The 59,871-nt window shown below is 37.6% G+C and overlaps 8 protein-coding genes, 1 non-coding gene and 1 pseudogene across 14 annotated transcripts in view; 7 read left to right on the top strand and 3 right to left on the bottom strand.

Moving 5' to 3' along the window:
• On the top strand, nt 1,433–7,433 carry LOC109724510 (enoyl-[acyl-carrier-protein] reductase [NADH] 1, chloroplastic-like). Of its 4 annotated transcripts, none has more exons than XM_020253385.1 (14): nt 1,433–1,571; nt 1,675–1,750; nt 2,969–3,269; nt 4,263–4,372; nt 4,462–4,517; nt 4,632–4,716; nt 4,812–4,859; nt 5,055–5,129; nt 5,548–5,659; nt 5,851–5,902; nt 6,001–6,052; nt 6,159–6,216; nt 6,714–6,812; nt 6,908–7,433. In XM_020253385.1, exons 3-14 carry the CDS (start codon nt 3,002–3,004, stop codon nt 7,036–7,038), a joined length of 1,146 nt encoding a protein of 381 aa, XP_020108974.1. In that variant the 5' UTR covers nt 1,433–1,571; nt 1,675–1,750; nt 2,969–3,001; the 3' UTR covers nt 7,039–7,433. The 4 variants fall into 4 exon arrangements, with proteins under 4 accessions (XP_020108974.1, XP_020108967.1, XP_020108959.1 ...); XM_020253378.1 differs by having other exon boundaries at nt 1,435–1,568; XM_020253370.1 differs by having other exon boundaries at nt 1,444–1,750; nt 6,908–7,063; nt 7,150–7,433.
• LOC109706653 lies at nt 9,645–11,376 on the top strand. Its single transcript, XM_020227597.1, has one exon. It carries the CDS (start codon nt 9,923–9,925, stop codon nt 11,042–11,044), a length of 1,122 nt encoding a protein of 373 aa, XP_020083186.1. The 5' UTR covers nt 9,645–9,922; the 3' UTR covers nt 11,045–11,376.
• LOC109728816 lies at nt 14,045–18,755 on the top strand (annotated as a pseudogene).
• TRNAF-GAA lies at nt 20,424–20,496 on the bottom strand. The gene has a single exon. It is a non-coding gene; the product is annotated as a tRNA-Phe (tRNA).
• LOC109704750 (AP2-associated protein kinase 1-like) lies at nt 21,143–26,583 on the bottom strand. Of its 3 annotated transcripts, XM_020225540.1 has the most exons (9): nt 26,391–26,583; nt 25,484–25,979; nt 24,815–24,980; nt 24,645–24,695; nt 24,048–24,099; nt 23,917–23,972; nt 23,670–23,778; nt 22,402–23,054; nt 21,143–21,842 (listed from the first exon to the last, which is right to left on the bottom strand). In XM_020225540.1, the coding sequence occupies exons 2-9, from the start codon at nt 25,945–25,947 to the stop codon at nt 21,474–21,476; spliced, it is 1,920 nt and encodes a 639-aa protein (XP_020081129.1). In that variant the 5' UTR covers nt 25,948–25,979; nt 26,391–26,583; the 3' UTR covers nt 21,143–21,473. The 3 variants fall into 3 exon arrangements, with proteins under 3 accessions (XP_020081129.1, XP_020081117.1, XP_020081124.1); XM_020225528.1 differs by having other exon boundaries at nt 23,917–24,099; XM_020225535.1 differs by having other exon boundaries at nt 22,402–23,051; nt 23,917–24,099.
• Nucleotides 30,811–33,572, top strand: LOC109725508 (uncharacterized oxidoreductase MT0793-like). Its single transcript, XM_020254721.1, has 3 exons — nt 30,811–31,431; nt 32,404–32,633; nt 32,996–33,572. Exons 1-3 carry the CDS (start codon nt 31,071–31,073, stop codon nt 33,272–33,274), a joined length of 870 nt encoding a protein of 289 aa, XP_020110310.1. The 5' UTR covers nt 30,811–31,070; the 3' UTR covers nt 33,275–33,572.
• On the bottom strand, nt 34,075–37,100 carry LOC109726427 (transcription termination factor MTEF18, mitochondrial-like). Its single transcript, XM_020256007.1, has one exon. It carries the CDS (start codon nt 36,801–36,803, stop codon nt 34,839–34,841), a length of 1,965 nt encoding a protein of 654 aa, XP_020111596.1. The 5' UTR covers nt 36,804–37,100; the 3' UTR covers nt 34,075–34,838.
• LOC109726435 (transcription termination factor MTEF18, mitochondrial-like) lies at nt 37,212–39,451 on the top strand. Its single transcript, XM_020256019.1, has one exon. It carries the CDS (start codon nt 37,407–37,409, stop codon nt 39,300–39,302), a length of 1,896 nt encoding a protein of 631 aa, XP_020111608.1. The 5' UTR covers nt 37,212–37,406; the 3' UTR covers nt 39,303–39,451.
• The window catches only part of LOC109726462 (beta-glucosidase 12-like), a 39,442-nt gene continuing 34,557 nt past the window's right edge, over nt 54,987–59,871 (top strand). Inside the window, exon 1 of the mRNA XM_020256062.1 lies at nt 54,987–55,256. The gene's annotated coding sequence lies outside the window, so the exon portion shown is untranslated. The remainder of the gene's footprint in view (nt 55,257–59,871) is intronic.
• Nucleotides 55,595–59,511, top strand: LOC109728291 (beta-glucosidase 12-like). The gene is made up of 10 exons (XM_020258667.1): nt 55,595–55,655; nt 55,763–55,834; nt 55,914–56,001; nt 56,123–56,375; nt 56,591–56,704; nt 56,932–57,040; nt 58,423–58,454; nt 58,717–58,819; nt 58,957–59,065; nt 59,159–59,511. The coding sequence occupies exons 1-10, from the start codon at nt 55,595–55,597 to the stop codon at nt 59,328–59,330; spliced, it is 1,113 nt and encodes a 370-aa protein (XP_020114256.1). The 3' UTR covers nt 59,331–59,511.

Raw genomic sequence — 59,871 nt, 5'->3', positions numbered from 1 at the left:
TAATATCTAGCAATCAATTAGATTACCGTGCTATTAATACATCTGCTTAAAATTTCGAAGATGATAGGTACCCGAACCAGACAAGGGACCTAATAAGCTCAACGGAGGACACGTTGTCGCGTGTATTAACATAACTCTAGCTGCCTCACAGGGTGCGAGTGACATGACTTTCTATTCCCATGTCCAAGTCAAGCAACCTGTGCTGGTTGGTTGGTCCAGCATGTGCTCCAATTACTTCGTACGACTGCTTCTCAACCGTTCAGATTGCGAAAGTTTATTGGACCAGAACCAGTTCACTGGCCCAGTACTAGTTCTCGGAATATAGGCCGGGCGTCGGTTTAGGTTTCTTCGGCTTTCTGGTCCTGGCCCGGAAATTTAGTGCTAAATCCAGTCCGATCCGATCTTCTGCGACTAGACTTGGGTTCAAACGTTACATATACTTTCTAGGCCGGACAATTACAAAGATAACGCGGTTCCTAACCTGACCCAGCCTAAGTCCAATCCGAGTTTTGCTTACGCCTAATCTAGGTTGAAAGTTTGTTTTCTCAGTACTAGTTTCAAAAGAATTAGTGCCGCTGCTACGAGAAATATCGTGTGGACATGGTCCATCTTGTCCCGCATGGCAATTCAGAATTTTCAAATGGACTATCGTGTCCCGCATGGCAGTTCAGGATTTTCAAATGGATAGATTTTTTTTTCTTGAATTAGTGCCGCCAGTACGAGAAATATCGTGCGGACATGGTCAATTGTATCCCGTACGGCAGTTCAGAATTTTCAAATATGGCAGTTCAAAATTTTCAAATGGTTAGAAATTTTTTTTTTTTTTTTTTTTGAGAGATACATAGCATGCTATCCGTTTCGTTTATTTTATTTAGAAATAAACTTAGCTGGAAATATGAATCAATTAGGACTTGAATTTGGGACCTCGGATACCGACTACTAAGCCCTTTGCCATTTGTTTTAGGGACGGTCGGTAATGAATAGAATTTTTAAAATAATTTTGTTTGATATTTTGAAAGTTTAGATATTAACTTAGTAGAACCTTGATAGTTTAAAAGGATGGTGTACTTATCCTTCTGAGTGTCAACTCTTCTCTCTTGAGGAAAAGACCTCAACGCGAATTTCATTAAAGAGTTTTATGGACAGTAATGCATTATTTATTTAAGTAAACCCTTATGATGGTAATTAAGGACTAAAGAGCTCGCGCAACAAATCAACTATCAAACATAATAAAAGACTTTTAAGGAAAAAAGCTTAGGCCCAACGAAATGCCCACATTGCAGATATTGCATTGGGCCAAGTTTGTCGAGTACTCGCACGGTAGCTCATCAACTGCTCCAACCATCCTCCAACGGTCAAAAATAAATCGCCCTTTCAACAAAACCCTCCGTATAATTATAAAGTATTAAATAAATACCAACCACCTTTCTCTCTCTCTCTCTCTCTCTCTCTCTTCAGAGTCCCTTACTCCCTTTCTACACAACACCACGTATATTTTAAAAAACGCCGAAACCCGAACCCCAGAAAATCCGCAGGGGCTCGAGAGCTCCCTCGATCTCTCCGAAGAGGTGGTAAATTTCAAAAACCACCTCGATGCGATCGAAACGTCTTCTCTTCTTGTTTTAATCCATCGTCGTCTCTCCCCTCGTATTCTCATTTTGCTTGTGATCCTAGGATCTCCAAAACAACGGCGTCGTTAATAGCGAGGAGGAGACGATTGGACATTGTGAGATTCCATATTCCTCTACAGGTGAGTTTGATCATCTCTCTGAAGAGATTCTTTGTTCTTGAGCGATTTTATTGGGTTTTTTTTTTTTTTTTTTTTTTTTTCTTGAGCAATGCGCGGTTTAGAATCGGCTTAATCGGGCCTTCATTTGGTTTTCTTAAGGGACTGTTATGCTGTGAGTGCTTCTTGATCTGTATTCTATGCTATTTCAGATTCTGTACGATGTGCTTCCCCTATACATGAATAGTTGGATAAGAAATCCGGTATAGAAGTAAATGGATGGCCTAAAGGAAAGAATTAGAGGACTTATTCATTTGCAGACATTTTAATTTTGCGTGCTTTTAAATAAAGATTTAAGGGGATATATTTCTTGTTTAATGGGATATTTAGCCTACATGTTCTCACTACTTAGTTCTTATTGCGGGTAATCTTCGATCTCGAATAAATTGTTGGCTTTTCTTGTTTGTTTTTTAACTAAAGTTTCAATAGTCGATTAATTTGTCTCAATATCTGCACAGGCACCCCTTAGAAGTTTCCACAGTTTGCCTATTTCAGCTCTCTCTCTCTCTCTCTCTCTCTCTCTATATATATATATATATAGAGTAGGGCTACTATACTCTTATGAGTAGTGGACCCTTACTACTCATAAGTTGTTTTCGATGATGGAGCTTCCGAATCGACGATCCACTCCGTTAAATATGATCTAGAGCATTTAAAATTTCTAGAAATTAAATTTCATAATTTTTCGACATCATTTACCTTATGATCAAAAGCTCACAAAATTGACAATTTTTAACGGCCGGTATGGGATACTTGCTAGTTTAACGGTGGAAAAGAATCGGAATAGGTTGAATTTTTGATAGAAAATTCTATACACTACCTAGATAAAGATCAATAACTCCGATCTTAAATTGAGGGATCCGATCATCCATTTTTAGGACGTCGTTCGATTTTGACCGTTCATTTTATGCCCGCTTGATGGACTTTATTATGATTTCGAAAAATTACGAAATTTATTTTCTAGAAGTTTCAAATACTCTAGATCATATTTAACGGAGTGGATCGTCGATTCGGAAGCTCTATCATCGAAAACAACTTATGAGTAGTAAGGGTCCACTACTCATAAGAGTATAGTAGCCCTACTCTATATATATATATATTCTTCCGACTGCTCCAGAACCTTCATGTGGAAATTAGGGGAAAATAATATGATATGTAATTCTTCCGTCCGGATTTTTGTAGACAAGGACTATTGAAAGCAGCAGCTGATTGGACATGGCAATCTTCACTGCTGGGAGCTTGCAAATGGCAGCTACAAAGCCATGCCTTCCTCATTCTTCTACCAAGTCCATACTGGGCGCTGCAATTGATGGAAAAGGCACGAACCAAGTGAAACTTGGAAGCCCCTGTTATATTTCATCTATAAAAACTCTTTGCAAGAGTTCAACATCAGTCCCTCGGAGGTTCAGCAGTATCACACCAAGAGCTGTTTCTAGTGAAGGGGGAAAAGAACTTCCTTCCGGATTGCCCATTGATCTGCGAGGTATCTCTTTAGCTGCATTATACGTTAGGCTTGACTAGATACATTGACAGTTCAGTTTATTGTGTCTACTATTTTGTTTAATTGCAATGTGCTCCAAGAACAATTTGTATTGCCGCTTTTTTGCAAAACTGGTGGTGGGCATATTCTAATCTCGATATAACTAGAATTTGGCACAGGACCCTGGATATTAATGATGTTTGACTTAATAGATATTCCATGTACCGGCATCAAACTGTAGTTTAATTTATTTAATCCTTATTCATTTTATATACTTATAGCGCACATTACTTGAAAATTCAATCCAATTGTAGTTTCTGATAATCTCTAGATACTACCCTGTGTTCCTTTCATATTACTGTTTTATGTGTGCTTTGAAGCTCTTTTGTCAAATAACCTAGCAAACTATATTGTCATCTTATCAATCAACTCAGTGTTGGAAAATGTCTCAGCCTGACGAATGAACATAGGTGCCTTTTCTTTTTTTCGGAATTTCATCTTATTGGCATATTACGATTGTTAGGTTTTTTCTTTTCATAGACAAGCTGGCTATTTTAATGCCCTTGCAACATTTACTCTCATTGCTGAAACACTTCCTTTTCTCCTTGCCCACTAAATATATATTCACAAAATTCCATCAATACATGTTAACACGTGTCATTCCAAAATAGCTCCTTGAATAGTGCATGTTGTGAGAAGATTGAGTACTACGAAGTTAAGCTTGAACGAAGAGATTATAGTTTCTTGTACGGTCCGGTAGCTTCTTTTACTTATTCAATTTGTGCATATAATCTATCCCTTTATCCTACTATTATCTCTTATTCTCGTTTTTTTCTGTCTTATTAGCATTCTTATGATGCTTGTGACCTACTTCTGCCTGTATAGCATATTTTTGAAAAGTAAATCATCACTAAAGAATCGAGACATTTTCTTTTTACTGTGTTCTATGGGATAGAGAAAGATAAAGCCTTCAGGATGGTTCTTTTCTCCTTTCAGGTAAAAGGGCTTTTATTGCTGGTGTAGCTGATGATAATGGCTATGGCTGGGCAATAGCTAAAGCTCTTGCTGCTGCTGGCGCCGAGATTCTTGTTGGTACATGGGTTCCTGTACGTAAGCTCCATTAGATCTTACCTACAGTTATATAGAAGATTGGTTTAATTACACTATCACCTTTCAAAAACTGTGCTTTCTGCAGGCTCTTACTATTTTTGAGACAAGCCTAAGACGGGGTAAATTTGATGAGTCACGCCGGTGCGAATTCCATACTCTTTTAAGTTTTTTTTTGGTTCTCTTCTTTGTTGGTTTTTTAATTGGTAGTAACTTTTGGCCTGTTGTCAATAGTTAAGTGGTAATTTTCACGTGCAGGTTGGCTAACGGTTCTCTGATGGAAATTATAAAAGTATACCCGCTAGATGCAGTTTATGATAGCTTTGAGGACGTACCTGAAGATGTATGTATGAAATGTCAATTTATTTGTCTGCCTAGACTATATTTATCTGAATAACACAGAAACTACTGATCATTGGCTTGGCCTGTTTCATACAGGTTAGAACAAACAAACGGTATTCGGGTGCTTCAAATTGGACTGTCAAGGTAGGTTCTAGGTGGCTGTACCTATGTCCACGCTATACTTTCGAGACATCTGATTATACTACCATTCTAGATTTGCCAAATTACTAAGGCATTCTACTTCATATTATTCTTCCTTATTGAAGTCTAAACTGATTAAAATGTGAGGTTTAACTTGGCAACCCCATAAACTGTGAAGAGTTTTCTTTGTCTTTATAGGAAGTAGTCGAGTCAATCAAGAATGATTTTGGAAGTGTTGATATCCTTGTGCATTCTTTAGCAAATGGACCGGAGGTAAAGTTTCTACACCTTCTTGGGGTGGGGGTATTTAGGTGATGATATGTTCTATGATAAGATGTATGGATAGTCCATACTTACCGATATTGCAACTTCATCCTTAATGATATGTTCTACAATAAGATGTATGGACAGTCCATACTTACCCATATTGCAACTTCATCCTTAAACTTTTTATTTGAACATTTTAGTCCTTGAACTTTTCTATGCTTCCCAATTACATGATTTCCCTCCGTCTGCAGCATCTGTCGAGCTGTGAAAGGACCATTTTACCCCTTCTATTCTATAATCACTTTGCCCTTCACTTTATCTAGAGCAGGTTATAATGGTTGTTTTACAAAACAGCTTTCATGTGCAAACCAGTGATTTAATGAAGACTGGATGTCAGTTTTAACCATATAGATTTGACCTGCAGGTCACTAAGCCACTCCTAGAGACATCAAGGAGAGGATACCTTGCAGCTATATCTGCATCTAGTTACTCCTTTGTTTCATTGCTCCAACACTTCCTTCCAATAATGAATCCAGGTACCGTGTATTTACAATTTTCAGCTATCTTTTAGTTTTCTTTTTCGAGTTAGAATGAAGACTACACTGTAACTAGTGCAGATATCCAATAAGCTATATCTCTGATTAGATTATAGCATAGTAGTCATATCTTATTTCCCCTTGCTTGCTACCAAGTGGTAGCATTAATTCACAACCACATACATTGCCAGGTGGTGCTTCAATCTCCTTGACGTACATTGCTTCTGAAAAGACAATACCTGGGTATGTTTTCTTTGCTGGCATAATAACTATAAGCAGTCTAGCACCAATTTAACATTCTTATCTTATCACGTAGTAAAGTTATAATCTGTAAATCGCAGGTATGGGGGAGGCATGAGTTCGGCAAAAGCTGCCTTAGAAAGTGATACCAGAGTATTTTCTCTAAATTCTTGCATCTTCTGAATCTTCAATGCTTTTCTCTTTACACCATTGTCTCATTTATGATGATAATTGCTTGATAAACTTTTCTTTTGGTCAGGTGCTAGCTTTTGAAGCAGGAAGAAAAGGGAAAATTAGAGTAAATACCATATCTGCAGGTATACTCAATAATAGCTCCACTAAAGAAAATTTTCATGTAAATCTTTTCCCTATTTAGCTCGTACATCTTGATCGAACATCAGTTATCATATCCAAATGACACATGCAATTATTATTGACTGAGCAGAATTGGTATCTAATATTGTAACTTCAGTTCTAGAATACCATTTAGATTAGATTTGATACTAGCGAGTGTAAGTATGGCATAAAATGATTAGCCTAAACTTGGACATCAATTCTCTGTAGTAGTTGTTATTACTTTCATTCGAAATGTTGGGATGATTTTGCTATTAGTCTTGCAGTATAGAATTAACTGTTCAAAAGTTTACCGTCCATTTCTTTTTATTACCGATTCATTCATACACACCATTTTGTTTTACTACATGGACTACATATGCACCTACACATACACTCTTCCACCTTTTAGGCTCTACCAATGCCACAAAAGTGTGTATCCCATTTCTTTTTTGCATTTATTATTTATAAACTATTTTAGGTCCATTGGGAAGCCGTGCTGCGAAAGCCATTGGATTCATTGAGAAGATGATAGATTATTCATATGCTAATGCACCACTGCAGAAAGAATTATCGGCAGGTGGATAACAAGAGATTTGAACTTCTTCTTCATCATTTCTCTTTCCCTCCTTCGGTCACTAAAACATATACTTATCCTTTTACAAACTTGCACAGATGAAGTCGGAAATGTGGCAGCATTTTTGGTTTCCCCTCTGGCTTCGGCGATAACTGGCTCTGTTGTTTATGTCGACAACGGGTTGAATATTATGGGACTTGCTACGGACAGCCCGGCATTGTCGGTGTAGAATCGGGGCAACACATGAGAGAATTGTCTGATTATCATCGAGCTCCTCATGCAATGTTTTTTTTTTTTCCTCTCTATTAATAAAAGAGTTAGAACTTCTCATTTTTCCCAGGTGATTAAGGTGGAGTCAGCAGGTTAAACGATGATGAGTTTTCCTTGCATGTAGATGGTAAGCAAAATCCACCTCTAGCCACCCTAAGCGCCAACTTTTGGTATTCGGACAAATTTTTCAGCTTTCGTATATTTCCGCAGCTAGTGGCGTAATTTCTTAAATGAGGGTAAATTGCGTCGATATGATATGGTTATTGTCGAGAATTGGCTTCAAAATATATTCATATTTGAAAGTGCGAACACTTTTTAAGGTGGTTATAGATGCTGGTGATTCTTTTTGATTTACTATTATTATTTTAATTATGTTTAAAGGAATGCCCAAGGCTGTAAGATTGATCGTTTGATACACGTTACATGCTTCGCAAATCGCAATATTTGTTAGATCACTATCATCTTTGCTATAGAAATGGCTAATTATAATCTCTGTTGAATAATTTATTGAGACGAGTGTGCTAGGACCAGGACCACCTACAATAACCAATTGCTTAGGCCGAGCCTTCTTTTTCGCCTACTTGGTGCTTTATCAAGAAGCCTGCGTAATGGCTCAGCTCTCTCAGTGGCGTGGAAGCGGGACCAGGTTGAGAATTATCGTCGTTGTTATGAGTTTGATCCAAGTTGTGAGGTCCTCTGAGGCATCAATTCCTCTCCCAGTGGAACGATGTCCTTCATAAGCTGTGAAATCAGGAAAAGGTGTCTTAAGAAAAATAAATCGTTTCTACGAATAGTAAATGGAGTACTATTCATTGGCGCCGAGACATTTCTAAGTTTTTTTTTTTTTGTAAAAAAAGACGCACACGGATAGCCGACCAGAGTTTATTGAACTAGTACTAGTATGGTAGAAATTACTCAATTAGGCCCAAAGAAGAATTTTTAAGCTTGGTATGTAGTGTTTGCTTAGAACAGGTTTCATTATCCTGAAATATTTATTATGTGATCAGTTTTTAACAATGCACGAGTCATGAAGTCATGATTGACAATAAGATAATTAATTTAAGATCCGAGATAACATGAAGCATAAGCTGATCGGAGATACATTTTAGCCAAACTGAAACTTTATTTTCCATACGTTCCAGTCCCCGGTATCAGATCGGAATACGAAATGGGCATTGGATGCAATTCCAGAGGCTACTGCAGCGGCCGTAGGAGCATGCATTCCTTGGAGCTGAGGAACAAATAAGAAAGTGCAGTTATTTTCGTTACTACGATTTAAGCAAAGTGCTGAGTACCGTTTTTATGGTGCAAAAGGCACTGTATGAAAGAGAAGTCACCGAGATGAAGCCCATCCCCGTGGAGTGTAATTTGTTATTAAAATTTTACATAATTAATTTAAATTATTCTACACTTTTTGAATTTATAAATATGCTACATTGATCATTAAAAATTAGTTATTTTTTAGATCTTTTAATTAATTAGTAAACGATATTAAAAAATTATGAAATTTAAAATAGTTCTAATAACGTCTATTGTGATTAACAAAATCGATCATTAAATTGGATACCCTATTATAAAAACAAACTTTCAAGTATGGAGATTTTCGTACTTTTGAAAGCATAGAACTATTCTCCTCTTAAGATGATATAAGTTTTTGTCTTATTAAATCATTTTGGATGATCGAAATTCTGAATAGATGATTGATATCGTTGAAATTATACTATTATAAATACTTAGAAATCGAATATTGTAATTTTAAAAATTATTATCAAGTCTATCAAAGAGTAAAAAAAAAAAAAATTGAATGGTAAAAAACGAATAACTTTGTGAAAATAAATGTTAGATGTTTTTAATTTAGGAAAAACTTCAAAAACCCCCCCTGTGGTTTCATCGTTTCTCACTTTGCTTCCTTGTGGTTTAAAATGTATCAAATTGCCCCCCTTGGTTTTGTTTTTATCTTTTCAGTAGCTTTTTCGTTAATATTTTATTAAATTATATACAAAAAACTTCAGATATCCATTTAGATTTATCAAATATTCACTTTAGTACCCTTTAATTTTAACTTTATCACTAATTTAAGGAAAAAAAATAATAAAATTGATAAGAAAAAGAGACAAAGAAACCATAGGGGGGCAAATTGATATATTTTAAACCACAGGGGGCAGAGTGAGAAACTACGAAACCATGAAGGGTTTTTGAAGTTTTCCCTTTAATTTATGATTGGAGTTATCACACTTTATCTAAATAGTATAACAAATTCTCTATTAAAAATTATAACGAGTTGTATTGCTCTACACTGTTAAATAAGAAAACGGCTCATATAAGCTATTAAACACCGTCGATTTCGTTATTCTTTGATTAGTAAATAAATAAATTTTAAAATTTATAAAATTTAATTTCTATACAATGTAAATATTCTAAATTAATCTTAACTCGATCTCAACCAACGATTTGAAAATCCATATCATCTAATGTAACTTGATCAGATGAAAGCCTTTATCTTTATATAACACACACACACACGCGCGCGCACGCGCACTTGGTGCTACTGCTGCCCTCTTATGGAGAAACGCTTCTCTGGTCCTCTGCCTGCCTGGCCCTAACTCTATCCTCTTCCTCCCAAATTTCCAGTCCATCCAAAGCGATCCAATCGCCCATGGCGTGATCCAATCCCCGCTGCATTTGCTGCTCCCCTTCCCCGCGATCCCCAAGTTTAACATACACTAACCCTAATTCATTCGCCTCCTCCCCTCCCGTGGTTGCGACCTAGGGTTTTCCATCGAAACCCGAACCCTAACCCTAGGAGAGAAGAGGAGAGGAAAGGAGAGGAGAGAAGCGCGGCGATGAAGGCCTCGATCAAGTTCCGCGAGGAGCAGAAGCCTCTGGTGCGCGCGAAGGTCCCCATCAGCGTCCTCGGCCTCCCCTTCGTCTCCGGCCTCGCCGTGGGCGACGCCAAGGAGCTCCGCCTCGACCTGGCCACCGCCTTCGACTTCGGCCCCTCGCTCCGCGTCTCCTACCGCCCCAACGATCCCTGGAACCCCTTCTCCCTCGTCCTCAAGACCGGCGCCGGCGTGCTCGGATCCCCCGCCGCCGCCCCCTTCGCCATGTCCGCCGAGTTCAACCTCCTCGGCCGCGGCGCCGGCGCCGGGCCGAGCTTCTCCGTCCTCTTCAAGCCCCGATTCGGCGACTTCGCCATCAAAAAATCCACCCGATCCGACGCCTCCGCCTTCTCTCCCGCCGTCACGAAGGGCGCCGTCCTAGGCGACGCGAACGGCGAGGGATCGATCGACGGCTCAGATGCGCCGGTCATCGGGTTCCGGCCGTTCGACAACGGGATCCACAAGGCGGCTAACGGGTTCCCGGCGAGCGTCACCGCATCGAGGGGCGGGATCAGCGGCTTGCTCTCGGGCATGGAGGTCGCCGCGAGGAGCGTCCTCCCGCTGCGGGGCGGCGCCGCCGTGAGGTTCCGGTGGGGGCTGCATATCCCGCCGGAGCTCCGCGCCGCGCTCTCCGGCGACTCTGCTAAGGTTCCGATGGCGGGGGTCTCCCTCAGCAAGATCCCGCTGCTCGCTATGAGCAAGGTCTCGATCGAGCACGTGGCGCACGCGGAGAAGGCGAGGGAGGAAGCGGAGAAGAGGAAGGCGGCCACGGCGGCGGCGGAGGAGGAGGCGGTGAGGGGCCAATTGGAGGCACTGCAGGCCGAGAGCCGGCTACTGAGGAGGGCGGTGGAGGAGCTCAGGACGGAGATCCGCAGCGGAAGGGCGGGTCCTGCCACCGGAGGCCAATTCTCCGGCAGTGCTGACCTTGGGAAGGGTGGACACGCGGCATCTGCAACTTCGGCTGCAGCGAAGAGTGATCGGCGCCCTAATGGGAAGGCTGGGGATAATCCCGGGAAGACAGTGGCGGCGGAGGACGTGAACGAGGAGCTGAGGAAGGCTCTGGATGCGCGGCGGAGTCTAAAATGAGCCGGAGGTGAAATTATGTAGAGTGGCGCAGGCCAGATATTATTGAGGCTCGAGTCTCTAGCATAATTGTGTTCTATAGTGCCGATGAAGATGCTTCTGTTTCTTGTAAAACTGGTGCTTTATGTTTGCATTTTAGCAGCTTAGCATGCCATAGATGATGCCATATATATATATAAAATTATGCCATAGATTATGCTTCATTTTGCTTTGTCCTTGTAGTCTTGTAGATAGATGGTGCTTTTTCTTTGCAGAATGCAGATTTGTGCTTTAAATGTCACCTCCTCTGATGTAATGCCAGAGAAGCAAGGCGAATGCTCAGAACTCATTACTTTTGTGTAGGACAGTAGGAGAGGAGAATAACAGATTGTTTCAGCTCAGTCTGAGTCCTCTTATCCTGAACTGGAAAAATTGCAAGCAGGAAATCGGGAAGATGTTTCAACTTTTAAGACAGTGCTGCTCTTTGAATTCGGAGGATTGAATTAATAGTGCTGTTATGGATTTAGGACAGATATGGCTACGATTTAACCTAAAGACTAAGAGGCAGGGAGCTAGAGAAATAGAGCTCCAGTTTTGTTCGGACTGTTGCGGCTGACATGAATATTGCAAATACTTCCTTCTATCTATCTTCATGATTATATTTATTAAATTAAAATTAAAATTCAATTTTAAATACTTAGTAGTAAATAGTAAATGTGTTTTGTACGATGACGGGGAAAATTAGCTCCAGCCAATATTTTATTTTATGGGAAGGGATAGTGATCGGAATTCGGCGTGAATTGTATTGCCTCACAAAACTTGAACAACTCTATGGACCCGGAAAATTAATTAGTCGCGTAATTTCTTATTATCCCTGCATAGAATCCGTTCGCTTATCAGTGTCCTAATGCACGTGATATTGTCACGTGCTCGTTGAACGCCCGCGTTAGTCCTTACCAGCTAAGAGAGGAGAAAATTAGTCGCGTGATAACAAAGCACCATCATCTCTATTAACCTCGCAGATGGTATTAATCGATATCTGTAGCCAAAAAAACAAAATAAGATGGTCTGCGTGTCACTTGCTGTATTGCTGTTTTAGATATTTTCTGTATTTTCTTTCATTAAAAAGCTTTACTATAGCTTTTCCGCGAAGCGTCTCCAATCAAATTTTATAAGTGGTTAATACAATTCGTGGGTAGGTGTGGATGATGTTAGTTACCTATTTTGCACAAATTTTTCTCAACTGAACTTCGAATGATCTTTCGTGGTGTGTGTGTGTGTGTGTTTTTTTTTTTTTTTTTTTTTTTTTTATATGAGAGATAGATAGCAGCATGCTATTCGTTTCGTTTATCTTATTTAGAAATAAACTTAGCTAGAAATGTGAATCAATTAGGATTCGAACTTGGATCTCGGATACCAATCACCAAGTCCTTTGCCACTTGCTCTAGGGACGGTCGGTATTTTTCGTTGTGTTTTTTAAAAATCTATTTTTACCGATATACGGTCGGTAAATATAGCACTTTCTCATGAGTAAGTTGGGTTTTTACTGATATACGGTCACTAAATATAGCACTTTCTCATGAGTAAGTTGGGTGTTTCGATTTTGGAGCATTGCTCGATAGCCATTTTGCAATTCAGAGCACCACTGGAGGTAGGGCCTCGCCCATTTGCAAAGGGGGCGAGGGTTCTGATCACTTAATGCAACGAATTTGAATATCCCGGCACGACTAGTGTGTACCTTTCTATGTTCTGTTTAAAATTTTGGTAAAGATTTATAATTCAAACGGCATATAAATATATGGCGTAAAATATATGTCAAATTGATATAAATTTAGAAAAATTTGAAACATTTTAAGATATATGTTTTGAATTTACTGTCTTGTGATTCAAAAGAGACCATAAACATAACTACTGGAATGCATAAAATCTAATTTTTTAAAACAGTATAATGCATACAGAGAATTCAAAAATATTCTTCCATTTTATACGCTGTACAATTTAAACGGAAAATAATTGGTGGTACAATTAAGTGTACATAAAGATGTTACAGCTAGAAGTTCACGAGCTAGTATAAAAGGCTGTTTAGCCTGAATTCTAAAATTTTTTTTTATAAAATTAATTTTAATTTTGAAAATTAATCTTGATTAAAAATTATAGAGAATTCCACTGAGTTTAGCAGGAAAATAATTTTTTTAGAATGATTTTAAAAAATTATTATTTTTAACTGTTTACAAATAATAATTTATTTTTTAAATTTATTTTAAAATTTTAATTTGACTTTAAAATTTTAAAATTCAAAATTAAAATCTGAACTAAAATTTAAAATTTGATATTTAAATTTACAATCTAAATTTAAAATTTTTAAAATTATAATTTTAAAATTTAAAATTGACATTTAAAATTAAAAAATTAAAAGTGTTAAAAAATAAATTTCAAATATGATATTTAAAATGTCATGATTAGAATATATGAGGTCTATACGCTAATAATAATAATAATAACTGGGCATAAACATACATTTTGAGTCTGTAGTTTGGACCCAACGCAATGTGATACAATAGTCCTACATCAGATGTCCCACATCAGATCAATTGGTGATTTGGGCCTTATGGGTTATTCTTGTTAGCAGGTCAAGTAGTTGCATTTTATATTTCAAAATTTATAAATTTTAATTTTAAATATAAAATTCAAGATTTAAAATTTAAAATTTAAGATTTGAAATAAAAAATGTATATCTTAAAATTTAAAATTTAAAATTAAAAATTTTAGATTTAACTTTGTTGGTTTGAGGTAACGAAAAAAAATCGATAAAAAATAAATAAATCATAAATATATTAAATTGATATAATTTAAACATAAGGTACTAGAATAAAAAAAAGGAAATAATAGGAATAATATTTGAAGCTTATCAAAAAATAAAAAAAAGAAAAGAAAAGAAAAGAAAAGAGAAAGAGAGTAGGAAATGCCTCTTATTAGATGATATTTTGGACATGGACACCCGAGACGGCATGTAATATCCGGTTGCTTTTAGGGGTGGTTTCGTCAAATCAGTAATTAAAAAAAGAATAAAAAAATAATAAAAATAAATAAAATCACTGAAATAACTTGGGTGCTGGTTATCGAACCCTTTCCTGTGTTCGATCGTGCTGTGAGACCTGAAGCCGGGCCGCGGGGAAGAGAACCGACGGGGGAGAAGAGAAATATATATACATATACACCATCTTTAATAATTTTAAAAAGGGAAAGAAAAAAAAAAAAAGAAATTACGAACGACACCAAAAACCTAGAACAGAAAAGGGAAGAGCGAGAGAGAGAGAGAGAGAGAGAGAGAAACCCTAAGCGCGAGGCGATGGAGGCGGCGCGATGAGAGATCGGCATCGGCATGGTGAGATCGGAGGATCCGGAGGGGGAGAAGGAGGAGATCTGGGGGACGTGGGAGGAACTCCTCCTCGCCTGCGCCGTTAGCCGCCACGGCACGCGGAGCTGGGACTCCGTGGCCATGGAGGTCCAGGCGCGGAGCCCCTTCGCCCACCTCCTCACCCCACACAGCTGCCGCCTCCGCTTCCGCCACCTCCGCCGCCGCTTCTCCGACGCTGATCCAGACCCCGTCGACGCCGTCCCCTGGCTCGAGGAGCTCCGTGTCGCCGAGTTCCGCCGTGAGGTCGAGCGATACGATCTCTCGATTGTGTACGCCTCATCTGAATCGCTCCTCGCGTCCTATTTCTTTTTCTTCTTTTTTTTTTTTTTCTCCATTTATTTGCACGCGTCGTTAATTTTTTTTTATTTATTTGTATGCGTCGTTCGATCAAGATCTAACGGCTATTAACGCTCTTGATTTTTTTCCTTTTTCATATATATATTTATATATATGTATGTATATATATATATATATATATATATAATATATATTCTAGATCGCTGCAATTAAAGGTTAACAGGCTTAAGGAAGAGCGCGAGCGGAGCCCGCCGGAGACGGAGTCCGGCGAGGGGAAGCCGGATCCGAACGGGGAGAGGGAGGCGAAGGACGCGGGATCCTCGGGGTCGGCCCCGGAGCTCGCCGGAGATCGAATCTCCGGCGGTTCGTGCAAGGAATCCAACTCGACCGATCTAAAGGAGGCAGCGCGGGAGGAGGAGGAAGGCAGGCCCGGGGAGGAGGAAAAGCCGCCGGAGGAGTCCGCTCCGGCCGCCGCCGGCGGTGGGGGAGGCGGGGGCCCGAAGGCAGCCGTGGAGGAGTCCTGCGATGGGAGCTCCGGCGGGGCGGCGGCAGCGGCGGCGCCTCCGACGCGGGGTGGCGAGTCCGGCGAGTCGGCGACGGAGACGAAGGAGGGGGAGGCGGAGAAGGAGAGCAGCGACGTGCAGAGCTCGGCGAGGCGGAGGCGGAGGCGGAGGCGGAGGCGGAGGCGGACGGGGCCTCTCCCTCCCTCAGCGCCGCTGAATCACAGCCGTTGATCTCCTTCCTCGAGATTATCCGATCGAACAAGTATGGGACCGTTTTCGAGCGCCGGCTCGAGAGCCAGGTACTTTTAACTTCTCGCGTCGTTTGCCCGATATATCGGAGCCGCAACTTACTGAAACTAAAAACACGCACCGAACGAACGAGCTAATAATGCACGACCCGTTCCTTTTTTTATAAATTAAACGAGCAATAATAAATAATTGATTGAAGCGCGAGTATTTCAACGTTATCGTCTCGCGAGTTCGGTGAGCATATTTGGTCCACTTGCAGAAGCCAAATGGGCGGTTTTCTGAACAAGAAATTCAAAGAAAACGAGTCATCAGAAACCTATTGCATGCACCCGGTGTATCATCACATTTCATGCACCATGCATCAAAAATTTAATCTTTGAGAGATTTTAACATTTTTTTTCTAATGACATTGAGAAGATTTAAATATTTAAAATTATTATTTTTGAACATCTGCTACCTAGGGCTTAAATACTGTATTTTGCATAGACTCTTGATTTTGGGAGAAATTACTGCTTAAAAATTATATTTATAACGATTTATAATTTACGGGACTTTTTTTTGCAAATAGCCTCCTTATAATATTTTTTTTTTTAAATTGGTCCTGTCAAAAATTTATTTACAAAAATAGTCCTGATCCCGCCACGCAAGCGCCACGTCAACGCCACGCGGGCGGGGCTGGGCCAGATGGTTAAGTTGAATACGGTGAATATTGTATTGGACACGGTGAATGATTCATCGTGTTCAATACAAAATAGCTAAGATTGAAATATTTGTATTGGACACGGTGAACCATTCACCGTGTCCAATAATTTGTATTGATTCACCGTGTCTAATACAAATACCTCCAACTTAGTCATTGTTGGGGTATCAATACAAAAATCTTATATTGAACACGGTGAATGGTTCACCGTGTTCAACTTAAATACCTGGGCCCGTCCTGTCCGAATGGCGCTGACGTGACGCTGGCGTGGCAGTGACGGTCATTTTTACAAATAATTTTTGAACGAAACTAGTTTTGTAAATAAAATTTGTCAGAAGACTATTTGCAAAAAAAAGTCCTAATTTATGCCTTTTATTTGATGTACGAATACACCGCGATGCAACCAATATTTCGTATGCGTTCGCCACAACCGAATTCAAAAATATTAGTGTGTGAATTTCGTCTGGCGGATCGGGACACGTATGAGTTTTTTTTTTTCCTTTTTTTTTTAATAATAAAATCAATCTCCACCGTCGTGCTTACCACGACGTTGGAGATAAGATAGGCCAAAATATGTGGTAACTGGGGGACGGTGCCTCGCCGTCGTGGCTGTAATTTGGGCCCCGTTAGGCCACCGTTTGATATTATATCCAATTATCCATTGCCACGTGGAGTTAACGAGAAAGCATGTTCCCGCAGCTTTTGTGACCATGTTAAGCCTTACAATATTTCTGCAGTATAACACAAATTCCACTCCTCCGTGAAATAGTATTGGTTCAATAACTCTTTAATTAGGCTTTTGCCCTAATCTAAATTACTTTTACTGCTTAAATCGTCTTATTAATAAATATTGCATATTTAAAAAAAAGAAAGGTGTGTAGTAGACAAACAGTCCATGCCAGACAGCTATTTTATACAGTAATTTATATTAAATATTCTTTGACATATTAATTAAATAGTGTCGTAGGACAATATATTATATATATATATAGATATTTTTTAAAATTCTGTATTCAACCTCGGTATTATCTTAAATTTTTTTAGGCTTAATTAGGACAAATAATGAATTGCTAAATACAAATAATGTACAACATTTTTAAATTATATTGGAGATCGTTGAGACGGAAAAACAACAACAACAGCAAAAAAAAAAAAAAAAATTTTTTTCTTTTTTCAGGAAAGCGCGAGATATCGAAGTCTGATACGGCGACACGTGGATCTGGAGATGGTGCGGGCGAAGCTGGAGAGGCGGGGGAGCGGGAGCGGGAGCGGGAGCGGGAGCGGGCGGCGTCCGTATGGGAGCGCGGCGGAGTTCTTCCGCGACGTGCTGCTGCTGTGCCACAACGCCCGCGTCTTCTTCCCCAGAAACTCCCCAGAGTCCGTCGCCGCGTCCCACCTCCGCGACCTCGTCTCCAAGGAGATCGCCTCCGCCCTCCCAAAGCCCCTCCGCGCACCGCGCCAGGACCCTTCGCCGCCGCCCTCGTCGCGGTCGCCGTCGCCGTCGCCGTCGCGGTCGCCGTCGCCTCCGCCGCAGTCGGGGGGGGCGGCGGCGCCGAAGCTCAGGGCGGATCGGGATCCCGCCGGATCCGGATCTCACCTCGAGAAGCCGATCTCCGCCGCGGCCCCGATGATCGTGTGCCGAAAGCGCAGCTCCATCGCCAAGGCGGCGCCTACGCCACCGGCGAAGGAGGAGAAGGCCGAGCAGGATCGGAAGGAGCGGGAGAGCGACGAGGCGGACCCCGACCCCACCCCCACCCCCACCCCCACCCCTCCGAAGAAGACGACTAAAGAGAGATCCGGAACGCGGGGGCTGAGGACGAACAAGAGCAGGGGGAGCAGTGGGGCCAGTAGCAGCTTAAGCGCTTCCCTGAGGAGCTCCACCGCCACTCCCTCGCCGAGCTTTAAGCCTCCTAAGCCCGTGGAGAGTACGAGCGCCGAAGCGGCGAAGAAGCCCGAGAAGAAGAGCGGCGGCAGCACCGCCGCCGCGAAGAAGCGGACCGCGGCCGATTTCCTGAACCGGATGAACCGGAGCTCGCCATCGTCGTCGAAGAGCGCGGCCGCGGAGACGGCGGCCCCTCCAGAGCGGCGGAGCAGAGGAAATCGGGGAGGGAAGAGGCGCGCAGGGATCAGGGCTCCGCCGGCGGATCCTCGAAGCGGCAGGGGCCGGAGCAGAGGGCCGCGACGAGGAGGAGCGTGGGGCGCCCGCCGAAGAGGGCGGCGGCGCCGCCCACGCCGCCGCCGGCGAAGAAGGCGAGGGGGGAGGCGGCGAAGCCTCCGCCGCCGCCGCCGCCCCCGGCGTCCTCGTCGGCGCGGAAGCGCGGGCGCAGGTAAAAAGGCGGTTGCGTTGGTGGCATTGTGTGTAAATTAGGTGACGTCGCGGGGCGGTGGGACATTACTAGTCATAGGATTCTAAACGCTTTTGTGTGTGTTTTTCCCTACTCTTTAATTAACCTGTTTCTCTGTCTTTCTTTTTTTTTTTCTTTTTCTCGGACAGAAATTAAGTAACTCGGGTTAACACTGAAGAAGTGTTGTTAAGTATTTTACTAATTACCTTCTTTTTCTTGATTAGAGTGGCCTTTTCCAAAAATTTTAAAAGAAAACATGTACTGTACTATTATTTTATTTACTCTATTATATTTTTTGTATTGCACTATTATTATATTATTATTTTTTATAAATTTATATTTTATTTTTTTTATTTATTATTGTATTATTATTTTTTACCAATTTCTGTACTGTATTTTTTCTATATTATACTATTTTTTAATAGATATTACTTTTTTTCTTTTGCTAATTTCTATATTATTGTTAACTAAATCGATTGCTTTAGATAAAATTTAATAATTTTATTAAAAAATACTGATTAGTAGTAGAAAAATTATAAAATGAATCTCCTAATAGATTTATTAAAAACTCCTATTAATTTTTAATTATTTTTTATATCAAAAAGTTAAATATATATTTATTTAATTAATATTTTTAAATAATTTTATATAAAATTATATGTTTATTGTCTATATTGTAGGAATTGAAAAAATTGAAAAAAAGATCGCTGAATGGTGAGTTAAAAAAAAAAGTACAATATCGAACGTCAAAAAAAAAAATTATAATTTACAGCATAATATAATATAATTAAGTCAAAAGAAGAAAAAGAAAAAAAGAGCGAGAAAAAAAGCTTTTACGTGGAGAATTCTGGTTGGTGGTTTGACCGCACAACCGTGTTTTATACTGGTGGAGACTGGAGAATCCAATTATGTATTCTATATTATTTTCGGTCTGAATTTGGATTCAAAAAGAAATTAAACTTTTGAATTTATTAATCAGATTTGAGTTTGAATTTTTAAAAATTTACCCGAACCTGGCCTATTAAAATCCTGTCAGGATCTGTCAAATAGTGAAAAAAAAAAAACCTTTGATTGGTACGATTTGTCATACTTGGCACTCATATAATATAAAAATTCTTCATTTTTCTATTGATGTTAATTGATTCTCTCTCTACCTAACTAGTGGAGGCTTAGCTTGACAGTTATGCCATGTGTACATCATTCACTGGCAAAATGCAGAGCCTATTTGATACAATCATTATTATATTTTTTTAGCAAATATATATATATTTTTAAGAGATAGATAGCACGCTATCCGTTTCGTTTATTTCATTTAGAAATAAACTTAGCTGAAAATATGAATCAACTAGAATTCGAACTTAAGTCTCGAGTACCAACTACCAAATCCTTTACCACTTGCTCTAGGGACGATCGGTTATTTTTTAAGCAAATATTAGATTGCTTTTATTGTCGAAAGCACAAATATAGTTTGATGTCTAAAAATTAAAATAATAATGTAACTTCGTAGTTCTGTTTTTCTCTTATTATTATTATTGTTTTTAACTCTAGAATTAGTCCAGTTCTAGTAGACTTCCTAGGATTCCTGCTGAAGCCCGAATAAGAAATTTAGACATCACCTATCTACAGGTGAGAAAGGTTAGTCTCACCCAAGCTTCTCAGGAGTCAATTTGTGGGGAATAGGCAAATCTACTAAAAAATTAGCCACAAAAGATTGGCTGTGGCAAATAGAGAGAACTTAAAATTTAACTTTTTATATTTAAAAGAGTTAATTGTCCTTATCCAGCGAGTAATTGGTAGGTTTATATACCAAGCTGTTTTTAGAATATACTCCAACATTGATAGTCCTTTTTTTTTAATTAACATTAACAAATAAATTTAAAAAATAATTATTTGCGGTGAGCGTGGATCGAACACGCGACCTTCAGATCTTCAGTCTGACGCTCTCCCAACTGAGCTATCCCCGCCTTTGTATTCAATTGGTTATTATTTCTTCCTTAAATATATTTCTCCTTTGCTGCACGTTTCTGCTAATTATCTGCAATAAAAATTGGTTTTAAGGTGGTGCTCTCATGTAACTAAAAGATGAAAAAAAAATTGTCAAGCAGAAATAGCAACACAAGTTCTAGAAAAGGTGCAGAATAAACGAATTCAATCCCGACAGTCGATCAAGAATATGAACTTTAAGTATATGAAGATTATAACATTATTACTAAATAATAATTAGGAATCGAACTTAAAGCAGTTGAACCATCGGCTTAGAGGTCCATTCATTTGAACTTTAAACACTAGTAGAGGATTAATTGTTCCTTTGACTGAACCTGCGTTATATTTTTATGCAGTTTGTAGTATCTCGCTCCAACCATGCCGGCTAGGAGTGCCACTATTTCATTTCCAGCAAAAAGACTGAATAAATGCTGGGTCACCGATGAAGGAGTGTTAACTCAACCAGTTGGCTACAGCAGGAAACCAAGGGCTCAAAGAAGCTCCTAATTCTCATCTCCTTATATCTCTCAAAAAAAAAAAATATTCTCATCTCCTTATTCAGGTTTCAACTGATTTGTACTATCCAGGTCCATGGATTTCATACGACAATACAATTAACAGGTTTGAGACCATGCAACAAACACACTTTCATTTGATCATCCTATAATAGAGCACGCAACCTGTGAGCACACTATAAACTCTCATTGAACAGCCAATATACAAGAATTCGGTAGTTCAGAAATTATTACGAACACAAAATAATTCACCTAAAAAGAATACCTAACCAAAGCCCTAGAATCCAAAATCAATCTGTAAAAAGAATCATCAATATCCAAAAAACAAAAAAGGAGAGAGAGAAAGAGGTTGACCACGGTCCATTCAATCTGTTTCGCATGACCGTACATAAAAAAATAATATCAATACTCAATATATGTGCAGTATTTGGCGTGGTTGCACTTTAAAAGTTAGCCCACCCTGGTGGTTGCTGGTTCTCTGGATTCATTGTTACTCCACTGAATCTCTGTGAAGAACACTCTCGAGCATCAGTCCCGGATAGATGTGCATTATTTGGCGGTGGCACTATGAGAGTTTCTAGACCAAAGCCTAATAGATCATTAGATGAGCTTGTGGCCTTTCGTTCAGTTGAATTTTGCAACCCATTGATTGGTCCAGCTGGCAGTTTACTATGATAACCGTTTGGTGTTGGCTGGGGTTTCGGCTCAGTAAAAGCCAGCCACTGTTTGGCATCCGAGTTGGGCAATGAAGAGCTGCTTGCGAACATTCCTTGGTGGCGTTCCCGCACAGTTCCTTCAGTTTTCTCCCTTTGCTACAATAGTTGTGAGGACCATACATATAGTTAGTGCAGTTATTTCCTCTAGTTGAAAAGCAAAAGCTAGATATTTGCAAATATAAAGGTCTAGGTAGGGCTAGAAGCAGAACTAAGATTCCAGGCCCTAATGGCAGAAGCTCAAAATTTCTGTTTGGCCATGCTGTAGCATATTTCTCTTTGATGAACAGTATTTGGGTAAAGTTACTAGGAGCTTTTGCTTTTAGTGCTAGGAATCTCATTTTAGCTTCCCACCGTAGTAGGTTTAGAAGTAACTATCTGCTAAATGCTCCACTGCAGGTGTTGCAACTAAAAGCAGAAGTAGAAGCAAAGGCCAAACTGGGACTTGCAATATTTTAGTTATCGCTGTAGCAAAAGCTCTTAGGAGACTTTAACAACATTGCTAGGGCTTCTTTGAATAGCACTTCGTGGAAGCTCTAACTCGACCAAACAATCCCTTAGCAGAAGGAGAAGAAAAAGAGCAAAATTTCGGTGCAGTTTTAAAGAAGGTTAATTGAAGAGAGCATCAAACTAATTAAGGAATCAGAGTAAAATTTACCAGAGTTTGTAACTGTGGATTGCTCTTCAAGCTACAATTTGTCAGAGATGATGCTGGTGCTGCTGCAAGGGCTTGCTTCAGATGTTGGATCTCCTGCCTCTGGGAGTGACAGATGGTGGAGAGTTCCTCATACTTAGAATTTATCTCCTTTTTTTCCATGTTAGTTTTCTTGAGTTGTTCCTTGAGATTCTGTACTTCTTCTTCCAACTCTTTTCTCCTGGATAAATTATCTTTGCTATCGCCACCGGTGCTCCCAGAATTAACCTTACTGGTATCAAAATCAGCCACGAATGTGTTAAATGCTGCAGTCTGAAATGATGGCTTTCCCCCAGGATTTGGCATAATCGTTTTCTGGGAATCATGAATTGAAAAATCAGCACTATTTCTGATGTCCATTCTATTCTGATTCTGCTTGGTCAATGAAGTTTTGATCTGTTCTTTCTCGAATAAGGGCCGATTATTTTCTACTACTGGTGGATTCTGCGCATGCTGTGTGGACCAAAATGCACCAATTGGAGCTTGGCCTGTTCTTGATAATTTAGACTCCAGCATCTCCTGCTCAGCAGCTTGTGAGGTACTTCTCACCTGTTCCTTTGATGAGGGTGGAGGAGGAGGGCTTCTCCTCGGCATCATAGGAGTCCTTTTGTGGGCTTCTGGGTAATTAATACTTCATCTATCAAAATCATCAAACTAAAGGCTAGGAGGGAAAAGATCTATAGAACAAAGGATAGAGACTAGGAACATCGATTTTCAAGTATATAGTTACTACCTGATTGAAAGTCTCAATCCACTGCTAGGTTTTTCACTTTTTCTCTGTTTTGGGGGCAGCAGGGCTGGGGGTTCTTGAAGCATAGATAATTCATTTGAGTACTACTATATATTGGGCATATAGATTTGTATATATCCATGTATATCTTTGTTTGTTCGCAATTTCTTTTGGGATACAAATTTAAGGTGTGAAAATGAAACAGAGAATGCAATCAAAATTCTATGCAAGAATCTTCAATGACACCAAGCAAATTCACAAACCCTTTTTTTTTTTTTGAGAGAGAAAGGTAGCATTCTACTTGCTCCGTTTTTTTTTTTTTGGAAACAAACCAGCTAGAAATGTGAGGCAATTAGGCTTCAAACTTAGGATCTCAGGTATCAACCGTCAAATCCTTTGCCACTTGCGCCAGGGATGGTTGCTAAATTCACAAACCATTTATATACCAAATTTTACATGTTCATGCAGAAAAGCTAAATTATGTTTTTCAATATTTTCTCACCTTCATCAAGCAAAACTGAGGCAGGAGTTATGCCAATAGCAGATGGGATTCCATCAGGTAGGTTTTTCTGCAACTCCATAGGTAGTTGCTCGTTAACACGAAACCACACCTGCAATTTACAAGGGACATACTATCAGCAAAAAGGAATTTAGCTAATTTTCAGCTATGAGGCTACTGCATATGCAACAATCTTCTATGACTAACCTAGTGTGATGGAGATGAATTGCCAATCAGGCAGAGCCCTTGCCTGTGTAATGTCTGGTCTGGCACTTGGAGAGGATTCCAACATGTCTTTAATGAGGCCTGTAATGAAAGAGCTGCATTTAGGTATATCAGGGATTTGGTAGTTTCCATTCAGTATCTGAAGCTTTGACTCGCCATCAAATGCCAATTTCAGGTAGCAGATTCTGTGAAGAAGACATCCGAGAGCCTGCCAGATGTAGGAAGATTAACAGATGGCTTGGTCTTACTTTACAAAGGTTGCATATGAAAAGAGAGGATAAATCCACTAGACGCACAAAAGCCAACTGACTCAGTGCCCCTAAACTTGTCTAGCCTTTCATAAAAAGAAGGGCAACAGCTGAAGTTGACAACCATGTGCTATTGGCTATGACAAAATATTGCTAGAATTAGCGGGTAGGTGGTTGATTGAAACAGATTGGTTGTTTCAGATAGTTAGTATCAAATTTCTTCAAAGTTCAAAGGTGTTTGATGCATATTTCCAAATAAACAATAGCATTTTTTTTTCTTTTTTGAGAAGTACAGAAGAACACTATAATCATGTACCGAAATATAAAAACAGCCTGATTACATTATCAATGACGATAGTTCAGTAGCGAATGCAAATCATATTTTGCATATAACAACATAAAGTGCATACGTACAACTTATTTTCAAGTACACTTTTGAGCAATGAAGATGCTAAGTGCATATCATAGTGGGAAAAACACAAGATCTCAAATTCAAGTTGCTCACCCAAATGTCCACCTTTTCACTGATGACCTCCTTTCTATAAAGATCCCACATCTGTCAGAAGCAAAACAGAAGTGCATTTAATGTACGTGTGCTCTAAAACAACCACTTTTAAGTTCTTTTTTTAAACAAAAATCATCAAAATTGAAAAACAATGTGGTTCTATGTTATACCTCAGGGGCTCTATATGCTGGAGTTGTATGCTTTCTAATGTTGTCTTCTTCAATGCCCATTTCCTCTGGCCTGTCGAAGCGCTTGTGGTTGGTTGAAGTGCTTCCAAAATCACATAGTTTCCAAGCTCCGTTAGAACCAAGCAGAACATTTTCAACTTTCAAGTCTCTGTAGGTCATGGCACAAAAGGTTTTACATCAGAATTTTGGACAAGAGAGTCCTTTGAGAAAAATAGGTGAACACTTTGCATCAGGAGTTACTGTTGCACTAACATAAAAATGTGAGGACTCCATAGTGCAGCCATAATAAGGGTGAAAAATGAATTTGCACTTACATATCGACAAAATCAATGTCTCATGTTGGAGATAAATCCTGATATGGAGATCTAGACAAATACCACATTTGCAAGCATTTCCATTACACAGGAATATACTATCAGTTGTAGAGATCTTTGATACAGAAGTTGATATATAGCATACTTGGGTAACATATACAAAAAAAATAATATCAAGAAAAATGCAGGAGGCATCGAGAAACTAACTCCTAATTCTGACATATGTGACTTCAGCAAAGCAAGTAACCTAAGACACCAAGAAGTCGATTCTTTTCTAGTACATAAACAGTAAGAATCACAAATTCCAAAAGCAGATGCATAAATAAAGTCCACATACCTATGAGCAACGGGTGGCGACTGGCTATGCATGGCAAATACAGCATTGCAAACATCTCTGAGAATCAAAAGCACCTGCCTCTCCTCAAAGTATGCGCCCCCTCTGTCCTCTAGAGCATTAACCAATGACTTCTCACAGAACTCCATCAGGAGCAATGCTTCCTTCATCCTGCCTGTATCCGTTATGGTATGAGCAACAAGATTGACAACATTTGGATGCCCTTTGAGCAGCAGCATTACTTTGATCTCCTTCGTGATAAGATCCAACGAATCTTGATCATTGCAGATCATATGCTTTAGAGCATACTGCTTCGACGCGTCTGCAGAATCACGGGCGATATAGACACAGGAAAACCCTCCTTCTGCTATGACATTTCGAACGTTGACCTTCACATTGCCGACGGCAACTGTGCGGCCTTCTAAGTTGGTAGGTTCTTTACCCGCGAAGGGCTTGAACATCCACATGATCAAAACGATCAAAAATAATTCTCTGATTTCTGTACAAAGATATAAAAGTTCAGAAATCAGAAACAGATAGATCAGTAGCCATCGGTTCCTAGTTTTAGTTATTTCACCAACATCTGATCAATATCGTCTAATAAAGTCTATTACCAGATCTGCGACATTAGAGAATAGGATGTCTAGGGAATATGTCTCCTCGTATCTATAACAAGCAGTAATTTTTCTTTGCATTTGAGATGTTAAATCGTATCCCATCGTATATTAGATGTGGAGTCGCTTAACGATAATCAATGGCTCGCGTCTACACTAAGAAATAAGGATCGGATCCACAGATCGAGTTACAAAACCATTCAGATCGGAAACAAAGCCATAGTTTGTAAATATTATGTGAAATGCTAAGATCCAATGGAGACGATGAGAGTAAACGGAAGAAGAAACCTACGCACCGAAGAGAAGATCTGGGAACTCCAATGCCAATGGCGATCGCGATACTTAGATCGTACGCGCAATGTGGATGCGGAGAAGAGAGAGATCGGAGGAGATTAGTTTCGGATTTGATGGATTTGGATTCTTGTCCTCTAGGATAATGGAATGAGACGAAAGAGGAGGAGAGAAGGATAAGAGAGGAAGCGGTGAGGAGAGAGGCGTGTCTCCGAGGGCCGTGTATTTATAGGCGCAGTAGCTTTGTCCCGAAGAGGGAGTCTCGCACGTGGCACAAGCCGTAGGGTTCTGTAGACCATTCGTCAAACCTGTCCATCGCGACTTAACTCCAGTTGATTTGGATTTTGCACCAGTTTGTCGAGCGCGATTTATTAACCTTTCGAGGTAGCAAACGTGTAACAAAAATATTTCATGATACGCATGTAACTGATCTTATGAATTAATAAATCGTTGCTTTGGTTTCAATTTGCAAGTATCAATGTTGCATTTAACCTGATCTTATTTGACTGGTGTGATTCAATTTGGGACCCTGCAGCACCTTTTTCTCTAATCTAATTTGGTTCTAATTTACGTTCTTCTCTCCCTTGTTTGCTCTTGGTACAATGGTACGTGAGGTAGAGATAAAGGAGATAAAAGATGAGGAGCCCCTGTCGTCGGTTACTCTTTACTTTTCAGGTTGACAAATAGCAAGCTAGACCATTTGGGTAAAGGGACTTGATGGCCTCGCACTAACCGCCAAATTGAACTGGATCCCCAGCGGATACAACTCCAATGCTAAGATTCTCAAATTGAACTGGGCTGACCCGGCCCAATTCTTACGCGCGCAGTTGTTGAATGCACTTCTAAAGGATGGGCTCGCTTTGTATTGTTTTAGATCCAGATTTGGTCTGTGCAAAATTGTCTTCAAAACAGCAGTAAAAACTCTCTATTGAAGTCCTCTGATCAACTATTTCTTGTGATACACACAAGGATGTCAACTTTTACGTTGGAGCCACTGCTTTTGGAATAGGTGTGATTTTGAAGATGCTAGATTGTTTCGCACTTCATCAATCTACAATGTTAATTTATTCGACAACCAAAAAAAAAAAGAAAAAAAAATCAGTGATAACTTTTTCTGATCTCTTTATATTTTTTGGAGAAGACATCATATTGCATCCGTTCAAGGTGGCAATGCAAGATAACTAATAATGAGTAGACTAGATTAGAAAAGTTCATTCATCAGCATATTTAATCACATAGAATTTATGATTATATATATATATATAATATTCTTAAAAAATAATAATTATATATTGAGGGCTAATATTTTTGTTTGACAAATATTTGCCAGCTACCACACGGCTCACTAACAAGATGTTCAATGAGCCAAACCAAGTAAGTGCTTAAGACCTGCGATTTTGTGGGAGAGAATGTTTGCGTAGTGAACAACAAAAGTTGATTGGGTCAGAAATACTTTTGGTCTCGACCGTTGGCCAGCTCAAAACTGGACCCCAAAAACTGCAAGGAGGAAACGTAGAATGCACAAACCAAAGTTTGAGTAGTGCCGCCTGTGTCGGCATGCTTTGGACTTTTTTTTAGCAGCGTAGGCTTTGCAATGAAGTTGTTTAGTAATACATTGTCTCTTTCCTTTCTCATAATAGTAGAACTACAGCACCTGGAGGATCCTCACTGTTTAGATATTAGATCGAAGGTGCGAATATGACAGTTTAGATATTACATCGAAGGTAGATGTGGGAAGATATATATTGGCCTAACAATTAATGTGTAAGATCTGCATGTTTTACGGAGCCAACTAGTAACAGATGCTCATATCGGAAAATAAAAGCACGTTACCATCTTCTACTAATGCTTTTGGTTTGCAGCAGATACTTCTTCCCATTAAAAAATCCCTCTCGACGTTCTTAGTTTCTCATTTGCCCTTGTCATTTTATGAACGTGGACATGTAATGCTTATACTAGTGTAGTAATCCGTACGATACGACAAATAAATAATTAAAAATAAAAGAAATAAAAAAGAGAAAATGGTGATAAAAAAAACGATGATGAGAGATGAAATTCATCTTATCAAGAAATATAACAGTAGAAGAAAGGGGAAGAGGAACACTTATGTTTACTGCAGAGATGTGGCTCGATTCTGTTCAAACAAAAAGAAGAAAAACTTGAATCGATTCTGAGTTGGAGTCCACACTTGACAGTGATCGTTTGGTTCAAGTAAAGAAAGAAAAAAATTCGATTGAAAGATGAAAACATGTGGAGTAATTGAGCCAGTTTGGCCCAATGCAACAGGTTGACCCAATTTGATTCAAGTAAAAAAAGAGAAAAACCAAACCCGGTTCAAGCAAAAAAAAAAAAAACAGTGAAAAACTTGAGCTGGTTTGAATGAGCCCATACTTAACAATGATCGGTTTAGTTTAACCCAAAAAAGAAATTTGGTTCGGTCCAAGCAAAAAATATATAAAAGAATTTGAGCCTATTCGAGATAAGCCCACACTCAATCAATAAATAAAAAGAATGTTGCCATGTGACAATTTAGAAAGTATAATGTATGGTATAAATAAATATAGATACTTCATATTTTCATAGATAAAGACATTTTAACCAAAGAATATTTATATGATGGAGAGGGAGAGTCCACCATACATACAGGTCATTGAGCAGTAGAGAACATTGTAAGTATTTGAATATTCTTAACACAATGCATGCCGTGAAAAAAGAAATTTGTTTCTGGGGTCAATTATCCGGTCTCTTCCTTTCCAGGTTAGCGAAACCTGGTTTGACCATTTTGGACCCGTGCGTGCAAATCTCTCGAGTGCAACGGTGACATATAAGCTCTTCATTTAAGGATTCTGACACAAGCGGTTGGAAGCCACCGACCAACCGCGTGACGTCGCAATACATGCTATTTGCATTAGATGATAAGCAAAGCTGTACAAAATATTTTGCATCCCATATTCCATACGGATTCTATACGAACTCGTACCGAATTCCATAAAAAATTAGTATATGAATTAAAATTTTGAATATCAATTCAAATATTTTATGTTCATAGTTGACTTGGATTCGGTTTGAATCCGACTTTTAAATGGTAAAGGTTCGAAATAATTTTCAAATCTGGATTCGTATCCTAATTCAATGAAATATTCAATAGTTGAACTTTTGAAGTGGAGGGATTAATTTTCATAGTACTTATAAATGAGGGAACTCTATATATTTTTATCCTAATGAAATTCTAGCCACTCTTTTATTCTTCTTTTTTTTTCTAATTTTTTTACTCTTTATTTTTTACTCATTTTTTTATTTTATTTCCGTCTTAAAGTTTTTTATAAAACATATGTATACGGTTATTCGTATCCGATCTGTATCCGATTTTAAACGGATAGCCACTATTTAGACCCGTTCAAATAAATTCGGATCGGGTCCGAAATTAAATTGGTATATATATATATATATATATATATAGAATTGAGCTAGAATACTTTTACAAGTATTACCCCCATGATGCTATTATGTTTTTAGCCATTGGATCTACTCCTTGATTACTAATTGTCCTTGGATCAAACACTATTCCACCTACCACCACCTACCACCATCATCTCAACCTCACATCTCTTCATCCAATGGCTAAAAACTCAAAAGCACCACTCACATAATACTTTTATAAGTATTCTAGCTCAACTCTATATATATATATATAGAATTGAGCTATATTTTTAAAAGTACCAAGTCATTGGTGCTTGTAAGTTTTTAGCCCTTAGATTAAGGAATGTGCGGTTAAGATGATGTGGGCTCCCTAGGGTTAAGTGGATGGTTGGTTGAATAGTATAATCTAGCGGGTTAAAACGATCAAAGACGTAGATCTAGCGGTAAAAAATTTACAAGTACCAAATACTTGTTACTTTTACAAACACCATAGCCGGACTATATATATATATATATATATATATATATATATATATATATATATATATATATATATATATATAGAATTATGCTACTATACTATCGATAGTACCAAGTCTTTGGTACTATTGAGTTTTCGGCCGTTGGATGAAAGGATGTGCGGTTAGGATGATAGTGGTTCCCTAGCGTTGAGTGGGTGGTTGGTTTAATAGTATAATCTAACGGGTGGAAATGATCAAAGTATAGATCTAACGGTAGACAAACTCAACAGTACTAAGGATTTGGTTCTATCGATAGTATTAGAATATATTGATATATATATATATATATATATTATAATATTATTATATAATATATATATATATATAAAAGATTTTTTTTTATTTATAGAGTACGGATACCACCAGGCACCTATGAGTGATTAGGAGGCGAAGCAAATGACCAGACACCCCCCTTGTGCGTGCGCCGTGAAGATAAAGATAAAGCCCGCACTAACGTCTATATCTTTGGATTTGTAGCAAGCATTGATAACGCGATCCGCCTACGGTTTTTTTCTCTTTTAATTATTATAATAATAATAATAATTATATTGTTATTATCATTGGCTAAGAGACGTCCATCTCATCTTCGTCGAGCCCGAGTCCGAGCTGTCTCTATAAATCCCGCCCTTTTTCCTCTCCTCCTTCGTAGCCCCCATTTGGAACCATCTCTCTCGCCTCGATCTTGGTCGAAGGCTCTGGAAGGTTCCCGAACCGTCCGTCCGATCGCCGTGAAGCCCGATCTCGATGGCGGCGGCGGTGGCGTCGTCTCCGCCGTGGAGTAGGTTGGAGGATAAGGTGGTGATGGTCACCGGCGCCTCCTCCGGGATCGGCCGCGATTTTTGCATCGACCTCGCGCGCGCCGGGTGCCGCGTCGTGGCGGCGGCGCGGAGGATCGATCGGTTGAGAGCCCTCTGCGAGGAGATCAACGGCTCGGGATCGTCTTCGTCGTCACCCTCGGCGGCGGGCCGGGATCGCTCCGCCGTCCGATCGGTCGCCGTGGAGCTTGACGTGAGCGCCGAGGAATCGGCTATAGAAGCCGCGGTGGGGAGGGCGTGGGGCGCCTTCGGAAGGATCGATGCGTTGGTGAACAACGCCGGGATCCGCGGTGAGAGATTATTTTATCGCCGAGCGATCTCACACTCCTTTTCTATTTGTTTTTTTAATTAACTATAAATTGAACGGAATGTGGTCTTTGTTAACAGAATACGAGGAAACCTCTAAATCGGCTGGTCAAGATTTATTTATTTTTTTTAAATTTAAACTGTTCATGCTTTTTAATCTTTTAATTGGTCTAATTTCATGAGGTTAGAGACGGGACGCTTTTGACATTAAGCAATTCGTCCGTACTTTTTTTTTGAAATAAAGGAGAGAGAGAGAGAGAGAGGTATTGTGCTATGTATTTTATTTTTTAAAAAAATAAATTAAAAAAAATAAAATACGGAATTTAAAATTTTGAATGTCAATCATTAAATTCTTACTATATGTGCTAAAGCCGGTCGGCCGTACGGTTCTTATTGATTCACTGAATAAGTATGAGACAATAAAGTCCTCATTTACTATCATTTATTATTGTCTTTCACATCACTAATTCCCTTTCATCAATTAAAATAAAATATTTGGTATTATACCTTTGTTGCTGCACTTTTGCTTTTTTTAATTACTTTTCCTTGGAAGGGTGAAAGAGACGGATAGACACTTGCCCAACCTTTTGCGACCGGTATGATATTAATTTTTCCCGAACATTGGTTGATGGTCCTGCGACTGGTAGAGCATGTGTGGCCTAATAATGAAAAAACTGAGGCCTTTGTTTGGTAATCTTACTTCCCAATAAGATTTATAAGATAATTATTGAAAATGCAATGAATAGTTGTAGATAGATATGCTTGTTGTATTTTGGTACGGTGAGTTCAATTTGTTTACCATATGCCATATGGGCTATTTTTCTTATTCCATGTCTTGTGATTACTTGAGTGCTTATATTGTTGTACTAGTAACTATTCTTTGAAGCCTTGCTCCTTGGGTGTTTTCAGATGCAAATCTAACATGATGTTGCTTGGTTGATGGCTTTGTGCTCCAGGTGGGGTCCGTTCCCCTTTAGATTGGTCTGAGGGTGATTGGAATGCCAACATTAGGACAAACCTAACTGGACAATGGCTGGTAACAAAGCATGTGTGCAGGCACATGCGAGATGCGAAGCTAAAGGGATCGGTAATCAACATTTCATCCATTGGCGCTATTAACCGTGGACATCTACCGGGGGGGATTGCTTATGCTGCATCGAAAGCGGGTGTTAATACCATCACTAAGGTGATGTTTTACGTACAAATTCTTTCTTCGTCTTGATGATCAAACGTGCAATTATCTGTAATTATTACAATATTCCCGTCAGAACTACTTTCTTCCCAATTAGCGGGCTCTCCTCATAAATTGTTAAAATAAATTGTTAAAATTATGAATGCCACATTGGTTAGCAACAAGAATCTTGGAAAATATGTAATACGTAAGGATTTCCGCACCTATACAATAATGTGTAAAAGATTGTTCTGCTTGTAGTTTTAAAGTTGCAATAATCAGAAGGTACAATTGAATACAATAAGCTGACATCTATCTGTCATTTAATTTTGTATTTCATTTTGTAGATTAAACAAATTTATGTATTTTTTGTGCAGGTTATGGCTTTGGAATTGGGGGAATATAGCATAAGAGTGAACTGCATCGCACCTGGGCTATTCATGTCTGAGATAACTGCTGCTCTCATGCAGAAGGAATGGCTCAAAACTGTATGCGAGAGGACAGTTCCCTTACGAACTTATGGAACATCCGATCCCGCGTTGACGTCCCTTGTCCGATATCTGATCCATGATTCCTCAGACTATGTGACGGGCAACATCTTCATCGTCGACTCTGGTGTCACCCTGCCAGGTGTCCCCATCTTCTCTTCTCTATGATCTCAGACTATGCGCAACTGGTCGTGAATAAGTTTGAAACCCCCGGAATTGGAATGCCATTGTACTCAAAAAGTGATACTAGATGCAGTTTGCATGCGAACTTGAACTGTAATTAGACGAAGAATTGAGAGTATGCCATGGTTTCAGGTCACTATTACATTTTATCATATTGTTATGGTTCTCTGCATGGCAATTGCAAATATTGTTGCTCCGAAATATCAAGCTGTGCTCTGTTAAGTTAGAAGTGATCATTATGGATTGGATCAGGGTTGTAACATAGCTTAATCGCTTTTTCTCCTTTTTCAGAGTATTATACCAACTCATTGATCAGAGCTGCATTAATACCTACCAGAGAGGGAAAGAACATGTAAATCATTATCAGCCTTAGCGCATGCGTTCATTGTTTAGGGAGCAACTTCGTTGTTCTGGAAAGGATTAAGAAAAGGGATTTGTTGCAGGCAAAACTTAAAAATGAGTTTCTAGGCCCAAGCGTAGAAAGGCAAGAGGAAACTCTTATTTCTGAGGCAGTAAAAAGCTAGTTGATAGATTTCAATCAAAATATATTCATACTTAGATTTCATTAAAAGAAAAGGGACAAATAATTCAATTTGAATAGCACTTAGTAGACGCCTAGTCTCCTGAAAGAAACTTCTTGAGGTAAAAGAGAATTTTTACGATCTTTTAAGATGCACATCTTTCCTACAATTGAATCGCACTCTATAGTATCTTTAGATTCGTACAAAATGAAATATAAGAAGGCATTTCCATTGTATGCTAACACATGAATTTTGTCTATTGTATACAAAAAGAAAAATACATTAAAACACTGACGACTGTTTCGTTACACAAATGCATTCATTTGGCATAACATATTGCAGTTTAATTACAATTCCCCTGGCAACCAACTGCTAGTAGTAGTTGACAATCTCATATGCAAACAAATGAAACTTCCTGAATCCCCTTCTTTTTTTTCTGTGTTACTTTTTCTTTGACGCACTTAGTGTAGAAACAGAGAACTTTACAAGTACTCTCGAATGTTAAAACAAGTCACCTCTTTAAGAAAGACTTACGAACGGTAAATCATAGCAATCTTCAAAAAAAAAAAAAAAAACAAAGGAAAAAGAAAAAAGAAAAAAAAAGAGGGCACAAGAACTGACCTTTTGCAACTTCTTACGACATATTAATTAGATATACTGGAACTGCTTTGACGCATCACTAGTAGACAAATAGATGATAAGAAGATTTTTGAAAAGAACCTTCTACCATATAAGGCTGCTTAAATCTACACAAAAATTTTGGGCACTTGCTTACCTTGCCGTCATTAAAAATTTCCTACATTATAAATCATGAGAAGAACCGTAGTTGTCTTCAAAATATGCGTACCGAACAAAAGTTAGAAGCACATCTGATGCCCCTCATTGCTTTGGGGTAAGATCCACGAAGCAAAAGCTCTCTTCCTTGTAGAAATTCGCAGGAAGTTCATGCGGCCACAGCTAGTGTTTTTTTATTGCAGCACTGACTTTTTGAATATTGGTGCATTTCTCTTGGGAAGAGGAATTTTCTTTTACTGCGAAGATATTGACCTCTTTAACCTTTTCCATTTTTTGGGTCCTTCAGGATGAAGATTAACAACATATTTCTCGAATCGTGCATCTGAGCATGCAAGAATAGTACTCAAGGCTGCTCGGTTCTGCACCATCTTTCTATTCTTGGTTGGTATCACTATCCCTTGCTCAGTAAGCCATTTATACATTGAAAACCTACGGCTTATTTTCTCCATATTATAGCACAAAAATGTCGGGAAAGCAGCGAGCGATTCTAGAGAATAACCCAACTCGTTCAATAGATAGTCAATCTTCTTCTCGATCACGTCGGTAGATTGGTTAAGTATTGGAGGTACTGCTTTGATCATTTCAGAAACCGTGTGGTAGTCTAATCCGGCATTCACCACACAGTCAAATCTTTCCTGCAGTTGGTCCCCTCTGCCTCGGAACTTGGATAGTGCTTTTGCCATCTCATCAGAATTCTCGACAAACCCTAGCTGTAACAAGAAGTCGGTCTTCTCTTGAAGAAATATGCCATCGACCTTTGGTAAGTTCACTACATTGCTCTTTTTTCTTGAGACTAAAGTATTAAACTGGCTTGGATCCTTCTTGATGATGCCACACAACTTTTTAGCAGGCATATTTAAGGTTTTTAATACAACATCTGGTCTTTTACAGGAACAAGAACCCAAAACTTGAGGATGAGAACAAAGCATATTTGCAATATCTTCTGCTTCCATTCCTATCTCAGCTAGGAAGTGCACAGACTGCCACAAATTCTTTGTGAAATTTCCCAGTAAAATGCGAGGATACTGCAAGAACAAAGTTAATATGCCGTTCATCTTGAGCCCTAGTTTTAACAACATGGCGACAAGAATATATATCTTTTTCCCTGAATCATCGAAAATAAATTTTGGGTATTTCTTAATTAGACTGGCCAAATCCCTCTTGTCACAGCCCATTCCATCGAGGAAATTCAGCATCTCAAGTATTCTATTCCAGCTGTACATGCTTTTGTCAGAGAAACATCCTCTGATCCAATCCAGCTCAACCCCTATACTCTTCAACTTGTTGAGAACCTGAAGAAATTCCACATCTATATCCCCAACTAAAAGTGAAGGGCAACAAGTGATCAATTTGATAATGGTGGGCTTGGTTAGGCCAAGATTCTCAAAAGCTTGAAGCTTCGAAGACAAGACGCCGTAGCCATATCTAAACATTTTGGTTCCCTCCTTATACATCTTCCCAATTTTACTGCGAGGAACCCCGTAATTACAAAGCACGTGGTAATTCTCAAGCAGAATATCATCATCACTAAGATACATCAGATTTCTCGGAAGGAGAGAATAAAATTCCGAGGGTTTCAAGCCCAAGCTCTCGAAGAATGGCTCGAACTCATTAATGGGGTTGTAGCGAAGAAACTTAGTGAGAGACCGGCCTTTATCGTGCTCGTTTTCAAACCGAGAAAGAAGATTCTGAAGAAAGACAGGGCAGTTCTTGCTCATGTGCTCTGCATCAGTGAAATGTAAGCTTCGAGTACCATGAAGGTACTCAAAAAGAGCATTCTGCGCGTCTGATCTACCGGCCCGAGAAATCCGTAAGGCCAAGGGGCCATCCTGAGATGGTCTTGAATCCATTACCGCATAGTAATCAGAATACACCGATCGAGTGCCGGAGAAGAATCGGTACTGCTGATGCTGATGATCGAGCAATTTACGAGCAAAAGTGAGGTTTGCAACATCGGTATACAAATTACTATGAGAAAACCATCCTGTTCTAAAGCCTAATGATGAGTAGTTCCTCAATCTTCCGGAAAATATGGCTGGGGGAACCAAATCGATACAAAGAAACCTTTTTTGTGGCAAATGGCAATACGAGTCCCTCCGAAAACCAAAAATTCTCGTAGAAATGAGCGAGCTACTCAATTCGGTGAGCATTTGGGAGGAACTCGCACTTCGAACTAATCGGTTAGTGAAAGAGAGCATGACTATTCCCAGGTTTCAAGCAGAGCGGAAGGCTCGGAAACCTCAACAAAAATCACCGTCCATGTGTAGCTTTTCTTCAGATCAAATCATAAATAGAGCAGGGTTTATGCCCTTACCTCGATTTGGGATCTCTCTACCTCCTCCCCCGATCGAAGAACGATCCACTGATGCGTTTGGGCGTGGGCAAAACCCTAGTCGTTCCGAACGGAGGTTTTGAAGGTGGAACTCCGAGGGAGAGGGTTCTTAAAACGGGGCCCCTTGAGGAAGAAGGTATGTTTCATCCGTCTGATTTAGATCGGACGGTTCAAGACCATCGGCCTAAATAACACACTGGTTCTGTAGTCTCTACTAAACCCCTATTTTAACCCCTCCACTCTCCATTCTTTCTGTGTGTCGAATCGAACAAACCCCTCGCCCTGAAGAAGAAGAAGAAGAAGAAGAAGAAGAAGTTCTCTTCACATTATGGCGAATCGTCGGGGCTTTATTGAGCGATTTGGGAGATTACCCAAAAGCTGGGGCTGAAGAGGTAACTCTGTTCTCTTCGAAATTTGGGATTTTCGCTCTTATTTTCCCTGCATCTTCTCAAATATCTTCGAAGTTACTATGACCCACTGGAGGAAAACCCTAGCTTTGGTTTCTCGATTTGGTTCAGTGGAAACTCGCGGTTTGTCAAAAGCCCTAGCTTTTTATGCTGCCGATGCTCTCTGCTGTAGGAAGATTTCAACTTTCCGATTTTTTCGAGATCTATGTGTGATAGAGTCATCAGCTTCCAAATGGGCGTCTCCCTTTTCTTCTAAAAGAGCATGTTCCTCCCATGCAAGCACACGTTCTTCGGCGAAAACCTCGTCTTTTGCGAGGAGTAGAGGTTTTAGTAATGAAGCTACAGCTCAAAGCCCTAGAGCTGTTGAGGAAGATCAAGAAGCAATTTTGGAACTGTTGCAAGGAGCGAGACGGAGCAGCCGTTCGGTGGTGGAGGCTCAGGAAGCACTTCTGGACTACCTTCACTGCACTCGAGGATTAAACTTCCCCGATGCCGAGCACATGAGTAAACACTCCCCTGTTTTTCTCCAGAAGCTACTGGAGAAGGTCGAAAAGGAGGAAGAAATAGGCAAGGCATTGACCCGGTTCTTTCGCTACCACCCTATTAATGAATTTGAGCCGTTCTTCGAGAGCATAGGTCTTAAGCCCGGCGAGTTCAATTCATTTCTGCCTCGTGATTTAATGTTCCTTTCTGATGATGAGCAGTTGCTAGAGAATTTCCGTGTTCTTTGCAATTATGGGATTGCTCGTAGCAAGATAGGGAAAATATATAGGGATGCTACCGAAATTTTTAAGTATAAATCGGGCGTATTGTTATTGAAGCTTCAGGCTTATGAGGGATTGGGACTCAGTAAGAGTAGCGTTATCAAGGTTGCGGCAGCAACTCCAGTTGTTTTGATCGGTGAAGTTAATGGGGAACTTGTAAAAGTTCTGGAGGGCCTAGACGATTTTGGAATCCAGCGAGATTGGATCGGGAGTGTTTTGTCCGATAAAAAGTTCTATGATTGGCGTAGGATGAATGCTCTTTTACAGTTTTTCATCGAATTAGGATTTAGTAAAGAAGAAATGGGAGATTTGATTAAATGGCATCCGGACTTTTTGCTCGATGGTTCTGGAAAGATGGTTTTCTCAGTGGTTGCACTTTTATCTAAGTTGGGAGGAGGAAAAAAGGATTTATTCGATCTATTTTCAAACTTCCCAAACATTACGATCGGCAATTTCACGAAGAACTTTCGAAAGGGTCTGCTATTCTTAATTGAGATTGAAATGAGTCCTGAGGATATTGAAAAGCTTTTGGTTTCTCATCCAGAAATATTTGGTTCTTGTTCGCTAAAGAAACCGAATAGCATCTTCACATATCTTAATGTCGGGAAAAAGCGTTTGTGTAGAATTATACAGGAGGATCCGCATCAGCTAAAGAAATATACATTGGGGACGAAACTATATCGTCTCCCGAACTCTGGTGCAGATGAAAGATCACTTAGAGAGAAGAAGAAATTTTTGATAAAAATAGGGTTTGCTGAGGAATCAGAAGATATGAAGAAGGCACTCAAGGTTTTTCGCGGTAAAGGTGATGAACTTCAACACCGCTATAATTTTCTGGTCGAAGCTGGTTTGGATCCGAATGATGTGGTTAATATGATCAAATTAGCTCCACAGGTTCTGAACCAGAAGATAGATGTCCTTGAGAGAAAAATTAGCTTCCTTGTAAATAACTTAGAATACCCGTTAAGCTCACTGGTGGCCTTCCCCTCGTATATGTCGTACACTGTTGAGAGGGTCAAACTTAGGTTCTTGATGTACAATTGGCTCAAAGATAGGGGAAAAGCTAGTCCGTGTTTAGCACTGAGCAGTGTCCTTGCTTGTTCTGATAAGGTGTTTATGAAGAAGTTTGTAAATCACCATCCAGAGGGTCCTGAAGTTTGGGAAAACTTCAAGAAAGCATTATCATTGGGCTAATTATGTACCCTTATTTTATTATATTCTGTTTTTAACATAGATCTTCTCCTTTGAATCTATTAACCAATTAGCAATTTATTATACCACAAGTTAAATAATTATGGACAAATATGATTAACTTGTTGAAAGCTCACTCTTTTTTTTTTTTTATGTTGAATGTCACAACATTGATATTACATTGGCATATTTTTATCTGTATATTTGCAATACATTTCCGGTACGCATGCTTCTATCTTTTGTCTAGGAAGCAGGTGTGAGGAAAAAAAAGAAGAAGATCACAATACCTTTCAACATGATTAACGTGTTGAAAGCTCGCGCTATTTTTTTTATGTCGAAAGTTGCAGCATTGATATTTTATTGATGTGTGTTTCTATCTTTAGTTTCACTATAGCTTTCCAGTGCGCCTGCTTCTTTCTTTTGACTGGGGAGCTTCAATAATTTCTCTTTCTACTGATAATGGCAGCTGTGAGAAAACACTGATCCCTCTTGTCTAAAACGAAGTTTGTTTTGCCGGCGAGGCTCATAAGCTGTCTTTCTGGTTATTATTGATCAACTATCTAATATTCACTTTTATCTTGAAAATCTATGTTTCTGTTAAGATGGTCGGTAAATTGCTGTGCTAGTGTTCATGCTTTTACGGCAGATATATCTGGAAACATACTGATCATAGTATCTCTTTATTTACATGTTGATTGCTTTTAGCTCTCTGACTCATGCTTCTTAATTGTCACTAATCTAACTGCATATCCTATATATATTTCTTACTTAGCTGGCATAAATTACTTAAGTATCAGCCGGGAAATCTCAATTATTTGTTTAACCAGAAAATTCGCTGTCTTATTGGCATGTCAAAACATTCCATGTCATGATACGACGATATGCTGTATGAGTTGTTTATGTTATTCTTTTGACAGGCTTATACTGCAAGTCTTTCACTTATCTTTGCAATATTGTTCTCTATTTTAACTTGGTAGACAACATCAAGCTTTTGATTATGTTCGCTGCCCAGAGGTTGTACATATCCTCTACAAGTAGCTTATCTCTTTAATTTCAGAAAGTAGGTGTTTATTTTGTTAATATTATGGAGTAATTTCGCCTGAAGAAACTGCCAAATTATTGGATGCTCTTATAGCTTAGCTACATTTGTTCATGTATTTCTTCTAACAAAAAAATTATGCAATCATTCTTTTTGGAAATTGAGGTTGCCATTAATGGATGTGTTTTATGTCGTTTATCTGTTAACAGGTTCAACTGTTTGAGCTGAGCTCTATAAGTAAATCCTTGTAAGCAAGAGCATATTGGCTGCTGTGTTTGCTCATGGACTTCAATTTGGACGTTGAGAGTTGCGATTTAACTGGGATTTCAATGCGGAGACGTAGAGGTAGGGATGTCAACGGGTCGGATTCGAAACGGATTTTTAAAAATTCGAACCCGAACCCGAACACGACGGATTTTAAAAATCCATATCCAAACCCGAATCCGACCAAAAATCCGAAACCCGAACCCCAACCCCAAAATTTGAATCCAAAACAATTTTTTTTTTCAATATTTCAAAATATATTATATTAAATTAAAATTTTGAAAATACAAATTCAAATATAGCATTAAATATATATATTTAGTTATATAATATATATATATATATAGTAAGTCTCCTGTACTTTCGAAAGTACGGAGACCTCCGTGTTTGTAAGTTGTTTTCGATGATAGAAAATCCGATTTGACGATCGGTTCCGTTAAGTATAATCTATTCTATTGGAACTATTTAGAAACTAAATTTTATAATTTTTTGACATTATTTACCAAGCGATCAAAATGTCTCAAAAATAACTATTTTAACGGCCGATGTGACACGTTTTTAAGTTCAATGGTGTAGAAGTATTCAAATTAGATGAAAATTTAATAGAAAATTCTACTTAACATCAATAGCAAAGCCAATACTTTCAATTTGAAATTTGAGTCCTTTATCACTGTTTTTTATGAGATTTTCATTTTCAGCCGTTCATTTTGAGGCTACTCGTTTACTACACAAACGAAGTCAAAAAATTATGAAATTTGGTTTCTAAGTAGTTTTAATAGAGTAGATCATGTCTAACGGAACCGATCGCCGAATCGGATGTTCCATTATTGAAAACAACTTACAAGTACGGAGGCTTCCGTACTTTCGAAAGTATAGGAACCTAGCGCTCTCTCTCTCTCTATATATATATATAATACAAAATAAATTCAGGTTCGGGTCGGATTCGGGTCAGGTTTGGGTTCGGGTCGGGTACAATCAAAATCCATATCCGAATCTATATCCGTCGAGTTTCTATATTTGATATCCATATCCGAATTCATATCCATATCGGATATATCCGTTTCATTCGGGTTCGGATAAAATTTCGGATATTCATACCCATTGACATCCCTATGTACAGGCATGTCGCCGGAGAAACTAAAGAGGCCTTCTTTGTATTTAGTCCTCTCAATTTTTTTTTTATAAATAATTTTAATAAGTTTATATTTATATATATGGCATTAACATTTTTAAGTTGAACACAATGATTAAATCATTATATTTAAATTGAATCACGGTATTTATATTCATATTTTATTCTCTCTTTTTTAAATTAGGGGTGATAAAAAAATACAAAAAAAAAACACGGTAATTGATTTAAAAATGTTATTTAGGTGTTCGCGTGATAAGAAGAGAATTGTTATTACAAATATAAATTTGTTATGACTATTTATTTGAAAAAAATTTTCAGGAGGCTAAATGTATAAAAAAAAAAAGAAGATAAATGGGACGTTGAATAGCCACCCAAAAAGCTCTGCTCGCTGGTACCGTGATTTTCTTTAGAAAATAAGTAAGATGCATGCATGATCGAGTGTAACTAATGCGAATTTATCTTAATTAATTGCACCACAAATTCCTAATCTTTATCTATTTTTCATTTTGGTTCCTAATCTCTTCGTCCATTGCGTCAAGTCCAATCTTACCACTCTCAATATCATCTTTCGCGCCTATAACCACTTTTATCAAACACATGAAGGATGACCATGATCAATATCAGCACACAAAACTTTACGAAGTCGACATGACCCGCTCCATTAGGAGAATTTAAATAGTTGGAACCTGATTAAAACAAAATACAAACGCCAGGGACCAATTGTGCTATTTACCCTTTTTTATTAAGACTACTTCAATTGTTAAATTAAGTAATTTTAGCTCAATAAATTGAAGATTTATCAAATTTATTGCCGATTTTATTAAATTTAATAGCTTTAATCCAATTTTAGTAAATAAAATTATATCAATTAATGGTTGATAAATAATATGGCCACTAAATTTGATAAAACTTTCGACTTTTAATCAAATATACAAACTCAAATAACAAAAAAAAGAAAGCAAGAAAAAGTTTAGAGAGTCTCGATCAAAAAAAAAAAAAAAAGTTGAGGGCATCATTAATCAATTTCAAAATGACGTAGTCGCAGGTGATAAAAAAATGGTGCAAATTGTTATCGGTTTATTTGCAGAAAAAGAATGACCAAACATCATCAATTCAATAAACAGTCATCAGTTTATTTGCAGATCTATATCTGATATCTGTCGAAATGCAAATCCAAGCAACTTTGCGTACCTTTTTGTAACAACCCTGAAGAATAAATGGTAGAAGTAGTAGTAGTATTAGTAGTTAGATGTAGAAGAGAAGTAAAGGTAGCAGCTTTACTAGCTAGAAGAAGAATAAGTGGCAGCAGCAGGTGGAGAGGAGGAGGTGCGGCAGGCGGGCCGACGAGAAGCGTCTTCGAAGGGCTCAGGCGAGCTTGACGGAACAGTCAGGCGAGAGGTGGCTCTGGGCGGAGCTCTGGTTGGGGACGACGGAGCTAGGGCATCCTCAAAAGCTCGGAGAGGGCGCTGGGATGTCCGAGGGAGTCCATGGAGTTGGGGCGAAGAAGGACTGGCGGATCGAAGCTTCAGGATCTCGGACGGAGGCAAAACCGAACCAGTACCGCAGGTCGGGATGACCGGAGAAGAAGGAGTCCGACGCCCAATTGCCCGTTTATAGGCGGATCGGGCGGGCCGACCTCGGATCGGCTTGCAATTAGCGAACCCAAGGCCCGCCGGTACGGATGATGCGGATAGGTCGAGCCCGACGCCCGATTGCCCGTTACAAGCAGCTATGAACCGGAAAGCCCAGAAGGGGCCAAGTACCCGAATGGCAGCCAACCCGACAGCATCTTATTTTGTCACTTTGTTGTTAACCTCAGAAATATGTAATTTTCATTTCAGTATAGAACCAAAAAGTAGTATAGGTAGAGAATGTTAAGCATTACAGGACATGAATGAAATGAATTAGCTTGTCTCTTCCCAATTATCCTCTTCTTCTCCACCTCCTTCTCTTCTCCTCCCAAAACCCTCCTCTAATTCTTTTAAACCTACTCTCTTCCTCCAATCTCACTCCCTATCTCTCTCTGATTCTCTACCTCTCCTTTTCCTTCACAAACTCACCTCCCATCACCCAAAATCATTCCGTACATAACACTTTTCAATAGCAGGAGCTCTGTGAATAACTGTTTTTTTTTTTTTTTTTTTTTTTTTTTTTTGCCCATACAAGAGAAAAAAATTGTTGCATTCTTCGCTGATTAAGGCAAGTATATTCTCGTTGTTTAGAGCGATGTCACTTGAATGCAACTAACTAAGAAGGCAAAGACTAACTCCATAGACTAGGTTATAATAAAATGCTGCAAATTAAGCTCCTCAAGATCCGAGGTAAAATACTACGTACAAATTAATCTACGGACTAAGAATCTACATTGAATTTAAATTCTGATGCGTAACTAATGAGGTTGGTCACTGAAATTACGGCGGACATTTACTTTGTTTACAAATTGAATGTCAGGTCGATTTCTCCACTGTTTCCGTGCAAATTAAACGTTAGCATTGCTCCAAAGGATGGATAAGAAAATGGAGCGACCTTAGCTAATTTACTTACCTATTTACTTCGCATGAAAAGCGCGCGAGTACTGTAAAAGGGACTAGCTCGTTTGCTCGATTCACATAAAAGTGGACATGGTGCACAAGCGGAGGACCGCAAGTCTAGCTCGCCGTTCGTGAGCCAACTCATATTCAGTTCGAAATAAGCTAATTTGAAATTAATTTCAAACATGAAATCGAGCTAATTTTTTCACTCGAAATAGTTTCATTCCGAGCACGAGCAAGTCTATGCTCCTTCGTGTTCCGTTTGAAATAGTCGAATGTGCATATAATACATGTGTATATGTAGTTAATTAGAAAATATAAAGAGGAAAAGTAATTTCAAATCATAAATGAGCCGGGTCGTAATCGAACAATTCACAGCAGAATTCGAGCAAGGACCAGCTCACTCGTGTTTGCACCTGTCCACACATGCATATGATAGGTACTGCTTGGGAAATTGCGAGACCGATAGAAGGAGGTGGAGAGATATCACTCCAATCATCTCCCATTACTGTGCTATGCACATATAGTTGTCAACGTTCGGTTAGAAGTGGCGATCCAACACGCGGTTGCAATCACATAATTGAGAAGGTAGAGAGACTACTGATCGAATACGTAGCGCTCTTGGTATTATGAGTACGATCAGCACTACACTTATCAATAAGTGGGTGTGTTCTTCTTTCTTTTTTTTTATATATTTATTTTTCCTCTTTTCTAGTAATCTTTTTGTTTTTTTTGAGAAAAGATAGCATGTTACCACTTCATTCATTTATATGATGAATTTGGCTATAAATTGAGGCAACTTGGGCCTCACAATGGAAAAAAAAAAAAGAAGATTAAATACAGCAACGGTCCCAGCAATCCCTCATGATACGTGTATCCGTCAAGGCTGCACACAGCGCACGTTTAGTTTTTTAAAAGATCCTTCTATTGCGCTCCAACCAAATAGCCCACCACACAGCAGCGATGGTCGTCAGCTCTTTCCCCAGTGTTCACCCCTTTTAAGTTTACTCGCTTCCCAAATCTCTAGAAGGGATGAATAAATATTAAAAAGTAGTTTGTTTGGTAGCATCCCTTTAAGCACAGCAGAAGTAAAAGGGTAGCCGGAGAAAAGATGGTCCACGGTCTCCGTCTCATCCAGGCATAAAACACAGTATTCCTCTCCACTCTAACCCTTTTTAAGTAGGTTGTCAGCAGTGAGTACCTTTTTTCACAACACTAACCATACGAAAATCTTGACTTTAAGAGTGTATTTGATCTTCCACAAGTATGCATAGTTCTCAACTCTTGCTCTACCGTCTAGAAGAAATTTGTATCCGATTTGACCGAGAACTTTTCAGAACATACCTATCTCCATCTAACTTCATCCTGTGTATTACTCAAAGAGATCTCGGATATTGACTCCTTTAGAGTCAAAAGTTGATCAATTTCAGGCTGAGACGTAGGAGTGTATCCAGACAGAATCTTGTGCCACTTCCAACCGTTCCTTCCCCAACATTCCTTCACTTTGTAGTTTTTGGATGTGATTTTATTGAAGATATATAGATGGATATAAAGTGCGCAGAGGGGCTTGTTCGCGCTCGATATCAGTCCAGAAATTTACAATTTGTCTATCCCCAATTGAGTAAGAAACGCTATATTTAAAGATTTCTCTAGTCGTAAGAACACTCCTCCTCCACCAGAAAGAAAGAGGCTTAAAACGACACCCCTTCCGCAAGCGATTTTCTCCATAGATAGTATATTCCGTTCAATACTGCACCCCACATGTGATTCCTTTCAGACAGGAACCTCCACCATTTGATCAAAAGGGATAAGTTCATGAGAAACTGTTGCTTCGGCCGTTTTATCTAAATCATGAGGAGGACCGAGATGAATGGAACGGAGAGCGAGTTATTTTGGCCGTGCATGGACTGGAGCGGTGTATGAGAGAACATTGAATTTTGGACCACCATTGTTCCATTAATTGCTTCTCCCCGTCCTCTACTTTTTAATGAACATGAAAAGGAAAGGAAAAAAAGAAAAAAATTATTGAACGCTCTATTCAATGGTTTCCTAACCTACCAACGAATTTTCACCTTTCATTTTGGGGGAGACGACGCAGGACGGAGAGTGAGATATTTGGCGGTGCATGGACTGGCACGGCGCACGAGAGATCGAACATTCAATTTCGTACCACCATTCTTCCATTTACTCCCGGCCCCGCCGTCTATTTGTTGATGAAAATACAAAAAAAAAAAAGATAAAATATGAACGCTCTTTCAATGGTTTCTCTACGTTCTCTTTTCATTTTCAAAGAGATAATTAGTGTAGGGCGGAATCACACGATCGTAGGATGGAAATTATTGCTCTATGATTTTTGCACAAAGGGCACGCGGGGAAGAAAACAAGTGGGAGTGCTGTACAACCATCAGTGCCATAGGAGTGATAAAAGACGCCGGACAAAGATTTGGTGGGCATCCGCCCCCATAGCGACCCTTGGAAACAGATAAAAAAATATATGGGCTCCGATTTTTTAGAGAGAGATAGAGATAGAAAGAAGCCTGTGGTGGAAAGAGCGTCGTCGCCCATCGGCTCCGTCCCTAAACAAGTTGTTTGGGAACAGATGCCCACCAAATTTTTGTCCGAAAATACTGGCAAATAAAGTAGGGTTTTAATTAGGCGTGCAAAGGATGGAATGCCATTTGGTATTTGGTGAAATTATATTCGCATTTATATTTTTTATTTGATGCAAATTAGAATACGAATATGCGTCAGATTTTAAATTTTAAATATATAGTAATCATACGTTTCACAAGCCGAATAATTCTTCGGATTGGTTGATCGAGTCAAATGTTGATCAGATCAAAATTTCGGTAGATTACAGCTTGATCAGCTCAAGAAGTGACCCTCAATTTATGGACGTCTTCAAGGTCAAGCGACAGGTTAAGAAAGTTCCAGTACTCAATCAGATTAGTTTTCAGAAAATAGAACTTTTAGAAATCAAATTTCAAATACTCCAAATCATATTTAATGGTGTTAATCGTCGATTCAAAAACTTGGTCATCGAAAATAACTTATGCGAATTATCTTTATCTCCTATTCGTCATGTCAATCATCTCTATCTACTTTGTAAAACTATTTTATCTATATCAAAATATGCTTTAAATTATTTTTATTTATTATTTATTATTTATATTATAAACAATCTATGAGAATTTTAAAAGATTGGCCATCTCACTCTCCTTACGTAGAAGGTGTTTATATACCAAAATTTTTAACTAACCAAACAAATAAAATAGATCAAATATAAAAGTATTTTTTATTTTTTTTTCTTCCCATCCAGACATGTATATATGAAAAACTAATTTTCTTTTCTGTCGAACCAAACAATAGAAACTAAAAAAATAATTTCCACAAAATTTTTTTTTTGAAAAATAATTTTTTGCTATTTTTCAAGAAAGCAAACAGATCCTTATTACTTGGTGCTGTGGGTCTATCTTCTTATGTTCATCAGTTTGTTTCCATGTAGTTATTGAACAATTATTACTTTGTACGTATAGGAATTAAGCGCCATAACACAGTTATCTCATTTACGGGATCACCTTCCATGCTTTCAACCATTCCTGCGGGAACAGAACCCTCCCCATCTAAGTCCTATTTGGGACGGATCCCATGGAAATTCAGGTCGATCTGTGAGAAAAATAATGATGGTGATGAATTATGCGAGAAAAAAAAAAAAAAGGATTTTAATTGTTATTCTATATGAAAATAATAATAATTGATTACAACTTTTTTAGTACGTAAAAGTATGAAAAATAAACTTTTTTCATTAATATATATTTTTTAACTTCTTAATTTTTATTTAAATTATTTTAGCTAATCGCATTAAGAATTTTGTTTTTAAAACTTCTATTAAACTTTAGTTATAAATTACTTGCTTGAAAATAACTAAATTATTATAATGAAAATTAATCGATAAACTTACCATTTGGTTCGGGGTTAAGAAAAACTAGTTATTCCAGGAATAGGGCTAAGTTCAGGGTTAAGATGGGGTTAGAGTATTTTTGTGTTTGGTTGGGGGTTGGAGTTAGTCTAGAAAAGTGAAAAATAATGTTTGATTGGAGTAGATGGGATAAGAAGGCCATGGTGGGTTATTATCAATAAAAAATAGTGTTTGGTTAGGGTTTGGTAGGATTAGCTAACCCGACCCAAAATAGGCTATCCAGGATTAGGTGGGGTTAGCTAACCCCACCCATTTTTAAAAATGTTTGGAGATAATATGGGGGTTAAGGAATTATTCCACTCTTAACCCCCAACCAAACGAAGGTTTAAAGTATGAGCAATGCTATCCCTACATCCATTTTGGATGTATGATATACACCGCCACCGCCACCCCTACCCACGAGGAGCATCAAAGAGCTGGCGCTTTCTTCCTGCAGCTCAGAGTCTCCAAAATTTTCTCATAAATTGGAGAAAAATATTCATTAATCTAAGTTATTTTTAAGAATAAAATGCAAAATATTGTTTAAAGTCATTATAGATGTAAATATAGTTGTTTTAAAAATATTAATACGACTTAAAACTTTTCAAAATAGAAAAAAATTTGCATTTTTCACAGAAAAAAAATTTGTTGGCACACTAAAAAAAAGTGTAAGATTTTTAATCTCTCATCCTAGAGTTCCGTAGACATGAATTCAAGATGAGCCACTGTATAAGAGGTGTAATATTTACACTCTATTTTATGATGCACTAGTAATATTATTTTTTTATGGGGTTCAGATAGTATTGCTCGAGCAAAAAGAAAATGCTAGCTATTTGAACACCACTACTAGGAATATAAATCCAATACTAAAAGATTCAAGAATTGATATTTTTATTTGAATTTTAATAATAGTAATAATAATAATAAATCTTAATTAACAAGTCGAATAATAAAATAATACTATTCATACATCACAATTGAAGCGTGCATCTTACACCCCACCTCTCTAATTGATGGAGTAATTTTATTAGTCATATCAAATGATTAGTGAGTGATCCTCATTCATTAGATGGATAGAATGTAACTTATATATGCACTCCAATTGGAATGTATAAGTAGCTTTTTTTCCAAGTACATATAGGCCACAGGAACTTCATTGATGTAAAATTTGTACCTATATATCCTGTAGATGTATATATCGGCCCTACTGATCTGCACGAAAAGGCGACTGAAATTTGTTGTTTTTCAATTCGTAGTCTCGTGCATTCCTTTTCCTTCGTCGGCAACGATCGCAACACGCTACTTTTTCAACATGTTTTGATTAAAGTTTGGCGGCACGCACCGAGCTCTTTGTGCATTAACCAGAGAATCCTGTCAATTATTCACAAAGGACAAAACATCTTAATTTGCAAGGATTTTTTTTTTTTTTTGGAGAGATAGATAATATGCTATCCGCTTCGTTTATTTTATTTAGAAATAAATTTAGCTAGAAATGTGAATCAACTGGGATTCGAAATTGAAACCTCGGATACCAACCATTAAGCCTTCCGCCACTTGCGCTAGGGACAGCCGGTTGCAAGGACATTTTTTCATAGATAGCAATTATTTATACAACCCTATAAACATAACGAATTATAAATATATCACTGTAAAGTTCAACTTTTTTATATTATTTCTGTAAAAGTCTTAATATTTTTTAGATATGCCTCTACCGTTAGGATCTATTAAAAAAATTTAGTTAACCATAGGTAAATTGATTTTTTCACCCGTTTTATATCATGTTCTCTTCTCTTAACAAAAATTCTAGCAATGAGAACTCTTTTTCTACTTTCGCTTCCTCTTCCTCTTCTCTCTCTTCTTTATGCTAGTTTTTAATTTGTACTTAGAATTTCTCTGTCCTTTTTCGTTTGTACTTAGAATTTCTCTGTCCCTTTTCGTTCACGACGCGTGTTGCTTTGCCTATGTTGAATGTTTGTTGCTTCTCCATTTATTTTTTTTATGATTTTTTCTTATTTTGCTCAAAAGAAAACGATTAAGAGAAAAGTAGTGAGAAAAAATATTGTAATAATGGTGAACTGTGTTAGGTTTTAAAAAGGAAAAAGATGACCATTGAATTTTTTATTTTTTTGAGAAAAAGGTAGTATGCCACCTGCTTCATTCATTAAGCAAGCGAATTTAGCTACATAAATTTTTGAAAATTTTTTGGAGGGACATTTCTACACGATTATAGCAGTTGAGGCTTTTGAAGGAACATATTTGTGATGACAAAATTGATATTTCACTTATCTGATGTTAAAAAATTAACAGTTCTCTAACGATAATAAACTAGAGGGACAAATTTGAAAATTACTAGACTTTTATAAAAATAATATAAAAAAATTAAACTTTATAAAAATATATTTGTAATTCGATATGTTTACTAAGAGTTGTATTCAACTAACTCTTTTTTTTTTATGTATATACATCCTTCCAATTGAATTTTTTTTTATTTTTTTGGAGTGGGCTACTATTAGTAGCAAAATTTCATTGTTGCTATTAGTTTTTTAGCCTTTGAATCAACTCTTTTCATTATTTCTAACCATTAGGTTAAATACTATAACTCAGTGGAGACCATTTAACCCTAGGGGGACCATTCAACTCTAACCGACTAATATCATCCTGAACCTACAGTTTTTTATCTAAGGGTTAAAAATTTGATAGCAAAAAGAGTATTTTACTATTAATAGTATTCCAGCCTATATATTATAATATATATTATATATATATATATATAATTCTTATATTTACATTATTAATAATTTTTATAATAGTAATAATAAGAATATTATTATTATTTATTTTATTTCTATAGTCTACTATTACTACTATATTCTTTCTTTTATATTCGTTGTTTTCAATTAGCATTTAGCAAAGTACAAGTATTAGAATACTCTTATTATATTGAAAAAGGTAGAATTGTTATATATTACCGAATTATTTTAGAATTACTTAGAATAGCTCAGATTGACCGGAACAATCATTTTGCTTTTATTTTAAATGTTAGAGGAATCATGAGATAAATTTAACTATTCTCGTTTATTCTTATACTAAATATAACCTAAAGTATACCAAATAACAAATAGGGTATACCCTTGTTTACTCAAAAAAAAAAAAAAAGTATACCAAATAATTGTCAGGCATTTAAAAAATAATCATACTAAAAGTTCAAAATTGTCATAGTGATGGAATATTAGGATATGTTTGATTTGAAGAATTTGAGGTTTGAAATGAAAATCAAATAAATGATTCTCTGGTGTTTGGTCGGAGAAATTCTCATCATTAGAAAACAAATCTCCTCAAAATGACTCCACCAAATATAGAAGAAAGAGTCAAGTTAGGGATTGACACAAGATATATATATATATATATATTATATATATATATATATATATATATAGTAGGGCTAGAATACTTTTACAAGTATCAGCCAAGTGATACTTGTGTGTTTTTAGCCATTGGATCTACTTTTTGATTAATAATAGTCTTTGGATCAAACACTATTTCACCTACCACACCTACCACCACCTACCACCATCATCTCAACCTCACATCTCTCCATCCAAGGCTAAAAAACACACAAATAATCACTTGGTGATACTTTTACAAGTATTCTAGCCCTACTCATATATATATATATATTATAGAGAGAGAGAGAGAGAGAGAGAGAGAGAGAGAGAGAGAGAGAGAGAGAGAGATGAACTTGAATTTGAAATTAATTTAAATCATATCATTTGAATTTGAATTATAAATTCAAATTTAATTTGAAATTTTACTTCAAATTGTAAGTTCGATTTGGATCCAAATTTTAATTACAAATTGAAATAACAAATGTAAAATGTTAATTAAAATTTTAATCTTTCATCAAAATTTCATTTTAATTCAAGTTTGTTGTATGAATTTTGTTTTATCTTTGAATTTAAACTTAAATATGAATTTGGATTGTGAACTCAATACAATATCTAATATTGAATTTAAATTTGAACACAAATATGAAATCAAATTTAATGCATGTTAAATTTGTGAATCTAAATTTGTTAAAATTATTACTATTTTTTAAACCACAGGGTACTAAAGTGATAAAGTGTAAAACCACAGAGTATTAAAGTGATAAAGTGAGAAACCATAGGGTACTAACTTGATACACTTTAAACCAAAGGGTACTAAAGTGATAAAGTGAGAAACCATAGGTACTAACTTGATATATTTTAAACCACATAGTACTAAAGTGAAAAAAATTGAAACCACAAGAGGGGATTTTGAAGTTTTACCTATTGGCAATGAGTTGGCACACATTTATAAAAGATTTAAAAGTTAGGATTTAGGGTATAATGATTGCAGGATTTAATAATAGTATTTGAAATTTAGAAATTAATGATTATGATATAATAAAAATATTACCACATCATAAATAGCGTTATAAGGTACACTTGTGTTCGGATTATCTTGTCAGACTTACAGATAATCCTGTTAGGATTACTGTGTTTAGTTCATCTAGTTTATAATTAGGTTACTAAAGTTATTGAGGGGATGGATATTTCGTATTAATGATAGCGAATAATCTTATATGTTATATAAAATTTATAATTTTATCTTTTCAACACTCCAAAACTTTTCAATATGTTATTTTTATCCATTCTCTCTCCCTCCAGCTCTTCCTCTATTCCTGTTTGAACGAACCTTTTTCGACTATCTATCTCGACCAAGTGCTAGCTGCCGCCACCTCAACTGCCTCTCTGCCGTCGAGGTTGCCGCTGCCACCCTCTTCGCCGCCTCTCTGCGCCGACATTGCCGCCAACATCGCCGCCACCACCCTCTCTGCCGCCTCTCTATTGCCGACAACCGCCGCTAAAATCGCCGCCGCCACCCTCTCTATCACCCATATTTTATTTTTTTATTTATTCTTGTATGTGTTGAAATTAATTTTTGACTTTATAATTTTTTTTTCATGTGTGGTCATTTTTAGAACAATAAACCATTTTGAATTAGTTATCCAACTTTTCAAATCTTTGTTTTTATTATCCAATCTTTCTATATGTTAAATTTGAGTGAGTAAATGATACATTAATTTCAAAATTAAAATATGTCGTTTAGCTTACAGATTTAGTTAATATATTTCATATGATTTTCGTAACTAAATTTATTAAAACAAATTTTAATTTAAATTTTATTAATCTCTTTTTTATTATCTATTGTGCAATTTATATCTACGTGATCAATATTATAAAATTAAAATTTATGTTTAATACATATAATCTACACCATTTAAAAATTATATGTAAAAAGCTATATATTTTAAATTTTTATGACGAATGAGAATTAAATTATTTGTTTTTTTAAATATATTATTTTTTAAAGTCCTAGTTAGTGGACGATGATGAAAAAAAGAAAATAAGAAAAAAAGTTGGCCCAATCACACCCCCAGGCCCAGCCCCAGCCCCACTCCCCCTCCAGTTCCCCTTCCTCTACGGCTCTACTACCTGCCTTAAAAACTCACGTCTTATATATTAACATAGATTATTTCTACCTAAAGCAAGTGGCAAAGGGCTTGATGCATGGTTGGTACTCGATGTGCTAAGTTTGAATCTTAGTTAATTCATATTTCGAGCCAAGTTTATTTCTAAATGAAATAAACGAAGCAGATAGCGTGCTATATATCTATCTCTCTCAAAAAAAAAAAAAAAAACACATAGATTGTATAGATAGATTTTCTTGCTCCATCTCTACGAGCACGTGGCCCTTACGCTGAGAAGGTGCTTGGTGGGGTTATTTTGGTAATTTCTTAACCCTCATTTTATCCCCAAACACCCTAAAAAATGGGTGGGGTTAGCTAACCCCACCTCAAATAAATTATTCCGGATTAGCTAACCCGACCTAACCCCACCAAACTCCAACCAAACACTATTTTCTATTCATAATAACTCACTATCTTTCTTATCACACCTACTCCAATCAATCATTATTCTTCTTTATCAATCATTATCTTTTTATCCCACCTATTCCAACCAAACACTATTTTTTATTATTCTAGACTAACTCCAACCCCCAACCAAATACAAATAAACTTTAACCCCACTTTAACCCTGAACTTAACTCTATCACTGGAATAGCTATTTTTTTCTTAACCCTGAACCAAACGGAGGCTTAAGCATTTCCCTCCTATATATATAATTGATGTGGGCGGAGGCAGCTGCACTACTCTAGAATCGTTCACAGGGCTTATACACTCTGAAGCTAACCTAAATTTGAAGCTAATTCGTATTTAATTATTTCTGCGTGCATGGCTCGTAGAATGAGCAGAGGAATGTTATATCTTTCACTCTTATTACATCTTTCACTCATCATCCTCATAGCTTTGTCTAACAACTTAGCTTCGGCACTCGCGCCCTTTAACCGAAGTGTTTTCCCCCATGGGTTTCTCTTCGGTGCATCCTCCTCAGCTTATCAGGTTCTCCAGCTAACATTTGTTCTCTTCTACCGGTTCTTCTCGTATAATATACGAACCAAAAGAAAAGTTTCTATATATATATATATATATATATATATAAATTTTCCGCCCTCCCTTCTCTTTTCTTTTCTGTTCTTTTCGCGATACTAGCTGATAATTGATGGTACGTACGTTGTTAATTTAATCGAATAGTACGAGGGTGCTTGGAGAGCAGGTGGCAAGGGACAGAGCATATGGGATAACTTCACTCATGCGCACCCAGGTCTCTCCTCCTCAACCATTATATATTGGTAGTGGTAGTTAGTTAGTGTCTTAAATTAATCGGCAAAGTTAATCTTAAAACCTTTACCAATTTGCCACCCATGTGGCCGTTTTATTAATCAAGCACGCGAAGTAAAGTGTGAAGATTATATAAAAATGGATTAGTAGATCCTAGAAATCCTTAGATGAGAAATTGGTCCGATTCAATATTTACAAATACTTCCTACAGAGAAGATCAAGGATGGAAGCAATGGTGATGAAGCTGAAGACTTTTTTCATCATTATAAGGTGGGTCTTCAAATTAAATTAGTTTATAAACATATTTTGAACATTCTTTATCCTGCAGGAAGTATAATGATGCTTTATATTGGATTATACAAAGTATAGTCTCCTATATATCTATAGGATGTATGGGTGTGTGATAAATTATTTAACTGCAGGATAAAGAATGTTCAAAATATGTTTATAAACTAATTTAATTTGAAGACCCACCTTATAATGATGAAAAAAGTCTTCAGCTTCATCACCATTNAAAGAATGTTCAAAATATGTTTATAAACTAATTTAATTTGAAGACCCACCTTATAATGATGAAAAAAGTCTTCAGCTTCATCACCATTGCTTCCATGAAACAAATGGGTTTGGACTCCTTCAGGTTTTCCATCTCCTGGACTAGAATCCTTCCTGGTAATTAAGTCGGGAATTAACCCTGCATCATTATAATGATAAATTGATATTTGTTATTTCCTTCCTAGCAAGTTAATAAAGTTGTAATATATATGATGACTTTGCAGATGGTAACGGAGAAATCAACATAAAGGGCGTTGAGTTCTACGACAACCTCATCAATGAGCTCGTATCTAATGGTCCTGCAGGGACAACATTCGCTCTCTCTCTCTCTCTCTCTCTCTCTCTTATATACTGTTTTCAAATTAATTTGCGCAGGAATAAAACCATTTGTGACAATTTTCCACTGGGACTCTCCTCAAGCTTTGGAAGACCAATACGGAGGTTTTCTAAGCAACCATATAGTGTGAGTAAAACAAATATGTGACGATTACTCACAATTGATGTGCTCGAAAAGTAACTCCATCATAAGTTTGTAAAAATAGAAAAGGCAAATTAGTAACGCCATTAATTTACTTTTAACGCAGGAGGGATTTTGCCTTCTACGCCGAAGTCCTTTTTAGGGAGTACGGTGACAGGGTTAAGCACTGGATCACATTCAACGAGCCGTGGGGCTTTTGCAACAATGGATACTCGTCGGGAACAGATGCGCCGGGCCGATGCTCCCCAGACGCAGGCAACTGCACTGCCGGGGACTCGAGAACGGAGCCGTACACGGTGTGCCATCACCAGCTACTAGCCCATGCAGCCGCTGTTCGGGTGTACAAAAAGATATACCAGGTTCATCTATAATATCGATGATATATCCTGCATCATTAATTTATTTTTAAGTTTAATTGAACAATAGCTTATAAACCAAAAATTTTCTTATTTTTTTCCCTTCTAAACTCTAGTCATATTTGTGAATGTCCAGTCGTTATAACACCCAATTAATTACCACTTTCAATTTACTTTTAATTAATCAATATGCACACCGCATGTGTTGTTGGATACAGCCAAAACAGAAGGGTGAAATAGGTATAACGTTGGTGTCGCCGTGGTTCGTCCCTTATCCTCTACAGGACCCAATATTAACGCAAGGCACAGGATCTTGGATTCTTTTATGGATGGTAATAAACCAGTGTTATCCAAATCATCCCTCTCTTGACAAAACACAGTAAAGGAAAAAAAAAAGAAAAGAAAAAACTTAATGTAGAATAATTAACTATGCCTTGTACATATGTTATATGTGTAGGTTTATGGAACGTTAACTCTCGGACACTATCCGCACAGTATGAGAGCTGCGCTGGGAATCGTCTGCCGCATTTTACAAAGAAACAGACGAAGATGGTGAAAGGGCTTACGACTTCATCGAATCAATTACTATGGACGCTTCTATGCGTTCGAACTTCCCGAACATCAGTATTGTCCCAGTCTATCTAATGATTCTCGTGTTGGAATAACAGGTATAAACAAAGATTATATATATATAGTCCTCTACTATCGATGAGTTTATAGCTATTACATCTACTTTTTTGATCTTTTCATCCGTTTAGATATATATATTAACAATCATCCACTCAGCCTAAGAAACACTATCATTCTAATCATAATATTCATTCAACGGTCGAAAACTTATAGCATAGATACTTTCGATAGGTATGTAGTATATATGCTATATATATATATATATATATATATATAATATATATGTGTAGGAACTATTATTAACTATTGAAAGTATAGAGGATTGATGTTTTCGACTTTTTGACCAATTTGATCAAGAATTATACGGTTTGGATTGATTTGCGATCTCCCTCAGGATTGATAGTACCTTATACGTTGACAATGGCCCCACAGAGTAATAGTATTATCTAAAAGATTAAAAATAATCAAAGAAGTTGATCTAGAAACGCCAAAAAGTCGAAGATGCTGAATCCTTTATACTTCCGGTAGCATAATAGCTCCACTCTCTCTCTCTCTCTCTCTCTCTCTCTATATATATATATATATATATATATATATAGCTAGTCTGTTATGTTATCAATAGTACAGAGACCTCTGCGCAACAAAATTGTTTTCAATTATACGCCTTTCAAATCGACGACCGGCTCCGTTACACTTGATTTAAAGCATTTGAAATAGCTAAAAAGTAAAAAAGGGAATCAAAATCAACGGCTGAAAATAAAAATCTTACAAAATGTAATAATATTACATTAAAATTTTAAATCAAAAATATTGATCTTATTTTATATAGTATAAAAAATTTTCTATCAGAATTTTACGTGGTTAGAATATTTCTATACTGTTAAACTTGCAAACGACTGACCACGACTATTAAATTTCTTGATTTTGTGCCTCTTCAATCACAAAATAAATGATATCGAAAAATCACAAAATTTATTTTCTTGATATTTCAAATATTCTAGATCAAGTTTAAAGGAGCTAATCACAATATCAAAATCGACTTGAAGGGCTCTTTACTTCTAAAAGCATACCAACCTAGCTCTCTCTCTATATATATAGTGTATAACATGCAACTATGTTTTTAGAAGTATAAAAAAATTGGTACTTTCGACTTTTTGGTCTTTAGATCAAGAATTGTAGAGTTGGAATGATGATGGTCTCTTTTATGATTGCGTGGTCCCCTAGGATGATAATATTACTATATTAGTCCCATTAAAAATTATAAATGATCAAAATGATTGATTTAATGATTAAAAGTTTTGAAGAACCAACTGCTTTATATATATATATGCTTGGGAAAATTCGATGATCCAATGATTACAAGCACGTAGACAAATTTTTTTAAAATAAATATTCTGATTCAACCTTAATTTGATGACAGGTGTGCGAGACGGACGCCGCATAGGTCGTCAGGTAATTAAACAGCTTTTCATCGCAAGCTTATTTGCGAGAATCATCTATATAGATGTAACGAAAGTAGGAATCAATTTTCCACCCAACCCGATCGATCGACCCCAATTAACCATGCATTTTCGGTTAGTAATGCATGGATCAGATCCAACGTGCCCCAGATATTTAATTAATTTGGAGCACTAAACATATATATAATCTAATGAAGGCATATGTACGTACGTGTTAAATTAAAATTTTCTTCTATTGCTACATGCATCAACAGGTTGATTCAGCTCAGTTCTTTATTTATCCGCTCGGAATTCAAAGGCTTTTGAATTACACAAAGGTCAAATATAACAATCCGCCCATCTACATAACCGAGAATGGTAAAGTGTCATTCCAATTGGATGGACTCTGAATTAATTCTGATACAGTTTTTCTACTTAAAAAAAAAAAAATAGTAGCTAGCTAGATATATAGAAACTACTGATCTGATCGAGTCAATTAATTCTCTCTCTTTTAGGCGTGTTCAAGCCCAACAACAATAGTGAAACAATTGAGGAGGCCTTGAAGGACCATTTCAGAATAGCCTACCACCAAGAACATCTTGCGAAACTGCACAGCGCCATCAAGTATATATATGTTCGAGTGACACTTATACTTATCAACGCATACATATATTTTATTACTTTATATAGGTAAATTGTTTTGTTAATAATTAACAGGAAGGGGGTCGACGTGAGAGGGTATTTTGTGTGGTCGTTTCTCGATGACTTCGAATGGGGCGGAGGTTACACCGTTCGCTACGGCCTAAACTACGTCGACTTCAAAAATGGGACGTTGAAGAGATACCCAAAGAACTCTGCTCGCTGGTACCGTCATTTCCTTGGAAAATAAGCAAGATGCATATTTAATTAATAATATCCTGGGCGCCGGCCTTTAATTTATAACGGCAATTAATAAATAAGTTTGTCAGCCTCCATTGTAATTAATTAATTATCGTGTTGTTGTGTTTGAGCTTCGTGTACGTGAACAAAAGAGAGCTCAATGTGTTGCTATATATGTGTACGCATGGAGATGTGCTGGTGTAATATTTATAGCTTGTACACGTACATATATGTGCAAGCTACTTAATTAATTATATATATGTTTTCAAGACTTTTAATCTATTAATCGTGCTTCGCTCAATATCCCGTTATTTGAATTTAGGACAATTGCTTATATATTCCTGAAAAGTTTTCGACTTTTCGATTTATTCCTTTTAGAAGGCTAGTATTGAAAATACTCTCTTTACGTTCCAATCTATTTCTAATATATCCTTAGGGTGCGTTTGGTTCGAGTTATCCTGGCAGGATTACAGGCAATCCTGCCAGGATAACTGTGTTTGGTTAATCCGCTATGTAATCTAGTCGTTAATGTAGCATTACAAATCGAGCAG

Source organism: Ananas comosus, linkage group 2 (assembly GCF_001540865.1).
Source record: "Ananas comosus cultivar F153 linkage group 2, ASM154086v1, whole genome shotgun sequence".
NCBI lineage: Eukaryota > Viridiplantae > Streptophyta > Magnoliopsida > Poales > Bromeliaceae > Ananas > Ananas comosus.
This window is presented reverse-complemented; position numbering and strand designations above follow the sequence as displayed.

Excerpts from the sequence above, each read along its gene's own strand:
- LOC109706653 (XM_020227597.1), top strand. The coding sequence starts at position 9,923 with ATGAAGGCCTCGATCAAGTTCCGCGAGGAGCAGAAGCCTCTGGTGCGC.
- LOC109704750 (XM_020225528.1), bottom strand. The coding sequence starts at position 25,947 with ATGTGGATGTTCAAGCCCTTCGCGGGTAAAGAACCTACCAACTTAGAA. Across the intron at positions 24,696-24,814 it reads CAGCATATAGAGCCCCTGAG|ATGTGGGATCTTTATAGAAA; the intron begins GTATAACATAGA and ends TGCTTCTGACAG. Across the intron at positions 21,843-22,401 it reads ATCCACAGTTACAAACTCTG|CAAAGGGAGAAAACTGAAGG; the intron begins GTAAATTTTACT and ends CAACTATTGTAG.
- LOC109726435 (XM_020256019.1), top strand. The coding sequence starts at position 37,407 with ATGACCCACTGGAGGAAAACCCTAGCTTTGGTTTCTCGATTTGGTTCA.
- LOC109724510 (XM_020253385.1), top strand. The coding sequence starts at position 3,002 with ATGGCAATCTTCACTGCTGGGAGCTTGCAAATGGCAGCTACAAAGCCA. Across the intron at positions 4,860-5,054 it reads CTTCAAATTGGACTGTCAAG|GAAGTAGTCGAGTCAATCAA; the intron begins GTAGGTTCTAGG and ends TTGTCTTTATAG. Across the intron at positions 5,903-6,000 it reads TCTGAAAAGACAATACCTGG|GTATGGGGGAGGCATGAGTT; the intron begins GTATGTTTTCTT and ends TGTAAATCGCAG.
- LOC109726427 (XM_020256007.1), bottom strand. The coding sequence starts at position 36,803 with ATGCTCTCTTTCACTAACCGATTAGTTCGAAGTGCGAGTTCCTCCCAA.
- LOC109728291 (XM_020258667.1), top strand. The coding sequence starts at position 55,595 with ATGAAACAAATGGGTTTGGACTCCTTCAGGTTTTCCATCTCCTGGACT. Across the intron at positions 55,835-55,913 it reads CAATGAGCTCGTATCTAATG|GAATAAAACCATTTGTGACA; the intron begins GTCCTGCAGGGA and ends TAATTTGCGCAG. Across the intron at positions 57,041-58,422 it reads TTCTCGTGTTGGAATAACAG|GTGTGCGAGACGGACGCCGC; the intron begins GTATAAACAAAG and ends ATTTGATGACAG.
- LOC109725508 (XM_020254721.1), top strand. The coding sequence starts at position 31,071 with ATGGCGGCGGCGGTGGCGTCGTCTCCGCCGTGGAGTAGGTTGGAGGAT. Across the intron at positions 31,432-32,403 it reads GAACAACGCCGGGATCCGCG|GTGGGGTCCGTTCCCCTTTA; the intron begins GTGAGAGATTAT and ends TTTGTGCTCCAG. Across the intron at positions 32,634-32,995 it reads GTGTTAATACCATCACTAAG|GTTATGGCTTTGGAATTGGG; the intron begins GTGATGTTTTAC and ends TTTTTTGTGCAG.